This window comes from Parus major, chromosome 3 (assembly GCF_001522545.3).
Source record: "Parus major isolate Abel chromosome 3, Parus_major1.1, whole genome shotgun sequence".
Taxonomy (NCBI): Eukaryota; Metazoa; Chordata; class Aves; order Passeriformes; family Paridae; genus Parus; species Parus major.
In genome coordinates, this window is record NC_031770.1 from 26,747,727 (window position 1) to 26,819,624 (window position 71,898).

Below are 71,898 nucleotides of genomic sequence, written 5' to 3' on the forward strand. Positions count from 1 at the left end.
TTGGAGCCCTTAGAAGTAGCCCATGTGCCACATAAGTTGAAACAAATTAATTTTAGAGCCAGTCTGTCTGCTTTGAGCTTCCTGACTTGAGAAGTGAAGGATTTTAAGATGTCTTTCATGTTGGAGTGGTCTGAGACCTCATTTAATAATGCTTTTAATAAGGTTTTGATATTCAAGTGAAAAGCTCAGTTGAAGGACAAGTGACTGCAAATTGTAAAGCACAATCATCTCTCATTTTAATATTCAGTTATTTTATATAAATGATCATAACAGCCAGTTCATTCTGCCTAGTCTCTATGGGCATTTGGTTTCAGAGGAGGAGACTGCAGCCTGACAAGCAATGTAGTGTCTGTTTACCATTTGGTTTCTTCACAGCGATTGGATGTGGCAGCATCTTGTCATGACTGTTGCTTGAGCCAGCTAGGAGGTTAAATATTTCATTATGATGATTTTGATACTTGCATTGATCTCCTGTGGATTCATAATTAAAGACATGACAAAATAAAATAAACCTCCCCCAAACAATTGTGTATGTCTAAATCATTTACATATGTTCCTTGTTCCAAATGATGTATGGGTTTCTTTTTAATATAACTCTTGGCATGACAGAAATTACGCTGGTAACATTGTTGGTATAGTTAGCCTAGAATGTTTTCAATGACACAAAGTTTGTTGGGACAGACCATGAATTACTTGCCAGTTCTTGAGAAGTCAAAGCTTAATGCTGATCAAATGTTTAAAATATGACTTGTATTAGCAATGGGTTTTGATATAAATTCTTTCTTGTCACCATTAGGCAAGAAGCCAAAGAACTGGCAGTGCTGCAGCTCTGCCCAGCAGCTGTAGTTTGGAAGTCAGCTCCAGGCTTCTATTTTGGACTGATTTTCTCAAGTTTGTAAGGTTTTTTTCTTCCATTTTGGTGGGAATAACTGAAAATAATTTTAGGACAATCTTAAGTAGATTCTCTTCTCCCCCTTTCTATTTTTCCTGGCCAGTTATTGAGCCAACCAAGCAGTTATTATGCAGTTCTCTCTATTATGTTCCATATAAATCCATAGTTCCTACCACACTGTTCTCCATCACTCTACCTTCTTTCAATAGTCATGGACAAATGGTCATTGAATCCAAATATTTTTTGTAGGTGTTTCTGCAAAAAAAGCAGAGGTTTACCTGTGGAACCATAAAAGATGAGAAAGTAAAAATAGAATCTTTTACTGAGTTCAGCTCCAAACATATTGTATTTTTACAGATGAATCTTTCCTTCCTGTTTTTATAGAGATTATCAGCCCATCAATACTGTTCTTCTCTTCTACTGACTTGCACATGCCTCTCTTGACAATGTAGTGTGCAAATCCATTAACCACATGCCACTGAAGTACTGTTAATCCGATAGAAAGTTCACCATTGGGTCAGGGAAAGAGGAGGAGAAGAGCTTTACTGTGGGAGGAGACACCAGCATTCTCCAGAAGCCCACTGGTGAGGTTTTTCACTCCATCTGTGCACCAAGGTCAGAACTTTACTTCTGCAGCTGTGGGTGAAAAAAAGAGATAGCAGTTAATCCAGGATTAATGCTATCAAATTCCCTTAACACAGAGTTACGCATTCAGGGTAGACATTCCCAGGACAGCCAACCAAGTAGTTCATTTATCTATACTAGTACGGCAGTTCAAAGGTTCTTCAGGCTCCTTGTTCGGGACCCTTAAAGCAGTATGTGAAACCTTCTTGTTCCAGTGGCTGGCAAAGGAGTCTGACCTATGGCCTCTGTAACCTTCCACTGCTGTGCTCAGCTTCTCAGCAGATTCTCAGAAGTAGCTGTCTGAAGGTGGGCACCAGAGCAGGTTGATGCTTCATGGCCAACAGGGTCTTTCTCCAGAGTGAATTTTTTTCTCCTTTTCCTGGCTAGATGTTCCCCTGTGCTCTTTTCTTTACCTATACTGTCATTGCCTGGACTTTGTCTTCAAGTTAATCTCATCAGTTAATGATTTCATGAAGTCTGAAAAGCCCAAGTGCTACAATTCATTATTATTTCTTTTCTCCCTGACACTCTCTCCAAGTCCAGATCATGGGATCTCTCTGTGTAGCCACATCTCCCTCTGTAGTTTATTGTCTTGCATCCAAGCAACTGGTCCCTGTTTTCAGCTCAGTTGCTTCCTGTTTAACTCCTGTGTTGCTGGAAATATATCATGGAACCAGGGAGAATTAAATACCAGTAATTTCTTCACATCATAATTACAGAACTGGCTTTACAGGTGTTTGTAAAAGGCACTAAATACACATCTGATCTATTTCTGCACGGTGTGTTGAGCGTGTAGCACAGTGTTACCTTCTGGTAAGTAAAATCTCTCTTTCCTACCTAGCTGTGAGTTGGATACAGACCCTCACCAGGGTCCTTTGTGTTTTCCCACCAGAACATCAGAAAAAGCAGGAACATGCCAAACATGGGTGAGTTCTGGGGCTGTGAAATTGTAATGATACTTCTATGGAGCTTGTGTGACCCGTTAAAAGAGAATTTTGCTTTTGCAGTTTCTTTTTCCCACACCCCAAGTTACCCATAATTAGGGTAACTTTTTACACAAGTTTTTTACTCTTCAGATGTAAAGACTGTGTCAGACAAATACCAGGTCATTGCTCCAGAGCATGGGGTTTGGAGTTGCTTGTGAAAGGATCTTGTAAGCATAAAATCACAAACAACAGCTTCTGCTTTGGAAATAGTCCAACCATTTTGCTGAAAAAAAAAAAAATTAAAACAATTTAGGCAAAACCATCAGAGTTAATTCAAACCAAGTGGTTATAGTGGGAACAGGAAGCTCTTAGTACCAGGCTTCACCACATGAAAGAAATTGGTTATTCTGGAGTGCCTGAAAACATCCAACAGTAAGAGTCTGCCAAGGATAAAGAGGCAACAAAACCCCCACTCTTTTGTTGTAGTTTTGCTTCCTGAAGGTCAGGTCTATTTCCAGCTGTGATGAGTTCAAGTAAACTGCTCTTGTGGTATCCAACATAATACTTTTGGTGGGTGCAAATCAGTCTGGTTGCAGCTGCCCAAATCTTCTTTCCTGTATTCATTGTGGCTGGCATTGGTGACCCTCCATGTTAAGGGGGAAGTCCCAGTATAGCATGGCATTGTCTGTTTTCCTGATCTCTGAATTTTCCAGGCTGATAAATGTCATTGATGAGATGGATGCAACAATTACTATTAAAGTTTGCAGCTGGAGCAGCTTAGGAACAGAGTTTTCTTGCAACCATGAGGACTCAAATCAGTCATGAAATCCCAAGGCAGCTTCTGCATTGGTCTTTGAGGCAGCACAGGCCAGCATGAGGGTGTGTTCCTCTCTGGTACTACTGTGTCCTGAGTTAATCCCTCTCCAAATGCAAGTATACCAACACAGCTCTCGGCTGTCAAGCCCCCAGCCAATACCTGTGAATCTTGGACATATAAGGACATGTGTCAGCATACTCTTGATGTGTCCAACAGTTTGCACTTCTGCCATTTTTTCCTTCCACATCACGCATTTCCTTTTTTCTGACCATCACATTTGCTTCTCTCCAATCTATTGAAATTCTTCATTTCACTTTCTCCTCTTTGTTCTTCTCCATATTCAGATCTTACACTTTTGCTGTCCTACAGAGAAAGACAACATGGGACAAAAGGGCCATTAAAATGGTGAGATTTGCTGTCAAAATTGTTAACCAAGCTGCGAACTCACCAAGTGTCAGAAGATTATGAAACACTTTGAATATGATGCTTAGATAGCTTGCGGGGAGAATAGTCAACTTATGGAGGCTTTTGACTTTATTTCAGGTAGTTTACTTGCCTCTCAGCTGCTGCTTTTACATTCCCAGCAACCCCTACCTCTGACTTCATTCTCAAACTTTCCTGTTTTGCCCGTGCTGTTTGCTTGCTGACTTGCTTTGGCTGGGGACAGGACCTGTTTGTATTAACACAAGTTGGACAAGTTTTGTTTTTTCCAGGACATATGCCAGTTGTGACAGAATTCTCTAGCCCTCTGAATTAAAAATCAAAAGTCCTTTAAAGTTAGTAAACACAGTGGCCTTATCCCACCCCTAGACTCTTCTGCACACATCACACTTCAGTGAAACAGTCTCTTGTCAGACCAGCCTTCCAGCCTGCCAATGTTTCTCTTCCACAAACTTCACTTGTGACATTTTTCCATGCACATGGGCACAGCACAACAAGCTCTCAAGACCCTCTCTAGCAGAACACTCCTGCCCTGCTGAATCTGCTTATACCCATGAGCTGGCAGCTGCTCAGAAATTCAAACTTCTGTTTTAATGAAAATTTTGAGGTGGTTTCTGGTGGGGAACAAAAGCTCACTATAGCTATTCCTTTTGGCTCAGTGACCTTTTTATCCCCTACGTGCAGTCTTGAACCTCAAGCACCTCCAGCATTTAGGAGAGTGCTAGAAACCGCAAGAAAATGCAGCATGAGTTCTGAAAACAACATAAAAACAGATTGGACTGTTCTTAAAATACTGACCAAAATATCCTGATGAGCCATGAAAGTACTAATGAATCACACCAAAGGATGGGCTAAATAGTAATAGAAAAAAGCTGTTTCTTTCAGTTCCCTGCTGGGACCAAAAAGTTGATTCTTCATTACTGACTTGTTTCTTTTCCCTCTTCAGTGAGTTGCTAGCTGTAATTTATGATTAAATAATTCCTTTGGGAAATGATTCCTCATAGGGAAAGAATTACGAAAAGGAAAAGAGATTTCCTCCGCTTTCCCCATTCATCAAACCAATGAGAATAGCATTCAGAAAATTCTGATTTCGTGACACAGCCTAACCTTTGCTTCGAGTTTTGTTTGGCTGATTATTCTGAAGATGGATTGAGTGGCATCGCTGAGTCTTTCCCACTGAACATTAGCAAAAAATTTTTTTACTATGAAAAAGAGCTTACATTTCACGGTGACCTCTTGTCTTTGGCAAAAAGGGTTCTGCCGCAACTTTTTCAGAAGGCAGCCTTGCCTTTTTTATGATAAGCAATTTACCAGAACAACTCTGTTTAAATGAAATTCTAGCAAAAATGTCTAGCTTCTGTGACCTGAATTCAGTGTTCACTATGCCTTATCTAGGGATATGGATGGATATACCTTATCCAGAGTAAAGGGTTGCAATTTTGGAGCAAAATGTGCAAAAATGTGAGGTCAAGACGGAGTTCTGGCATCCACAGTCATGGTCTTCTACATTTCAAGAATTGCCAAGAGGAATTAGTTTGCTCCTAACACTGTTGTGACTGCGTTTGTGTGGTGTGTATATACAGAGGGCAGAGTTAAAGCTGGAAGAGTGAGTACTTTTATCAAAGAGCATTTAGAAAGACATACAACAACCATAATCCTGTTGGAACTGGAGCTCCTTGGTAGGTAGGAATATATTTGTGACTTCTGTTGATATATTCCGCAATTTGTATCTACAAGGTAAATTAGACACCTTCCTCCATCATCCAGTGTTATGGGAATCTGATTTGCTGATCCAATGTAGAGAATGGAAACTTGGCTAACCTCAGGTCCAAGGGACCAGCCTAAGAGTCTGATTAGTGATTCTGCAACTGGCAAGCTTTTGTATGGTATTAGGGAAGATGAATGATGGCTGTGTTTGGGCAAATTGTTTCCTGTGGAGGAAGGCCAGTCCTCTGAAAGGCTTCTGCCTTGGAGATCTGTTCCCTAAGATAAAACAAAACTATTTGGTCATGGTGACTAAGCTGTGGACCCCTTCCTGCTTCTGGACCCCATGTTATCTCCTTGTAAACTATTGGTCATTTTACCAATGGTCTTAAACCATTGATCCTTTTCCCAATTCTCCCTTTCCCTATAAAAACCCCAGCTTTTGCCCAGTTCAGTGGGTGTGGCCGTCACATAAAGGACTCTCTGGAATGCTACATAGCCCTTGTCCACGCATCAGCTGGGGTAACCCATGAGTGAGCTGAGCTGATCACTAGAGCTGAAATCACATCTAAAAGAGCTGATCACTTGAATCCTCAGGGTGAGTTCATAGGGGTTACCCCAGCTGGAAACTGCCTGAGGCCCCTGGACAGCTGTTCCTTGTGGGACCCTTATCCAGGAAGTCAGCGGTGGCCAGGGGTCAGACAGACCCCCAGAACCATCCACAACAGTTTCCATAATTTAAGAGAGAGCAAATCAGCTCATTGCTGATCCAGACTTTGTCATAAGCATTTTGAAAGTTTTCTGTAGTTTCAGCTGAAAAGCATTTGGAATCAAGAAGAAAATGCATATTGATGCACTTTGGGTTTTGGTGAGCATCTGCTTGAAAAAGCAGTGATTCTTAGTCATCCTGGCCCCATGGGGTCACCTAATAAAATAGTTCACAGTTTAATGGCAAGTTTGGGGCAAGCGCAATCATTCTTTTCTAGCTCATTAAAAAAAAAACCCAAAAAACCCAGAAACAAATTACAATATAATTATATGCACAGCAATAATTCAGTCTAAGAGACATCTTGAATACCATTAGGAGACATACCGTATCCAAATGCTGCCAATGTTAACTAAAACTTCAGAAGCCTGAGCCAAATGGAGAGACATCATTTTTTCTTCCTTCCTTCCTCCTTCTATTTTTCACTTTTTTCCTCATTGCTGAAACTAAAAATAATGCTTTTCTTACCTTATTTGCTAACTAAAACATGTATACCTGCTTGTTAAACTGTAATTTCAGCTTCACTTTGATTGATAGCTTGAGTAGGAAAGGTTTGAATTTTTGTCTTGTACAGACACATTCAAATTGCATGGCAAGGCTGTTAAATGCTTAGCTTTTGTAGTCATCATGCAGACTGGAGCTTCCCCAGCGACTGGGAAAAGTTTAAATGAATTTAACGTATTTGGAGTTAATTTGCTTTTTTCCTAGTTTTTAGTGACGGCTTTAATAAAACTGTGGCTGTTTTGGAATGGGGAGTGCATACCTTCTGAGTGAAGCATAGCCAGTGCTGCAGCTGCAGCTGCTTTCTTTCTATATGTGTTGCTCAATAGGCTTGTGGGAACTGATGGAGCAGACTGCTGGGACTGCCAGGTGGGATGGCTCTGCTGTTGTTACTGGCTTGGGCCCAGTTTAATACCTCGTAGCTGAATGGAGGAGAGATGTTGAAGAGGTGTTACTAGAAAAACATTGCTTTAAAATGGGAGCCCTAAAAACCAATGATTATGTTAATGTTTGTTCTAATTGTACACTCTGGAGCATCATGTTAATACCCAAGGAGGCAGAGACTTTCTATTTTTAATGGCTTCCTTCCCACTTGTAGCCAGTGGGTCAAGTGCTTTGCCTATCTGCCAGTCCATAAAGGGTTTGGATACTTTGCCAACCACATGCACCAGTTGTGGGCTGTTGTACCAGGCATGGAAAGAACTTTCATGACTTCTAATGAAGTACTAATAGTGCTGCAACAGATGGTGTTTCTTCTTTGGTAGAAGTGGCAGGAACTGGTTTTTGTACCAGAGTTGCCTTGAATCCAGTTCAGTTTGGAAAGATGTGGGGAACTGTTTAGGATCCTTTCTAAGACTAGAAAATAGCAGAGAGGAAAAGGGATGAAAGGATATAGCCAAGTGGTCCAGATGGAGTCTAAAGCCAGTATTCACTTACTGCTGTTCCTGAATAACTAATGCAGAGCAGCACTGACAAGAGAAAAAAGGCCTTACTGGGTCAGGGTAATGCCCTGTAGGTGACTGTGGCTAGTACAGCATGCTTAAAGAAGGTGGATCTATCGATATCCTTTCAGCAGCAGCTCAGACCTCAACATCCAGACCATTGTGGCCCAGCAAACAATGGATCTGCCATCCATCAATGTACTTCATTTCAGGAACACAGTGTAAACTTCTCACCACCACAACATTTTGTGGACAATAAGGACTAGAGCTAATTCCATTCTATTAGTCAGATACAGGAATGAGTTGTATATTTTTATAGTTGATTGTATGAAAAATTTTCTTTGGCTTTTTTTCAGACTTGCAGACAGAAACTGTTACCAGACTGTAGTGGGTTTTAGTGCTAGCTAAAAATACCAAGGTACTTACTCATTTCTTGCTGTGAGATATGGATTAGGAGAAGGGCAAAAGAGGCTTAAAACTTAAAAGGAAAAAAGAAACTTTATTAACAGGACTACAAGAATAAGAAACTAGAATAAAACCTTCAGAAACCTTTCTTCCCCCTACCCAACTTTTCTTTTCCCAACAATGTAGAGACAAAACGTGGGATGTTAAAACAGTACTAACTATACAATAGTCTTTTCATCAATCTTTGTAGTGAGAGGAGTTTTCTCTTGTCATTCCATGGAGAGTTCTCCACAAGAAACAGTTTTGTTGTGGCTTTTAATTTCTACAAATTGCAGCCACCCGGGCACAAATTCTGCCATTGTGCCCTCCTCCCATTTTCACAGCCCTCCTAGAGGTGTGTCCATGGGCCATGAACTCAAGGAGTATTATTTTAAGGATGAGTTATTCAAAGGCAAAGGTTCTTTCCATCTGTCTCTGTGATCTCTGGGAACAGAGGTTTTCTTCTATCCCTGGGAGCAAAGGGTTTTCATCAGCTCTCATCTCTTTCTCTCTGCTCAAGCATCTCATGGGATCACAGATACTCCAGCATCTGCTTAGCTTCGTCAATGGATGCCTCTGCTCAGATCTACAGCTTGAAAATTTAATTCCCCCAATGCTCTTTCATGAATTAAAGGAGATTTATCGTCCATCTCCATGGCCTTATTAAAAGAATATTTCAGCCCCATTCGGCATCTCCTCATCAGTCCTCCATCTGAGGCTTGACTCCTTCTTTTACTGACTTTGATGTTTCAGGTTGTCTTTCTACGTGTTGATTTTCTCTTTTCACTCCCTGGGGGGAAAACAACCAAACAGATCTGCAGGTCTCATCTGTGTCGCGAAAGGGTTAAATTTTGCCTGGGCTGGACAGTCATGGTGTGGGGTTTCAGGCTGTGCTGGTGCCTCTCTCAGCCCAGGAGCCGCTGGGAGGGAGCAGATGGTCCTCCAGAGCTCTGCTGCCTTTCAAGGCTGGAAAGAAAGAGAAAGAAGTTCCCGAGTTTGGGTTTTTAAAAGGTGGTATTCACAGAGGTGGACTTACTTTTCAGTGGTGCAAAATGCTGTCAGTTCTCAGAACTGGTCAGCTATTGGCCTGATCGCAAGCACAGAAGAAACTCCCAGCAGCTTCTCTCAAAAAAATCACTTCCCTGGGTGGTTCTTATTGCTTTCCCTAAATGTCAAACTATCACACAGACACTCAGTGTTTGTTTTACCAGAGGAATGTTTTTTTAAAAATCAGCTTCTCCATTAGAGGCAAACTTCTATCCAGTCCTGCTGATGAGAAATATCAACCCACTTGAGATAAAATTAGCTAGGAAATTGTAACCTCTTCTTAGCAACGTGGGTAGTAATATCTTCAGATCTTAAAACAAGATTTGGAACAGAATATCTGTTCAAGCCTCATACTGTGAAAAACAGTTTTTAAGATGAAAAAAGGTCTGAATGACTGACTTTCACTGACATGATACAGTTGAACAGGAGAGAGCATCTCTCTTTTTGAAAAATTGATTTGTTGCATCCTTTTTCTGTATTTGGTTGTGCTTTGTCCTTTTTGGGTATGCTTTTTTTTTGTCTTTCAGTACTTTTTGGTCCTCTCCAGCTGAACAGCTGATGTCTCCTTGAGTGTTTTTAAATGCAACAATCATACAAGTAAAGAAATTGTGGTTATAAGTGAGTGAAATCACAAGTCAGTTCATTTCCCTGCCCCCACTTCTTTGTAATCAGGAGATAAAGTCACTCCAGAAAATGCAGAGGAGGCTCTGCTATCCATGGCATGTTGTGCCTACAGTTAGCATACATTTTAAATCACAGTTCTAGAGTTTATTTATACAGACAAATGTCATATGTTTAAAAATAATGAGTTTATTCAGAAAGAAAAATTCTCCTCAGAGTGATTAATTAGTGGAGGGAGGTTCATTCCCAGAGTAACAGCCAGCTAGAATTATTCCAGGCCTTCTCTTGAAGTCAATTACCTGTTGGAAAATCTGTTCAATCCACCAAGTTGGTCCAAGTTCAACAGCTTGAAATAATGAATAGTATATAGAGAGAAACAGTAAATTTTTCCTAATTGCTTGTGCAACTCACTGTAACATGTCAGTCACATTCATGGACAACAAACTGATTTGGGAGTTTAAAGATAAAAATAATAGGGTTTAGACAAACAGTGGCTTAGATGTTTTTCATAGTGGAACAGTTTGGTTTTTCCTAATGTGTATGAGCCTTCCTGAAAAAACAAATGACAGTGATGTTCTTAAAACATGTAGGACTTAACACTCAGTATCATATTTGTTGACTCTTCAATGTTTTGCCTCAGATTGAATTTAACGTGAAAGAAAATAGTTGTGCCATAGAACACTATCACAAAATTGCAGTTGCTACTCTTCAGAATCCTCATCTCAGCTTGCAGGCAGCTGTAAAGCACAGTCAGGCTCACCTGGATGCTCTGGTCTCCCAAGAAAGCTTCCTTATTGCTTTTTTTCTGATCTTTCAGCTAATATATTTTCCTGAACTCCAAATGAGCAGAATCAGATGAATTGCTTTGCTGGGTGGTGACTACAGCTCGATATCCCTCCTATTTTAGGTTTGCTCTTTGGCCCCAACTCTCAGAATTTCATAAAGGAGTAATGGATATATAAAAACATATTTCACAGTGAAACTTGGCAAAGTGACAGCCAAGAAATTATTTTCCCTAGTAATTTTAACACAGTAAGTGTTAAGATATTCTAAGAATATGAAGAGGATGGGGGAATAACAGCATTTAAAAAAGCTTGATGTCTCATGTTGATGTTCATGGGGAGATGACATTTGTCTTTTGTTCATAAAAAGATCTGAGATCTAATAATTTCAAAATATTAATGGCATACTACATAAGCAGAAAATGAATATATTGACTAAAGCTGGGACTGATCTTTTCCAGTAGGTTCCTAACATGTCTAGTAAAAAGAAGAAATCTAATTGAAAGAATTTATGCAGTTGACAGGCCAGAAGAGCTTTGGTGGAGATGCTCTTGTCAGTGAAGTAAGTAAAATGCATTTGTAAAACTTTCTAAGTACAAACTTACACAATTAAGTCTTCTGATTCTTAGAGTAAGCACACAGGTTTGGGGCTTCTTTTGGGTATTTTTTGTTTATTTTTTGGGGGAGGAGGTTGTTTGGATTTGTTCAGGGTATTTTTATTTCTTTATTTCTTCTTTTAAGTACTGAGTTTCTGACAGAAGCTAGCAAGATTTCACCCAGGAAATTCAAAGTTATCTTTGACCATGAGTTGTCAGCTCATTGTCATGGTTTGTCCTTCTACTTAAAAAACGAAAATCCGTGTCAGGCAGAGGGATTTAAAATTAAAAAGGTTTGGTGTGGAGGAAGCCCAGTCCTCCAACAGGCATCCTCCTTGGAGATATGTCCCCTAAAATAAGACAAAACTACTTAGTCACGGCGAGACTAAACTGTGGACCCATTCCTGCTTCGGGACCCCGAAGTGTTATCTCCCACTAAACTATTGGTCATTTTATCCCAGTCTTAAACCATGAATCCTTTTCCCAATTCTCCCCTTCCCTTTAAAAACCCTGGCTTTTGCCTAGTTCAGTAGAAGGTCATCACTGCCCCCCTTCATTGAAGCCTGCCAATAATGGAGTCCACAGAACGCTACACAGCCTCCCATCTCTCATCCACGTGTTAGCTGGGGTAACCCATGAGCAGAGCTGGGATGATCACGGGGCAGAAATCACTTCTGAAAGAGCTGATTACTTGAAGCCTCTGAGAGTGCTCATAAGGGTTACCCCTGGCTGGAAGCTGCCTGAGACTCCCTGGACGGCTGTCCCTCTCGGGACCCATATCTGGGATGGTGGCAGTGCGGGGGTCAAACAGACCCCCAGTATCAGCCATTAACAATTTGGGAGGACCAATTTTTGGTTGTACGGTCAGGTCATTTGAAAGATGTTTTCAATATTAATTTGGTGGCAGAGGCAAATAGACCGGTTATATTTTCTAGTTTTCCTTGGGAGGAGAGACACCCATAGTGCTCTTGCACCCAGTTAAGTTCTTTACTTTAGATTATGTGTGTGTCCAGGGAAAATGAGGTGAAAGACACCAAAGAAGAGATGGCAGCTGAGAAGTAGCTGTTGGTTTGGAAAATCATCAGGTGGGAGCCAGTGGGGCCTGGGCTGGTGGTGGGGCAATACAGGGAAGAGGCAGGTGGTATGGGAGGTTCATATATATGTAATATATATATATGTTTATATCTTCAGAGGACTAAAGTTCTCACTACTGCTAGAGAATGTACAGAATACTTTCTTTCTCTGGTGTGAAAATACTCCTACTTCATGCTTTTTCTAAGATAAAAATAAATATCTGTGCGACAAAGAAGTTTGAGATATTTTTAACTTGTGGTAAAAGAAATAAACTACTGCCATTTTTTGTTTTCTGTCTGTGCCTGTAAAATTAGAAGAAACCTATTGATCCACACAGCAGTGATGCACAGAGCATTTGTATTCTGAGGAAGGTAAAACAAAATCACGCATTCAAAGGAAAACCTATTTAATGAATCCACTTACATTAATTTGCCACCAATAGAGATTCTTCATAACAAAATGGATCATTGCTCACATGAAGGCAATGACTAAACCCAGCAAGATATATGTTCTATACAGTAAGCACCAAAGGAGACAGTGCCGTGCAGGTCTCTATGATTTATGGTGCTCTGTACTATTGTCTCCTAGGCTTGTACCTGATAAGAAAGGAAAATTCCAAGAAATGGCAAAGACTTCCTTCTGTTTCAGCTGCCCAGTTTTTTGGTATTGTCTGAAAGATGATTTCTCGGGCAAATGTTACTTAGTTTTCAGTCATATCATTCCTAAAATATGCAAGAAATATTTAGTGAAGACCATCAATGGAAAGAAAAAAGACTACAGAACACACTTGAATATGCAACTAATTATTTTTAACTGCTTTTCCAAAAGGACTGTGCTTTTAATAGTAGCCTGCTTTTGTAGAGCATCTCTGAAATGCAATCTTCAAAACATGGTAGGCAAATTGTGTCAACATGTCTATGGGCTAGGTAAGTACTATTAATCCCTTTTACAGAGAGAGAAAGCTGAACATCAGAGAGACAAGAATATTGCTTTCCAGCTTTCATGTTACAAAAGGACTGTCAGAGCAGAGAGTATTGTGTTAAATTCCACCTACTAGGTCCAATTTAGCCTTTTGCCTTTCCAGCCAAGGAGTCTGTTACCACTCCATCTTTTCAAGTCACAGGTTATAAGGCAGGATGGCTTGTTCATTTCTGACACATACAACATGTATCTTAAGTTAACTGAAAGCTTCTAAGTTAAAGGTTTTATAAATACATCAGAACGGATGTAGTCCCTCTTAATGTTCCTCAGCTTGAGACTGTATCACCCACCACCATGTTGCTTGTGTTCACACTGTGGATAAACCCTGCAAGAATGTATGGCCCTACTAATATTTGTAGTGTTTTTTACATATCACAGGCAACCTGGGTATGGATTACTGGATGCATCTAATCTTACTTCATGCAGTTTCTTGAACAGATACTCAAAAAAAGGCCAAAGACTATCAAGAAAGTTAAGTTCATGGTGAAAAGAGAAACCTAAAAACACAGCAGTCTGTGAAGGCTAAAAGTCTAAAAGCAATTTTCAGTCCTCAGAATAAATGTTTTTTCTACATGGAAGAGGATATATTTTGAGGTAGACTTGCTTAGTGGGATGGAGATATACTTTGATTAACACTTTTTTGATCCTCTCTTGCTGAAAAATAAAAAACACCCTGAAAACCTTAAGCTCCAGTTAGGCTGCACACAGATGAATTTACCTGGGAGTGGGATGTCTGCTGCAAGGGCTATCTACAGCTTCAAGCTGCATTATGTGTAAATCCAGCCAGACTGCAAGAATCTTTATACAGAATTCTATCCCACATGTATGTTGAGTGCTCTGTTAATGCCTATCAGGATAAAGCCAGCCTGTTTTTCACAGTATTTATGAGACTTTCCATGTGGCCTCAAAACTACCACTCTCCAGTGGCAGCAGCCACTGATAAGAGGAGCCTGGAAACTGCCCTGGCATGGAGAGGGTTGAGCCTTTCTGTTTGGCAGAGGCACCTCTGAAACGAGAGCTGATGGAGGTGCTGCCAGTGCACTGGCAAAAGGCAGGAGCAGGGAGCTGTATGTGTAAGGCACTGGATCATGCTGTTGTTTCCAGCTTGGTGCTGGCTCCAGGGTACTGCCAGGTGCCCTGAAGCAGGCAGAGCTGGTGGAAAACACCCCTGGCCTTTGCAACAAGAGTATTGCCAGAGCAGAAGGTAGTGCTTTCTCAGGCTTGTCTGGAGCCATGGAAAAATCCTATAGGACCTCAGCCCTTTCTTGGGCTAATATACTGCTTGTATGCAAAGGTTTGCCTTTGCCCTGCCCATGCTAATTAAAACCACACCACACATCAAGGTTATTCATGTAATAATTGTTCCACATACAGCCAGCCCAGGGATAAGGTGTTTACCATGCTGTGGGATGCTACCCAATACTGTGCATGGCATGGGTAAGCCTGTAAAGATAAAAGGAGGGTGATTTAGACCTAACAAATGACATATCATTGAAAGCACAGGGTAAGTTGCGTGACAAGGAAAGGGGCTGGAAATATCACTCCTTCTTTCAGCAGCCTGTAAGACCCAGACTTAGGGCTGGCAGAAAAGGGAAAAATCGCAGCAGGTTTTATAAAGAGTTTATGCTTCAGAGTTGAAAGCTTTTTAAAAAGCCAAGGAGTGCAGGTGACAACAGCACAGTTTTCTGAAGGAATCTGATTTTGGAAATAGGCCTGTTGAGAATATTTGAAAATCCCATTGGCTGTCTTTTTGGTGTACTTTTGTACTTTGACACCCACAATCTCTCACTGAGAAGTTTTGTGAAGTTTGCACAGCCCAGAGCAGCTGCATGCAAAGGAGAATGCAGAGTTGGCTACAGGAGAGCTCAGACTGGGGTATATTCTTCCTCTTGGTAATGAGGTGGTTGGTGGGACCTTCTAATCCTGGTCCATGAGGATGTGTGAACTTCAGCACGCCCCATCTGAAAGAAAAAGTGGGATAAAAAGCATCCATGAAAAACTCAACATTGGTAAAGATACAGAGGGTAGTAAAAACATTACCTGGTATGGGGATAGACAAGGTAAAAAGAGCTGTCCTGTATATTTTGTATATCCAAAATTTTTGAGGTAAAACTGAAAAGTAAACAGAAAAAGTGGAAATAGTACCAAGAGTTGCCAAGAGAAAGAAACAAGATATCTGTTCATGTATTCTGTGGACTGGTCTCCCTACTTTCACACTGATACCACAGCCCATGTGCAGCTGTGGGAAAGAAAGAGTTGAAAAGGATGAAAATGTCTTTAAACACCTTCAGGAATTCTGCTGCAGTGAGGGGTAAAATGAAGGAAAAAGAAAATACATCCTTCTTTTCCTGATCTGTTTTTTTTATTCCTTATTTGTGGGTACAGAGGAGCCCGCTAGGCCCGAGATACTGGCTCTCCCCTGGAGAGGAGATACTTCTCTGTAAGAGCGACACAATGTCGCTCCCAGGGGTCTTTGAGTTAGTTATGTTAAACTGTTGTGTTTCATTGGTGTTCTCCCCTGCTGCTCCACCCCGATACAGGTATCTCGAGCTTCCCCCCGCCCCCCTCCTTCCCCATAAATATCCCGGGTTTTTCTCTGTTTGAGAGATTCGCTGTTACTGGCACCCTTCACTGGAGCTCTGCCTAAATAAAGGCTTGTGCTTTGGTGGAACACTGGACCAGCTATCTTGTCCCTGCTTCCTGTGTTGCCTGCCGCTGCTGCTGCCGAACTGAGCTGAGCTGAGCCGAAATTACTCTACTATTACTGAGCTGAGCTGGAATCACTCGACTGCTCGAAGCAGCTCACATGCGCTTCGGGCCAGCCTTTCTCAAGGCTGCTTCTGGAGAAGTCGCGGTGCTCCGGGCTTTCCGCCGCCACGGCACTTATTTAACACACACAAATGAAAAGTTGGGAATAATTAATCTCTGGAGTCAGGTTTTACTTTCATTATAGTAGATCTTAGTCCGTGTATATAATTGGTTATACTAATAATTATCATCTTCCTCCACACTTCACTCTTCATCTGAACAGAAGAATGAGGTGTGAGCAAGAGGACATGGTAGCTTTGAGTGTTTCCCAATATTGGATGCCTGAAAAAGGAAGCTCCCACAAGTTAGTGGGAACAGTTGCGTTGTCTTCGGATCTCACTGAAGGAGCTCTTAAGGAAGCAGAGAAAGAGGAAGTTGATTTTGAGCTGGTTGTCTCTTTCATTACTTGTTTAGGTCTCTCTTGTCGCCCTGAAAGCTCAGCTTTCAGGCTGACATAGTTTTCTAAGACTTTCCCAGGACAGTAACTGTAAACATAGATATGAGTACATTCCTTCTGTTACACATCTTGTGATGGACATCTCTCATGGCCAGTGCAGTGAGAAAGCGTTATCCTGACCATCCAATCCCTGGCCATGGTCAGAAACCTATAAATCTTGGGAGGAAAACTAAACTTTCTCTTCCTTTCACCACACCTTGACCTGTGTCCATGTGATGTAGTCATCTTCAGTGGCAACATCTGGTGACCCCAACGTGTGTTGCAGGTGACGGTTACAGGGCACTATCTAGCCTGTGGCTATGGCTGTTTTTGGGCTCTCTCCTACGGAGGGCCTGGTTGTAAGGCTGTGGTGTGCTGCTCCTGATCAGAAACAGATTGATGTTTCGAATGCTGACTTTTGGCAGTTGTATACATATGGCAAAACTAAAGGGTTTTTCCCTGCAGTTGGGGCGCTTCTTTTGAAGCTGGCTTGGGACGCATTACGCGATTCCCTGATTGAGGCTCTGGTGGTATATTGGGATCCCAGTCTGGCCCGGTTGCTGGGGATCTGGTGAGGGGGCGACCATGTTCTGAGAAGCTGCACGTCCTCTTATACCAGATCGAGAGCTGCTTCCTCTGCCCTGGGTGAGAGGTCTGGCTCTGGCTCTGGCTGTGGGAGCGGGGCAGGGCTCTCCCTCTCCCCCGGTGGCATGGAGCCAGAGGGCAGCTGTGTCTCGGGTCCTGAGGTCGGCTTCCCCAGGATTGCTGGGGCCCCCAGCGGGTTGAACGGGGTCACTGCGGGACTGGTGGGTCTAGACCCGCCTCGGCCAACATCCCGGAGGTGTAGGCCTGAGGCGGGGTTGGATCCTTGCCAGTGAGCCATAGGGGGCGCCACGGAACTGGGGGCCGTAATGCCACCTCGGCCAGTGGTGGAAGCCCAGGGCGGGGTTGCCTCCTTCGTGTGCCCTCCTGGTGCAGACCGATGAGGGGCTGCCTGAACGGGGGGCCGCACCAGCCCTGGGGGATGCCTCAGGGACGGTCCCATGTCCCTGCTGCAGCTGGACTGTGCCCTGCCCCACAGTGGGGGATGGGACGGGCCTGGGCCTCCGTGCCAGTGGCCGTGCATACGCATGCTCTTCCAGTGGAGGAGTGGCCGGCGCCGCTTTTTGGACCTTTCGCCCCTGAAGAAACGCTGTTAGGGGTGATTCTAAGAGCTGATCCCCCTGCGCCAGATTCATGTGGCATGGGGATGGGTGCTGTGAGTGGTGCGGATGCTGGGCCGGGTTCTGCCGGCCCCATGCTGCGGTTTTCCCCTCCTGTGAGCTCGGGTTGTCCCCTGGCAGCAGAGCGGGACGGTACCGTGGCTCTGTGGGCTGTGCCTCTACTGGCGCCTTGGTCCCCCCAGCGCTGGAGGTGAGCTGTGCCAAGCTGGCTCCAACCCACCCTGCCTCGGGTTCCCAGGCATTGCCCGAGCCTGCGGCTGGAGCTGGCCCTCCCCCGTCGCCTCCTGCGGCCGCGGCAGACCAAGGTCCTGCGCTGGTTACCACTGGCTCCGGTGGTGCTGCCACGGGACAGAAGCCGGTGGCCTCCATGGACAAAGGCTCCCAGGCTGCTGGAGCCTCTTTGGCTGGCCTGTGGACTTTGTCCTCATGTAAAATGACTGTGCAGCTGAGCGTATCAGGCATTCCATGTGCTTCCGAATGCTTTGGTCCGGTGGGTGAGGGCATGAGTGCTCTTCTTGTGGCATGGTTGAATACCACTGCTCAAGGCATCATTGTTCACCTAGGGGATATTTATTCGGATTTCCTGGGGCGCATTTCTGCCATGGGTTCCACACTCATCCCTCCTGTTCCTATCCCTGCAGGACCCGGATTTGCTCACCTTGTGCCTTTTGAGTCTTGTGTTTGCAGAGCTGAGAACCACCTGCGGGGAGATGATGCCTTTGGGTTCCCTGGACCTCCCTGGGTCACTGGATTGTTGTTCTGACAGCCAGAGATCATCCTGAATGGGTCTGCACCCTGTCCATCCTTAGTGAGATGCTGTCAGAGATTAGCCTCCGCGGGCTTTTTGACACTAGCATGGACATCATGATTGTCGGGCTTGCTGATGGGACCCCGGAGTGACCCTTGGACCCAATGCTGACACATTCTATGCAAAGAAGAACTTGATACTGACTCTTTGTTCATAATTTTCTGTTGTCTTCTCTCATGATAGACTAGACACCCTCTGTGACTTGATGCAGGAACAGCTGGATCACGGTGATCTGGAGCTTCGACCAGTCCCTGGGACATTCCTGTTTTCTGTATCAAGAAGAAGTCTGGGAAATGGAGGTTTCTACAATACTTTCAGAAAGTTAATGGTATGATGGAAAGCATGGGGATGTTGCAGGCTAGCATGCCTTCACCTGCCATGCTTCCTGCTGATTGGCTAGTCCTCATTGTGGATCTGAAGGATTGTTTCTACAATTCCTTTGCATCCCGATGACAGACTGAAATTTGCCTTTCTGGTGCCAGCTATCATTAATGCTGAGTCCACACAGCATCAAAACAAAATCTCCAAATCAATGGAGATTTTTCCATAAGGCATGCGAAAATTTGCCGGCATTTGTGGATGATATGGGTCTGTAAGTGACTCCAGAAACAACCTCCTTGAAATTATTTGAGGGTCAAAAAAATTTTTGGGATGAACAGTCCCATATCTGGATGTGCAAATATTTATTTTGCATTCAGAGCAGACACTGCATGAATGATGTCCAGATATTAATGGAATTTTACATGGTTGTGTCCCTATATGGGACTGACCATGACACAACTGTCTCCCTTGTTTGGTCTATTAAAGGGGGACTCTGATTTTAAAGTCACCTCTGACACTGACCCCAGAGGCACAGCAGGTGCTGGAGGAGGTTCTGCGAGATGTTTCTGCTCGTCAGGTTGATCGCATTGACCCTTCCATTGATGTCGCCTGTGTTCATTGTTACTCCAGATTTGCATCCTGTGGGTATCATTGGCCAGTGGAATGATGAGTGGTCTGATCCCTTGCATGTCCTAGAATGGGTTTTCCTGCCCCATCAGCCACAGAAGATGGCAACTGCGATGTGTGAGCTGATAGCTCATTTGATAATCAAATGTCGACAACAGTGTTTACAATTGATGGGTGCAGATCCTGCAAAGACTGTGCTCCCGGTACTGTGGGAGGACTTTGACTGGAGCTTTGCAAACAGTATTTCCATGTAAAGTGCTCTGGAGAATTTTTCTGGGCAGATCACTTACCATCTGCTCAGTTGTAAGTTGCTGCAAGTGGCAAACTTTACAAAACTTTCTTTGTGGTCCAAACATAGTCAGAAGCCTGTGCAAGGCTCCACTGTCTTTACTGATGGTTCAGGGAGGACTGGAAAGGCCATTGCTACCTGGAAGGAAGGATCTGAGTGGCAAGTTTTGGAGAGTTGTGAGACTGGGTCAGCCGAATTGGTGGAATTACAGGCTGCTGTCATGGCATTTCAGAAGTTTTCCCAGGAACCTTTCAATTTGGTCATGGATTCTGCCTATGTGGCCAGTATAGCCCAGAGGTTGGGTCATTCAGTCTTGAAGGAGGTCAGTAATCCTGCCTTGTTTCATTTACTGAAGGCCCTGTGGAATGCCATTCAGGCCCGGGTATATCCATATTACGTTCTGCATGTGAAGACTCACACCAGTTTACCGGGGTTTATTGCAGAAGGTAACACGAGGGCTGATAAATTGGCTAACCCTGCCTGGGTGGCACCTCAGCCTGATACGCTCAGCCAGGCCAAAGCATCACATGGATTCTTCCATCAGAATGCACGTACTTTGCAGAAACAGTTTCAGCTGATGTCAGCTGAGGCCCATGACATTGTTGAGTCTTGTGACGACTGTCATGCACTTGCTGTGCCTTTGCCGGCAGGGGTAAACCCCAGGGGCCTTCGGGCCTTAGAGCTTTGGTAGACAGATGTCACTCAAGTTGCCAAGTTTGGCCGCCTTTGGTACGTGCATGTCAGTGTGGATACCTTCTCCTCTGCCATGTGGGCTTCTGCTCATGTGGGAGAAAAAGCCTGCGATGTCATTGCCCACTGGAGGCAGGCCTTTGCTGTCTTGGGCGTGCCTTCTGCTGTGAAGACCACTAATGGTCCTGCTTACACCTCTCAGAAGGTGCGGCAGTTCCTCCAGTTGTGGGGTGTGTCACACAAGTTTGGTATCCCTCATTCTCTGACAGGTCAGGCTATTGTAGAACATGCTCACGGTACGCTGAAGCGAGTTCTGCAGAAGCAGAAACAGGGAATGCAGGGGGAGACCCCGCACAGTCGGCTGGGGAAAGCTTTATATATCCTCAGTCACCTCATGGTTCCACAGAACTCCAGTAACCCGGTCCTGTTGAATCATCACCTTTCTTTGTGGGCTTCAGATGAGACGCCTCAGCCTCAGGCAAAAGTTAGAGTGAGGAATCAGGTCACAAAACAGTGGGAAGGTCCCTATGACCTCATTGCTTCGGGGCGCAGGTATGCTTGTGTATCCACAGATACTGGGGTACGCTGGGTACCTGCGAAGTGTGTTTGTCCTGACCCGCAACCGCAGAGGCAGCATTTGACCGGTGAGCGGGCTGGAGGCCGTGACCAAATTGGAAGTCATTGGATGGGTGGGCCATCGGATGAGGACTCAGATGCAGATGATGTGGGTGCTCACACTGATCGCCCATCCACAAGCAGGTGTTGATGTTGGACATTTGTTTCATTTTTTTTTTGTTTGTTTGTTTTGTTGTTGTTGTTGTTTTTTTGGGGTTTTTTTTTGTAATAACGAAAGGGTGAGATATCACCCTGAAATTACAGCCTTCTGATTGTATGGAGTATTGTATTTTTCTATTATTTATCCTTTTGATTGTTTAGAATGTTGCTAGTTTCTTTGTTCATTTTTCTTTTTCTTTTTGTTTAAACCAAAAAGGGTGAGATGTCGCCCTGAAAACTCAGCTTCTGAGCTTGCTGACATAGTTTTTTAAGACTTTCCCAGGACAGTAACTGTAAACATAGAAATAGGTATACATTAATTCTGTTACACGTCTTGTGATGGGCATCTCTCATGGCCAGTGCAGTGAGAAAGTGTTATCCTGACCATCCAATCCCTGGCCATGGTCAGAAACCTATAAATCCTGGGAGGAAAACTAAACTTTCTCTTCCTTTCACCACACCTTGACCTGTGTCCATGTGATGTAGTCATCTTCAGCGGCAACACTCTCTAACAGTTTTTGGGAGCTGTGTAGTTCCAGCCAAAGTAAACTATGGTAATACAAAAGCACTAAAACTACAAAGGTGAGCCATGAGCCCATTAATGCTGCCAGGAGAAAAGAAAATAATTAGCAAAGTCTATGATGGGCAGAGACAGCTAAACCAAATTCCACCTCTGTGAAGATAAATGTGCTGCCAACACCAAGAGCCTACAATATTATGGCCTTTAAAAAACATGTATTTCATAAAAATGAAAAATAAACTGAAGAAGCTGCTGGTGAAACTGTTGAGAAGCTAGACTGTTCATTTATACACTAACATCACACAGGGTTTGCCAGCTCAGCCAGGAGGCAGAGCTGACAGGACTTCCATGATTTTCTTTTCATACAAACCTGCACTAAAGCTGGTAGCCATGGGGAATGCCTACTGAAGAACATGATTTTTTGTTTCTTGTCAGAATTTTTTTTATAGTATTACAATTGCCTTTGGTGACAGCCCTGACCATCAGCAGTGGTCACAGCATTAATATTTGCCACTGCAAGGTATGGAACTGTGTGGAAGAGCCCAGCCAGGGAAACAGCTGTGCTGGTGGAATATGGGCAGAAGAAGGGGAGAGCAGATCATCAACCTTTGAGGTGGGGAGAGTTGTTTTAAGTAGGTACATCTCGCCAAAGCTGGGGGCAACAGAAAAGTTGTGGGAAACAAGCAGTGTGGCACTGTGCAATACTGAGTGTGTGGATTCACCATGCCTGCCTGCAGGGCCCATGGCTTTTCATGCAGTAGCAGGGATCAGGAACACAGTGGCTGCAATGCTGCTCTGACAAGCCATGATAAATGCTAGCTTTGTTAGTGTGTGTGGCAAGTTACCAGGAGCTCAGCAAATTCCTGTGCCTGGAGAGCCTCACACTGGGAAGAAAAAATGAGCTGTGAATAATGATAATAACAGGATTCAATGAAGCAGATGTAATCCACATTTCTTCAGCTGATCCTGGCTTGCAGCACCAACTCTGCTTGACAAAATTATATTCACAGGGATCTTTTCAGAAGTTGGTTTCAACAACTGAGCTATGGTGTGGCTCAGGCTAGTCTAGAGCTATAATACAGGATTTTTTTTCTTGGAAGTCATATTTACAGAGTACTCAAGTGAAGCAAGTACCTTGAAATATTGTCCACACGAATTAGTAGTTTGAGGAGAGGTTTCCCACTCATTTTTAACACTGCTGAGTTAATTTTTTCTCTTTTAGCTTACCGTCAAAAAGCCTGGGTAATGCTGAGCTTCATGCAAATATGTATCTTTAGCAAGCACATAGGAGCCTGAGAATAGCAAATATTGACCCTCTTCCGTGTCAACAGAATAGGAAGTGCAAAACTGGCCTTGGGCAGATCAAATTTCATTTTCAAAAGCAACATTTGGTGTATTCTTTCTGCTTTCAGCGCAACTTGGTATGTTGATGCTAAGAGGCTGAAATCCTTCCTCTGCAGTTTGCCTTTGTGTGAGACATTGGTAGCAAGTCAAATTCTCTGGGATGCTCAGGATCCAGACAGGCACCATACATATTTCTTCTTCTGACCCACAATGCTATCTCTCAAGCTATCTCCTACAACTCAGTTGAGACACCCTCCTGTACTCTTCAGATAACCTGGAAAACACCCTGCAGGGCTTGAGCACTTCTGAAGGTAAGCTTTCACATCTACAGTTTTCAGTTCCACTACATGTCGCTTCTATTGGGAACGGCGAGAAGAACGACACAGACTCTCTGGGTGTTGAACTGGAGAATTTCTCTTGGTTTATTACCTCAGATCTTTTTTATAGACCGATACATGAAAGTACAGAAAAGAAAAACCCTTATTGGTTAGTAAACTAACACATCACCATCATTGGTCAGTGGGGTACACCACGCCTCGACCTTCTTTTGCAAGAGAACAAGGAACAGACAAACCACCTGCAAGGCTGTTTTCTGTCTCTGAGGATTGTTTTAATTCTTCTTTATGATTTCCCAGGCCACTTTCTCAGGTGAGACTGAGAAAGTTATGTGGCCTACTATTCCACAGGCACTATGCTGCCTGCTTCAGAGTTAGCATCCATAACTACACTTCACTATTCTTTTTGGACAAGAAATGGATGCTGTTTGTGTTGAAAATCACTGTTATTTCAGTTAGACCAAAGTAAAATGTAAGCAGAAGTAGTTATTTACAGCATGCACAGTAGGAAATCAGTCACAGTTATTTGTGTGAGTCTTAAGTGGAAAAAACCAGGCACACATGCCTGGACCTTTGAGAATTAATCTTGTTGTGGCACCTGGCTGGTGCTCTCCTGACTCATCTCTTGCCTTCCTTCATCAACTGTGGCCACAGGTCTCCAACAATTTGGCCTGGCATTAACTGTCACCACAAAGAACAATCCTACCCACAGAGTCCTATCCTTCCACCTCCTCCTTCTCCCTGGTGGCCTTGGACATGCTGTGGGGTCATGTACTGGTGGGGGCTAGACCACCCAACCATTTTGAGATTTACCTTTATTTTCTTTTGTTGTTGTGAATTTATCTTTCGCTGGATCACTTCTTTCACCTTCTGGACTGTGAAGATGCAAGAATACTTGGGGCAATACCAGCAAAGGGGCAGGTGAGGGGTAGGAATGCAAAGTGTCTGCTGGGCTGGGGTGATTTAAGGTCTCTGAAATTGTGGCCTCACAGTGTTTCTGCCTGAAGCATCTCCACGTTTGAAGCCAAATATTTGGTGTCAATCTATCAGCAGAGATATTTGATACAGTTGCCTAAATTAGTTAGATGTGTGTAATCCCTGACTGGCTCTTGATGGAGGAAAGATGTGACAGTGATTAGCCACTTCGGGACAGCTTTCATTTGAAGAAAGATGGATATGATGTGATAGTTGGAAATCTCAGAGGTGTGGGAACCGTCCACTGCGCAAGGTTCAAACTAAATATGGGGCTTGAACTCTCTGTCAAACTTCAGAGACCTTCTCTTCCAAATAAATCTGAAGCCCATTAGCAACTGCTACACATAAAAGTTAGCAGTTATACTCCCGTCTGTTGGGCAGTAGATGTACAACATGGGCATTAAATCCCTGCAAGATATAAGCTACACTTCACCATATGTTATTTAATTGCCAGTCACTGACCAGCACACCTTTGTTCACTTTGTTTTCCTACTGGACAAAAGCACTGCATTGGTTTTTACTATGTAACTGTAAAAGGTCAAGGCAGGTTATTTTTCTACATCATCTTTTCAAGGGTAGCTGAAGCCACATGGGCTCCTAAAACTTGTTCTGGGGAAAATCTGGTAAATCTGTTTTAATTTTTTTGCCATCTAGACATATCCCACCAACATCATAATCAAGATTTGACAGTGAAGCCTAAGAAATTAGATATGGACCAAAATTTTTTAATGTGAAAATATAGGTACTTTGAACCTGAAAGACAAAGAAATACTATGAGTAGTGTGAAGATGCAATTTTCCTCTAATTTCACTCAAAGTAATTTACCACATTAATTTTTTTGGTCAGAAAGAGAGTTGCCCTAGCATTTTGTTCAAATGTATTGGATTCACAGAGACCAGCAGGAAAGATCTGGGGAGATGTTTTTCAGGAATCACAGTCACCAAGAGACTTGTTCAGGTTTGCAACAAATTAGCAGACACACAGGTCTGCTCTGTTTCCCCAAAGCGGGAAGGCTGGGCAGCCAGTGGAGTGACGGCTGTATATAAGTCAATGTGATTCTGAGATATAAACTAGGAATGACCTCTCAACAACTGCATTTTAGGCACAGGGAGACAAATACATCTCAGTCATGTGTGTATTGTTGCGGCTTTGAAAAATAAATATGAAACACCCAGAGCACATGAAATGGAAGAAGAGGTTTCAAGAGAACCAGTTTCACCTGGAAATATATTGCCCAGCAGCCCAAGACTCAAGTCAGTTCAAGTGGCATAAGGATGCTGCTGTATGAAAGAAATAGTAAGAAGAAAATCAGGAAAGTCACAGGAAATGAAATAAAAATTCTGGTGAAGGCATAATCCATGTTGCTGTAGCATAAAAAAATGAGAATGGAGTATTGAAGAAAAAGCCCTTGTTTTTTCCTTTCTTTGCAAAGGTTCAGCTAATGAGTGACTCAGCCTTATATAAGAAAAGTCTTGCTGGGGCATATGTGAGTCACTACAACAGATCTTCTGACTTTCCTTGGGACTCTTCGTTACAGGATCCTTGTACTGGGAAAAGGAAAGGGATAGGGAAAAACTTGCATCAGTATTCATATAGCTATGAATACAGATGAGATTATGCAACTGCAAGGAGATTACATTTGTCTCCCCTTGCATAAACAGGTGGTAAGAACACTTACAAGGCAGTCTTCACAGAAGAAGTAAACTGTCAGACTGGTAAAAAAAGACCAGAAACACTATAGACATGAGATTTGAAGGTAGGAGAACTAGACAGGGACTTTCATTGCTTCAGCCTTTTGGAAAAGCACTGACTCTGCAGCTGTCCAGTGTATGATGCACACAGAGATCAGGTGTGATGGGGGATGTATTCCCCAAGTGAGCAGATATTTGCTGGGTAACCTTTGCATACTGCTGGAATAGCCACCTGTGCCTGAAAGCTGGGTAGTAAAACTAATGCTCCCAGTCCAGGCATATCTTACAAGGCCAAGGCAGACATGGAATTTATATTGCTTTTGAGGCTTGTTTGTCTTTCTGAAAGGTTTGTTAGGTGACAACCCCCTTGTTTATTTTTGTTCTGGTGCTCTTTCAGATTTCCTTTCCAGTCCCTACATTTAGGATTTGAAATACCTCTTTATGTTGGAAGATAATTTTAAAAAACTGATTGAGCCACAGCTGAGCCATTATCTGAAGTTTGTAGGTAAAAGAAAAACAAAGCCCATCCCAAGAAGCCAAAAAAGAAGGGGACATTAAGGGTGTCTCCTAACTGTCCAGCTGACACAAACCTATTAGCTTTGAATCAGGTGATTCCCATTTATTTTAATGTGAATTGTATTTAATTAATTAATAGGCGTTACTTTTATGTTTCAAAGTTGATGCCAAGTTTTACTTGTTTTCTACTGAAAATTACAGTCTCCTAGGGCCAAATGGCCAGTGCTGTTGTCCTTTCCTGCCTCTCATATTAAATATGATAGTCTTATTCTTCCAGGAGAGCTAACCACACCCATAATGAGCACTTCTCAGAATCAGTCCTGCCAGGACCCTGCACTCTGCAAAAATCACCTCAAATTAAAATTCCTTGTCAGAAAACAGCTCTGGAAAGGTAACACCAAATCCATGTGTTATGAAGATAAATGCCTGGCAACAAAATTGAGTCCAGTGGTCAACTGGAAAGTATAGCTCAGAGGATCCTGGAGTGTACTCGCTCTTAATTTTCACTTGCTTTCTAACTCTGAAGAACAGATGAAAATGTTACTGGTAAAACTAAGTTCCTAGAGAGAAACTCAAATTCCAGATGACTGATGCCACCCAGGCACCAGCTGTGAGGAGGTAATAAAATCTGCTTTTGAAAAGAAATAGGTAGTGCCACACTGCTATTTCTGCACTTGGGGTTGTCTGTTTTTTGTCTGTTGTTTGTCTGTTGAATTCAGTTGGTTTTAAGGGCTACACACATCCAGGGACTGCACAGTCCCTAGCATGAGTATCCTCACCCTGATTGCCATCAGACTATGTAGTGTGTACTGAAAGAAAAGTTATTTTGGTAGAAGTGAAACTTTTATCAAGCAATGCCAAGGAGTCATTTGGGTGGTGGATATGTTTTCCCTAGAGGCAAGAGATCACAACACTTCAAGAGAATCCATAGCAACCTCTGCAAGGCGAGAGACTGTCTTATCCAAATTTTACCTCATTTTAAACAACTGCAGTTGCCTTTTTTTTTATATTGACAAACTGTATTAACCATGATGCATAGGGACATCCTCTCCAGGTATTAGTTGACAGAAGGAAGGAGCAGGGAAGGGGAAGACTGGGGACCAGGAAGGAGCTGTTTTTAAAGAAGCACCTGGCTGTGTCCTGAGAGGGTGTATGGGGAGGCAGGGAAGGAAAATGAACTGTGTTGGCTGTGGCACAGGGGAGAGGAGGCAGCAGAAACTCAGAGCACAGCACAGAGACTGAATGAATGGCTGTGATTTCCATACATGGATTTTTCAAAGGCTGACTTGTTCAGGATCAACAGCTTCTTTCTGGACATCAGGCATCAGAAAGAGCCAGGCATTCATGTCCCCCTCAGTTAATAAATGGTTTGGGATAGCCTTTATACAGACATAATGGTTTGTTCCTGATGCTACTGAACTGGAAGGGGGTGTGTTTTGGCGCTGAGTCTCCCAAGTTTTGGACCTGCACATCCAGATCTGTGAGCCACACTCCCAGTGCCAGCTGTACACTACTGTGCTAAGGCTGTTGCATCCTGAACCCTGTGTGCAAGTGCCTGGTGAAACAGGTGGTGATGGAAGAGGCGACTGCAACAGCTAAGCATGCATGCTTCTGTGCAATTACAGATGAATGGGTTTCTCCTTTGTGTCAAGCAGAACTCAGCAGTAGGAAACCACATCTCTCCAAGTTCCTAGATTTGCAAATGTTAGGTTGTACCAGACTGTTCACATTGGAAAGGTATTGAAGGCATAGGACAGGCTCTGAAAGAAAAACAGAAGAGATAAATGGAATTGTGAGGTTCCTATGGTGCTCCTGCTGCTGTTGTCACAGAAGGATAAACTAGCTACTGCTTGAAAGGACAGATTTCTGCCCCCTGACAAGGTCATATGGAGCCTGAAAAAAGTGAGATTTTGAAGAATTACGCATCATATAGAGTAGAATTTGCCCTGTTGTTCTTTTAAAAATAGTTTTCTTTGTTGTTTCCTAAAATAAATAATTCTAGTGTTTTTGACAGAAAACTGCCTTTCTATTTTGACCCTATACTGGCAAGCATAGATTTGTGCCCCCTGCCCTGCATCCATTTGCTGGGGTGTTTTCTGAAAAAAAAGAAGTTTTTAACTTTTGTTTTTCATTTGTAAGTCTAAGCCTATTAATTTAATTTCAATTAAATGTTTCAGACTGACCTGAAATAATGTCTAGATTGTCTTGAATTGTTTAGAAAAAAATATTTTCTGTTTATCTCACCTTTGTGTTTGGTTGAAAACTTAAAGCTATCAGTATTTTCCAACTTGAAGTGAAAATGAGCAAATATTCCTTAGCCACTGGGTGAGATCTGTAACTGGCTTGGAGCATTATAATCCTGGTGAAGTCAAAGGAATCAGTCTGATTTATACCAGATGGTTATCTGGACCTGCAAGGGAAACAAAATCAGTATCACAGATTAAATTTATCATAAGTACATGAAGACCTGTTTGCATTGCTAAGATTACATCTGTGGTTCCTCAGAGATAAATTCTGTCCAAGTCTCCAATGTTGTTACCTTCATGCTGCAGACTGTGCTTCAAACCAGCAATAAAATCCCAGGAGGTTTTTGTTGAAGCAATACTTTTGGCTTTTGGGCCCAAGATTTGCACCAGTGTTTATGTGACCCTGGATTTTAAGTACTTTGCTGTCATCTGCTCATTGTGAGTATTTGTGCCAGAAATGAGTATGAAGATCAGAATTAATCAAAATGGATGGGAAGATAATTGTTTTGGTTGATTATTTTTTGGAGAGTGGATACAATAATAAAGAAAAATAATTGGGCTTTGCCAAATAAAGCTTATATAACAGGGATAATTTCTTTTGACATGGGTGGGAACAAACTGTGGGGAAAGATTTCCTGAGACATTGCATTGCATAGGTGAGGAAACTTGCAGCTTGAAAAATGAAACCCGTGATTTATGAGCATAAAGGACTTCAAGTCAATATTTTGTTCCCCTCAATTATTCAGTAATGACTTTGACAGTTCCTCTGAGTTTGAAGATGTGCAGGTTTTTGGGCTGGCAGGATATAATGTACTAGCTGATTTCCAAAGCTGTCACTGATCTTCGATTTATATCTTATATTTTCTTTTTTGGACTACCTTTTGGACATCAAAGCCTGCCTTGGCTCTGAATGCAGTAGTCTCTTTCCAGCATAATTCCAGGATGGCTTGTCCTCCATCATCTGAAAGAAGCTGCAGATTTCCTTCTGTCTTGCCCTGTTATGAGTGCATTTTAAAACCAAAAAGGACACTAGAATTGTGTTTGAACCTTATGCTGAGCCACATGTTGAGCTCCAAGCACTCTTCCCAAACTTACTTTAAATCTATGTTTTTAGCAGATGAAGCATCAAATTTGTGTCACTCACCATTCATTGCTAATGTTGAAAATGGTCTTTGCCTGTTTGAAAAGCATGAGCATTTCTTTCACTGTAGCATTCTGCCCTTTTTCTGGCTCTAAGTTATTTGCATACTTGAAATAATTTAAAATTATGAGCACAGTGGAAACTGTCTAGGATGTATAAATTGCAGTGAATTATTTCAAATTAGAGAAGAAAGTGAAGAATGATGACTCAGCTGTAGTATCAGCATGATCTCCATACATCTGTCTGAATTTCATGGACACATCCCTTCATAAACACAAAGTCCTGTGCTGTACCAAGGCTTTCCTATTGCTTCCCCTCCAAGGAGCAAAGTAAAATCTCTTTTAGCAGGGTCACAGGGAAGGATCCTAGTGGTTTCAGGCACCCATGTGCAAATCAAATTTGCCTGTCTCCCAGGGAGATCCTGGTGCAAAAAGTACTAACTAGCATAGTTATAGCACATAGATATTTTGCTGTCATAGAAAAGTGTGTGAATAGTTTTAAGGACAATTTTATTTAAAAATTTTGGAACTTTTTTTGTTGAAGTCAATGACAACTTTTTGAAGCGCACAGCGAAAGACAGAAGGATTTGGGGACTTTTTGTCAATGCTGTTCCTGCAGTTCTGTGGTTTCCTTAATCCTAGGGAATAACAGATCCAGCTGGCATAAATATCCTTCTCCAGGTTTTTTTTTTTTTTTTTTCTTCCCCATTTCCTCATTTCTCTATACCACCAATATACATTGTATAGATTGAATAATGAGATTTTGCTAGGGCAGAGCATGAAGGGCAGCTCTACAGGTTTTGGGATTATTTAGCATGAAGATGTTATCAGGACATGTTTTTAAAGAAAAAGTGTTTTCTTCACAGGCCTGGTACATAAAGAAGAGCTTTGTCAGGGAGCTTTTGGGATGGCCCATCTCTGATGGCACCAGGCTCCTCTCTTGCTCACTGACACCTCCTGTTTTCCTTTCCAACATCTGAGAGCCTTCTAAGTAGATTTGGGTTCTTCTGAACAACCAGAGAATTTTCAGTTGCTGCTACATAAACTTGACAGCCATTTTCATGCTCTTCCTGAATAGTTACTGTTGCATTCTACAGCCAGGATCATGTCCAGAGAAGCTACAGTTACTGGGAACCAGCATGGGACAGGAACGAGATGGGCTTCTGCTCATGAAATGATTTATTCAGCATGGGAACAAACTCAGATCCAGAACAGAGAGCCCTGAACAAAGGCAGGGTGATGGGTTTTGAGGGACAGAACTAGGGTGGAATTCAGGGTTAGGGACTACTAGGAACACAGCAAGGGAGAAACCCCAGGGGCTCAAACCCAACCCCAGAACTCCTGGGCCGCCCCCCTCAAGGGGTCTGGGGTAGGGCAACTCATCCAGGGCTCACAGGGTCCTGCCTGCAAAGCAAAAGTTCAGGATTCACACTAGCTGGGTTTTACAGCCATGCCTCCACTTCAACAATGCTTATCTGAAACAAAATCTTTGCCTCCCTGAGGCACATCACAGTTATCATCCTTATTTGCAACCCTGAGAATGAAAGAGGAAAGTAGAAAATACTTATTTGTAAGGGATGCAAGAGGAAAATGAGTTTTAATGGTGTACTCATAGTGTCAAAACCCTCTAACTTTTTCTGATGAATAACTACCCAAATACAAGCTATGAAAACATACAGATGTCTTCTCCTCAGGTCTCTGCAACCTGTAAAATTGAAGTTTCATCCATTTGCCTGAAAATAAATAATTTTATGGCTATTGTTCTAATTGCTTGCATGCCTCCTTTTGGAAAGACCAAATCCTTGCAAATCCCAAGAGGCTCTGCTGGAACAGTTATAGTCTGTTCCCTTTTCCATAGCTAGGTTTAGCTCTTGATTTTTCTTAATCTAATCTCCCAGGCAGATCTCCCAAGTAGTTTAGATATTTTTGTTGTCTTCCTGCCTGTGTCACCAAGTTTGTAGAAATGAAGGGCAACACTATATCAGACTGGTGTGACAAACATCAAAAGATAAAGGAAAACCCCAAATCCTCTCTGAGACTTTCATGCCATTGAGATACTCACAGCAGAAGGTGGCTTTGGTGGAATGAAATTTATTAATTGTTGCAGAAGTCTCTGGAAGGACTTGAATTTTTCACATATGTCATGTGAGCTCCTTTTCCAAAAATCCCACGTCACTAACTTGGCTGCTGACCTGTATCCATCCCTTTGCAATGTCTGTGTGCATTGAAGATCTGCAAATAACCAACAAGACAGGCCTGCTTTCAAATTTTCACAATAGAAATACTTGGCTGTGGTAGCAGTCAAGAAAACTAATGGCTGTGGAAAGGCTGAACTGTCAGTAAGAGTAGCAAGGGATGAGAAGTAAAAGCTATTGACTGTCAACCACAGTCTGACCTTGACATCTGTCTGCCCCTTTCCCATAGACAATGTTTTGCAGGAGAAGCAAGAGAGAGATAGCTTTGAAGAATGTTGTTTTGAGTGCTGCAAGCTGGCAAGTTGGAAATGAATGTAGATGCTGGTGTATGGAAGCAGGAGGTGACTGTTTCCCTCTGGGTAATTTGGCAGGGTGCTAGCCCAAACCAGTAAGGCTGCAAGGGTGAATCTCACAGTCTCTGCAGGGCTGTGGGGTTTGTCCAAACCCCTGGGGAAGGCTAGGGACCCTATAAAGTAATTGCATCTGAAAAACAAAGTAAGGGGCAAATTTTAAGGTCACAAAATGTTCAAGAAATCCTCAGCATGTTTGCACTGTATGAGTTGAGAGAAAGGAAAAAAAACCTTTCTGGAACAGAACAGCAGATCAAAAAAATCTGAACTCTCCCAGCAGTATCCTATCTCAGATAATCTTTTTATATGACATTTATTTCCTTAGGTAGAAGATTAGGCGCTTTTAAATGAATGATAGTGATTTTAGTTTCTGCTATCCTTGCATATTGCTGCAATTATCTGCATGGTCTCTTAGTTGCCCTGTTGACATCAGAGAGCCAAAAAGTTTAATAATGATTCAACCAGAACCTGCTCATTCTGTGTTTGTATCTGACATATTCCATAGAATGAGTACCTCTGATATTTAGATGGAATTTCATATTCGTGCCCAAAGAAGGTCTGCTCACCACTTATAAAAGACATTCCAAGGTGAATTTTAGATGGAACTTGTAGTGCCTGTTTCCTTAAGGTAAATTCTATTTTATTTTGACAAGTCCCTCTAAGTCCCTAGGTGACTCTAGTGTGTCATCTAGTAGTGTCCTAAAGGCTCTGTTGAAGAAAAATGTCTCTTATCTGTGGTCAAGGTATTAAAAATCGAAGGCAGCATTCAAACAAAACATCCTAGCTATGGGCTAGGCTGAAAGGATAACTCAGGAACTTTAACCCCAAAATTAGAGGTTGAGAAAATGAGTATTTTTATTAATTTTTAGATGTGATGAGGGCATATAACCTTTTTAGACTGTATCCCTTGAGAGAAGAGGTATATGCACTAATGCTAGAAACAGCCCTAACAGCTGTTGTGCTGGAGGGCTTGTTAAGGTTGGCATTTCTGCAAGTCACTGCATTGTGCTGTTTGGACATTGCAGTGCATTTTTGTTCATTATATTTAATACAATTACTCTCTGTGTTGTTAAGTTGTACCCCCTGCCCCCCCTCATGTTAATAGCTTAGTTCCAGTTGTGCCCTCCTACCCCGGTTGCCAATCCACCCTGACACCTGCCCCTTGTTCCCGAGTGTTCCCTGCTATCCCTCCCAATAAGTTGCCAATCCTCCCTTGTGACAACCCCTGCCTGGACCGCCCCCTTTGCAATTCCCCTATTCTTCCAAGCCCCACTGGACCCTGTGCCCCACTCTCCTCCCCTTGTCTACCCCATTGGTTTATGTATTTTGTAACTCCTTGGCCATGTCCTCCTCCCCAGTCTTTCCCCTATTGGTTTATTATTTGTACCCTCCCCTTGCTCCTCCCCCACACAAAAGTTGCTGTACCCCTTTGTCTTTTGTCTTTCGTCCCTGGAACCTTCAAGAGGATAAACCTTTTTTTGGAAACCACATGGAAGACTTCTCCCTTGTCCTTGCCCCTGCCCTCAATGCTTGACAGCTTGAGTCGTAGAGCATAAACCCTAAGTTGTATCCTGGACTGTGCTGCTTTTTGGGAACAGCCCACTCTTGGCCCTGTGCTAGGAGCTGGCAGGGGAAAATCTAGTGCCACATCACTTGGATTTACTTTGCCTGGCCCCAACACACAAAGGGTGGCCCAACTCAGCTGCCTGGAGGGCCTCAGTCACATGAGATGCTCTGATACTCTCCCATCAAGAGTTTCTACTCTCTATTAACTGACTCTCCAAACTCATTGACTTTAATGAGAGTCTTTCCACTGACATCATGACTTTGATCTATACCCTTAGTACATAACACATTGTTTCAAATATGAGTCTTAATATACTTACTCAGTCTGCAGCTCTTCCAAGTTAAATACCAATAAACAGAAGAAAAAAAAATCCACAAGACAAGTTTAAGAGATTGCTCTCTTGTGTCTGTTAGAGGCAACTCTTGACTAATGCAAAGAAGCAGTAGGAAAGGGTATCTTTTGCCTAGGAATTCAGAGGCTGAGGGACTCTTTGCAGACTGTTGCACAGCTGAGTTATTTTCTATCAGAAATGGCAACAAAACCTCTCATGCAATAGTTAGACCAGTAAGAATGCTAATGGAATAAAACCTTCTATGTTTATGTCAATTAAATCTGTCACCCACTGTATTTTTCTCCTATTTTTAGTGTGGTTTTCTGAAGAAATGAGGCTTATACAGTTGCCATGGCTTGTCTATCCATCTGTTGGTGTCCCCCACCCTGCTTTTCCATGTAACTTTACAAACTGTCAGCAAATTTCAGCCAATCTGAAAAGGAAAACCTCTCAAAGATACTGCCATTTTTATGAATTTCATGAAGTCTGGTGGAAATTTTCCATAGGTTTGATTAATGCCCCCTCAAGGTAAAGCTGTGACCATTCAGCTATCGTCCTTTCATTTTGTCTCAAATGTACCAAAACCATCTGCCCTTTCACTGTGTGAAAGGTTTTAAACCAGTTGGAGTATAGGCTGTTTCTTGCTTGCCTCAAAGCAATGGAAAAGTAAAGGTTTTGTGGGAGTCAAAGATGTCACTGGAAACTTGGAACTGTAGGGTGTCAGACTAGGGAAAGAGTCTGTAGGGAAAGAGAAATAAGTGAACCATGATGAATAGGTGACAGCAATAAGGGAGGAATGCCTATAAGGAATCATTCACTGTCAATTTTTCAGGAACATGACTATTTTTGAAGGATGCATAAACATCAGAAAACCTGAGAATACTGTCAGTGGGGGGTGCAAAGTAAGCCCAAAGATGTAACAGGGTGGTAGTAAGCTGGTTTCAGCAGTATTGTGGGGGTATGTAACAAATCCATAGGAAGCTGAGTTTCATTAGCTCAGCTGCTGACAGAAAAACTAGTTTTAGTGAGCCTTTTGTTGGCAAGGTGAGACGAGGGAATGAATGAAGTTATTCAGAATATATGCGCTCATGATTTCTTTGGGGCTGTGCAATTGTATTGATAGAGATAGCAACTCTTGTTCATGATAAATTATGGCCAGAAAGCTTAACTCTCCTCTGCTGCTGCCTTCCTCTCAGCACACACTCTCTTTCCTTGATTCCAGGACTTAGTTCTTCTTAAAAGGGATGATTCTCTTGCTGTGCCACAAAGGTGGAACTGCGCTGATTAAATGCAGTCTTTGTGAGCAGCTCCTTGGATGATGTGAGGAGGACCCTGCTTTAGAACTATGTGGAAGGGTATTCTTACTTGGATGGCAATCAGAATGTCTTAGTGGATGAAGCACTGGCTGTCTGTTCATCTATCATTAAGGAGCTCGAAGAGTCAGTTCAGTCCAGACAGTAAACAAGGAATTGCTGACACTGTCAGCTCTGCAAGAGCTCAGAAATACCAGCATGCCATCTGAGCCATATCAGTGGAAGCACACAAGGATTACATTCTTTTGGTGATGGCTGCATTTTAATGTGAATAATCTGATGGGAGCCTGGTGGTGTCTAACATATTCACTCTTGCCTTGTGGTTCTTTTGCCATCTCTAATGTTGTTAGTTTTAATGGCACAACTATTATTTATATATTCAGTTAGATATGTGGGTTCCATCCTGACCCCCCTCCTTTTTTTATTTTTTTTTTTTCTTTTTTTTTTTTTAGTTATACTTAGTTTCCCTGAGAGATAGTAGCATTAATGCTTGGGTAGTTTTCTGAGAATCTGGGACTGAAAGAAGCTTTTGGGAAATGACAATTATATGTCCATGGCTTTCATTTGGTGTGCTTTATTTTAGTTTTTGTCTAGGCTGAAAGCTCTTGTTGACTGGCAGAAGATGCACTGAATGAGTGAAATTAGGCAATTTGGGTTTTATGCCCCCCCCCAAATCATACAAAGAACTTGTATATTGATTGAAGTAAAATACAATTTTTTTGCTGAATTTATAATAGTTCCTGGTGCAAAAAATATATATATATATATAAAAATACTCTTTTCCCCCTATTCCCCATGTAATTGATTAAATTCACATGAATTTTTGCTGAACTTTTATAGAAGTTTGTATGCTATGAACAGAACATTTTTTAATGTTTGTATCAAGGTAATTCTATCAAGATGTGTCTATTTAATCAGTGTATCTTGGCCAGCAGGAAAAAAGAAATTACTATTGGATTGGAAATTATGTTGAAATCTTTTATATTCCCCTTTCTGTTGTCAGCCCAAGGTGGCCCATGTCTGTCTTGGGGATCTTGTGTTACCCCATAAAGTCCACTCCAGGACTACATATATGGACACATAAGGACTCTGTAGTGGGTTTAAACAGTAGTAAAAAAAAAAAATCTATGGAAACTTGTCAGAGGTAATTTAAGCTGTTATCTTTTGAAGCTTGAAATTTGCAGTTAGTTGCCTATTGCCTAGTTGCACAGTGTTGTGTCCTGGTTTCATGGCATCATTAGGAAAAAACCAAAAGAGAACAATTTTCACAGTTTGTGGGGATGAACTGAGGTGAGGGCTCCCAGCACTAAGAGAAAACTTGTGGATTTATGTGTAGTTTATGGTGCCTTTTTGCACAATAAATCTAAGGAAGAAGTTTTGAGAGCATCTGAGAGGTCTTGTATGCTCTGCATGAGTGGAAAGATTCATTATTATACTGGAATGATTAAGAGAAGCATTTTATTTCCAAGACAGCATGGAGACACCTCTCCCTCCATCTTCTCACAGTGCAGGGAGCAGCACTGACTTGCCGGGCTGACTAAGGTAGCTTCCCTCCCTCCCATGGGACAGACTGCTTGCTTGCCCACTGTGCTCCTTGCAAGAGATACAATGGGGATAATATGAGGTGTTGCTTCTCCTCAGCAGCTGGTTTGGCCACTAGGGAAAGTCAAGCACTGCCCTCCACTCTGTACCCCTCACTTATGTCTCTGCCTGGCCCTGGCTGCTGAGGAGCAGCAGAGGGCCCCTGTGGGCCAGCATATTACTTGAATTAACAGGGAGAGCAATCAGCACTTCTTGTAAGTTTTTTCACGCCCCTCCAGTTAAGTACAACTTCAAGCCAGGGCAAAACCAGGGTTTCCATCATTTCTGGAAGACAGCAACTGTTTCTCTCCAAGAAAGCCAATAGCAGCTAGAAATGAAAAAAAACACTTGTAGGTCCCTCGGTCAGTCTTTGCCTCTTGCTGTTTTTTTCTTTTTTTCTGTTCTTCTTTTTAAGGTATGTTTGGGAATGATGTGTCCATGCTAGTTTTACCTGTCTCTTATGGAGGGTTTCCAGTCCCTTATTTTAAACGAAGTAGTATTCCTGGATGAAAAGGCCAAGTCAATGATACAATTTGTTTATATGGATTCAGTGGTACTAAAATGTGGGGTGGGGAGAGAACAAAATTCCTTCATTATCTTGTACTTTTTACTTGTCAAGTTGTACACGCTGTCAGTGAAGCTGTGATCTGGAATGATTAGGGATGGTGTGGCCCCAAAAGGCTGTTGGTGGGGAAGAGGAGTTAGGGTGTCTGCAACTATGTCTTGGAAGGAGTGTGCTACATAGTTCTCATTTTCTGCATGCATGATTAAAATTAAGCAAAAAAAAAAATCTTGGCGCTAGCAGTGGGAACCACACAGATGTGAACTGAATGCAACACTGATTTTATTTTTGCCTGTATGCCACCACTTCCTGTGACCTGAAGGACAGATTTATCTCAGAGTTTTCTACAGCACAGACAGAGACATTTGTTGGGAAGGTAGAATTAGAAAGAAATTATAAATATGACTTTGTAGCCAGAAAGGCTAAGGAAGAAATACAAATGATAGCACGGTTTGAATAATTCAAAGAAACCAGGCTGGTATGCCAGAACACATTCTTTCCTGCAATAAAACCAAGCTGAGACCCCTCATCCTAGCTTTGTAAGGAAAGGTCTGAAGGACCCTGAGATAACTAAAAATATGCAAAAATAGTGATTTCTGTAGGTTGCACACAAATGTTACTGTATTAGTATACTTAGAAAGATTGGTCAGTGAAAGAATAGAATATTCATATGTATAGATTATATAAGTAATTGTAAAAGAGTGTCATGGGGTAGCTCTCTTGGTCTCTCTTGGTCTCTCTTGGTCTCTCTTGGTCTCTCTTAGTCTCTTTTGGTCTCTCTTAACTCTTTTCTTAACTTAGCTCTTAGTTCTTTTGTTTTCTATTGTTTCTCTTACTACGTTCTCTTGCTGCTCTTTCCTGCTCTCCTTTATCTCTTCTTCCCGGCTCTCTCACTTCTGTTCTGTTCTGTAACTCTCTTTCATAGAAACCTTAAGTCTTAAACTCATGTATTCATATCTTACCCTCTCTTGTATTGTTCTCCCTGAGCCCGCTTTGAGCTCTATTTGCTGGCTCATAGCAGGCTCTCTCTCTCTCTCTATCTCACGCCCTGAAATAAACTTCTAACACCTAACTCGATTATAGAGGTCTTTGCCGTGTCTCTGACCGTCCCCAAAAAGCGTGTCCTACCGACATTAATTACCCTTTTCAGAAATAATGGAAGAAAAGTAGTATATTCAGTGTTTCATGATATACTTTCTGTGTTTTACTTTAGGCAAGTCTTAACAGCTTTCCAAAATCCCAGATCTGTTGGAGATTTTATCCATTCCTTCCTTGGAACTGAGGATCCTAAGCATTTTCCCAAAGTGATTGATGCCAGCTCTCATAAATCCAGGTAGAGCACAGGCACAGATCATGAGGAAAGCACACATGACCATGTGTGCATTTATGTACCCTGTTTGGTCATGAGATTCATAGATGCCAACTTCCTCCCCAGTCAGGGGACTCCATACATGCATGTGCATAGCCAGAAATACTTCTGTTGTGTGATTAAACACACATCATCTCTCCCTATGTTTCCTGAGGATGGATTCTCCTAGGAGATTTTAAGCTCTGCCAGCTGGTTGGGCGCCTTGGGGGTGTATCATTGCTCCATGGCACTGCGGAGGGTATTTCCATTAGCTGTCCATGTCTCAATAGCCCCTTCTTATGTGTGTAGGCTCCTGCTCTATTCACATTCCCTGCATTTTCACCTTCACAGCCATGCAGGTATCAACAGGAATCAGCCTGGTGCTAATTGCCTCCTTCAGAGACCTTGCAGCAGCTCCTCACGGCACCGGCTCTGCTCTCCATCAGCAGATGTAGAAAGTCTTTGCCTGAAAAGCCAGGCACTTCACATGGTGCCTTAACTTGAGGCTACCAGGATGAATAGGCTAGAGGTTGACTTCCAAGGAACCAAGTTCAGATTTGGTTGCAGAGGGAGTTATGTTTTAAGACCTCTTAAACCCTTGGGAAACTTTCCAGTTTCTGGGGTTATCACTGCTTAATCATACCCTCAATCCAGTGCAGGGTTCTCAAGTTCTCTCTCAAGATGGAGCTTATTCAGGGAGTTCTATGGATTTTTGTTCTCATGCTTGCTTTTTAAGTGGGACTCTTTTGCAATTTAATTTGAGGTTCTTTGTTAAAGGTATATGCTTTCAGAAGGTTGCTGAGAGTTTTTTATGTAGAAAAAGTTAAATATCTTTCCTCCATCTTTCCTCCTGGTTAAAAGGTACATGACACCAGAAAATGTAACTGGGAGAGGGAGCAAGATGCACACAGGAGAATGGGTGGCATGTTGGCATAAGACACAGCTGACATATGACATTCAGAGGAATTTTTAAATTGACATTCTTTGGACTTATCTTATTATGTGAGTATTACATTTTATCTAATGAAGGGATGGAAGTATCTGGTGATGTAGGCCAGAGCTAGTCTAGCCATATTTTTGCTTGCTTTTTTGTATCTCCCATGCTCAGAGGTATAGTTATGCTTTTGAAAGAGGACTTCATTCAGAAATTTAAGGTATGAAAAATGCATCAGCCTCTGCCTGCACATTGGCATTTAAGTTCTGGACTCAACAGTTCTCCATTTATGACACATCAGGAACATATTTTGTTCCACTCTAGTAGCAGCCTATGAATGTTACTGGCTTGTTGGGAAATGAGATGATTTGTCTAAAGCTCCAGGCAAGGGACATATTTTTAAAGTAAGAGTAGAGTGTTTAAGTGATGCCAACATTAGCAAGTTGTAAATTACAGATGAGGTGCATTGAGAAAATAGTGTGTTATTTCTTTGAATGCTTAAATTTCTGCGCATTTCAGCAACTTGTTTAAAGAAGGCAAGAGCTGGACTGTCAGCATGGATTTTAGTTTTGCAGTGCTGTGGCTTTCTATTTATAGTGGTCATGAAGGAAGTCCTGAAGGCAGCATTTCCTGTAGTGAGTTAAAGATTCCCTCATATCTGCAGTGTTTGATTTAATTTGAATATTTGTCATGGTTAATGAAAGATAGTCTGGGAAAGAGGGAACAAACAAAGTTTTTTGGGTGTCATCAGCTTACTTGCATCTTCCTATTAGTGGTCAATGACTATGATGCTCTGTGGATGCCAATGTGGGATGTTACACATTGCTGAGGGGATGTCACTTTGTATGGTAATCTTACAGCCTTGCATGTTAATGTGGAGACTCTGGCCTATCTTGTTTATAGCCACTGATCAAATGTAAAGCACTTACCTCAAATCTGAGGTGGTTTCCTGATGTCACCCCTAAGTAGGAAGGAGATATGCCTAGAGTATGCATGTGCAGGTCTCTGGCTCTGCTTCCAGCTGCAGAACTCCCCACTGCTCTCTGGTGCTGGAGCTGTGTTCTTGCCAACCAGCCAAGCTTAAGTCACTTAATGAACATCATAAGATTCTTGTCTTTAGTTGCCAATGTGTACCTTTGGGCAACATTCACACTCTCCAGTGCCTGCTAATTAATTTGTTTTCTTACACTTTCCTGGGATTTGGATTGACACCAAAGCCCCAAGGGGAGGATTCTAGCTGTCAAAAAGTGAATATTTATAATGAGTGTAAGGTGTAGATGGAAACCACATAGCTGTCATACAGCAGCTATGATATAAAAGATGCTATTTCTTCCATACTTGTTTCCTATAAGGGAAAGATATATTTTAGAAGGGCAGAACACAGCTACAAGACAGCTACATGGAAACTGTAATTGAATGCACCACATGCTGAAATAGAGTAGTGTGAAGGAACAAGGCTGTGAGAAATGTTTTAATAAATATTAAGTCTGTGGATGAGTATCAAAAATATATAAGTATTGACTAAACATGGCTGGCTAGCCTGTGTAGCATTGTCCAGTTGAGGAACATAGGATTTAGAGTGGGAAGGTGAGGTTTTCCTCCTGGCCCTGAAACTACTTTTCTCTAATGCCTCATGTTGTATTTTCCTCTGATTTCATACTCTTCAGACTAGAAACATGTGCCTCATTTTCCTCAGTTTCCTCTTAAATGCTGCTGTTTGCCAACATAATTCCAGACCATTGATTATGAGTTATGGATAGGATCCAGGAGTGAATATTATGGAAGTCTGAGATACAAATTAATCATCATTGTTTTCAGCTCCTGGTCCTTTGCTGAGTGACAGCAGGATTTGCAGTGCTGTGGAAGCCTTGTATAGAGACCAAGATTCCCTTTCTGTAGCTGGGACTTCTCCCATCAGCCTCCAAGATCCGGTGCTCAGGGCTTTCCTGCCTGCTATGATGCCACCCCTGCTCCCAGGCCCTGCACCCTCACCCCTAGTGTCAGGATCCCACAGGCAGTGTCAGCTGTTGAAATGGTTTGTTAATTAACTATAGGGAAGCATCTCTTTAAATCAAAATTCATCTTCCTGCAGTCTGATGACCATACAGAGTAATCCTAGCACGTAGCATCTTTCTCCATAATGGCACCACATTATGGGTCTTTATATCAAGGAATCCTTTGTGCTCCCTGTGGTCAGTGGATATAGAGAGCTCTACCCAATTGCTCTTGCAACATCCTGTTTTCCTCTGGATGCTTCAGGGAATCTCTTGATATCTTCAGAAGTGCCCTGGAAATGGTTTAAGAGAAGTAAATAAATCTGTTTTAAATACACTGTACTACTGAAGATGATCTGAATGATGAAACAAAAGACAAAAGTATGGAGGTGACTAGTAAATAGCCAAGGACATAAAATAGGAGGCTGATGTATAGCTCATTTATCACCTGCACGTCCTCTGTCTTGAGTGCAAACCCTTGTGAGGCAGAAACCAGCATCTCAAACCTCTTTGCACGCAGTGGAGTTACAGGGAGGTGGTGATGGTCATTTGTGTGACTGATTTTTCCCATTCCCACTGTGTAACTGCAGAATACCAATCTGTAGTCTCCAGGCCTGCACTGGAAACACAGAGACAACCCTTTCCTGGGATGCAGTGGGAGGTGTGTGGGCTGCCTCCTGCTCCGTTTTAGCAAGAGAACATCTCTACAGCTCCCCATACCACCTTCTGTAGAATGACAAGCAACATATGACTTAGGATTGAAATCCTTGCAGCTGATGGAAAAACAATTAAGATCTCATTAAAATTCTGTGTAGAGAGCCAAGAAAAGGAAGATAATGTCAATGGAAAGGTGATACGTAGGACAGTACAGAGGATTCTCTTAAGTTAAGCCTGTCATTAGACAGGAGCACAGAAGGTGATAATTGTACAGTGCATTTCATTCATCCCACAAAGAATAATTAACACTTTCCCTTCTGCCTTCACTGAAAGGAATGGATTCAGTACATATGCTCTCTTGTTAAGGCAGGAGTTGTCATATTCTGGGTCCTTCTGTGCAGAATTTTACTGCTAAGTTTCTTCACCTGCTGACTGGAAAAGGAAACTTTGTTAATCATGTGAGAGAATGCTGATTTCATTAATGTCTTTGTGTGTTCTCATCTCTTGCTGTTACAGAAATTATTGACCCAAGAACAAGCATCAGAACTGGCTTTCAGGTAAACACAGGATTAAATATTACCCTAAATAGGGAAGAGCTGACCAGAGATTGCTCGTACCTTACATCTGCATAGATGTACTAGAAGGGGTGGAGAACAGTTCAAATAAGGACTTCTTTGGCCCATATGGGCTTCCAGCAGCCTGGAAGGATGCTGGGGATTTTTTTCTTAAGATTTCTTTCCAGGCTGATTCAGTTAGTGACAGAGAAACCAAGATTCTTGCAAGGTGTAGACTGCCTTGTTACTCTGATCACTCCCAGTCCTGAGCAGTATTATTGTGACAGAGTGACACCTACTTTGCAAAGCAAATCTTAGTCCCACCACGTCCAGTCTGAGTGTTTGCACATAGCTTTACTTTGAAGTTTGCACTTGAGCCTCCCACACTCCTCATGAAATTGAACTAGAGGTGATAGTCTTCACTTCCTTTTGAACTTAAGAATATGTCATTGCATCTTACTACCCAGGTGATGCTGTACTGCAGTGGTGACTATGCTTCAAGGCTAGGGTGAAGTGATCAATGTTTGTGTAGTCTTCCTATTTCACAAAAATAATTCAGATTGACTAGTTAAAAATTACAAAGCAGTCTGATATTGTTGGCTGCAAATTACACGGAGAAAAATAAAATACTCTACCCACTCTGATACTTTTGCCAGAGTCTCTTTAAGAGAAGGTATGTGTGTACAAGCTAGTGTACTTTGTGTTAATTGAAGCTCTTCATCCCAATTCCTGCCAGAGACAGCCCAAAGAACCTCTTTTCCCTCAGTCTAGATATCTTCAAAGGTTTAGGAAGTTTTCCTTAGGATGTTGTCTTCTTGAAGCCTAACAACAGCATCAGCAAGGGCTGGCTCTGAGTCTTGTGACAGCTGTAGCATGAATGGGGGAGCTGCAGTTACAACTCTCCCCTGACCTGCTACCCCACTGTTTGTGTTACACCAGCATGGCTAAAGTGGCCCTGTCATGCCCACAGTTCATCTCCTTGGTACTTTGGGCCTACAAAAGTAAGCTGCTACAAGATGCTAGCTTAATTTCAGCGCTGTAGACACCTGCTAGCATGTGCACTCTGGAAGCACTGAGCCAAATTCCTTCTAAATGCTTGTGTACACTCTTGAGACAAAGCTATAAGATATCCTTGCCTCGCTTTGAAACAAGCTGAGATAGCGGTATCCTGTCCTCAGTCCTTTGCATTTCTGCAAAGGTGCAAGTGGCCTTGGCTTCTGGAAACCAGGGAACATCTGTATACCCATACCTCCCTGGCCTGGTCTTCACCTGTTAGCCCCACAACTAACATGCGGGGCTTACATCGTTTCCATACAGCCCCTTCTGTCACCCTACTGCAACTAGTCCAAGTTAGCACATGAGTAATCTGATTGAAATTGTGTTTGAGGGAGAATGAAATTAGTTCAGGGGCTAAAAAGAGATATGTCATAAACAAGCTCTCTCACGTTTCCTACAGCACTGACACTATTCCCAGCATAAACCCAATGGGCTGCACATGAAGTCAGTTAAGGAAGGGTCTTCTTTGGGTTGGTCTACCTGTGTCTACATAGCCATTATTTGGATTTCAACCAGTCTATTTTCATCCATAGACTGCTTATCATCCATCTGTGAAGCTTACATTCCTCTGAATGCACAAGGAAGTTAAAAGGCAATGAAATGTGATAATCAGGCAGAGGGAGGAGGTGCATTTGGTGCTTTGCTGAAAGTTAAATGGATGTGGTTTCTGGTAGTGAGAATGACCGAGTAGGTGCTGGTGGTAGAGTACTGGTAGGCCCAGAGGGATGTCTGTGAGGTGTGAGCAGTGGGGGCATTCAGGGATAAAAACATGCACACTGCCATGGTAGGAGATGCTCTGTCAAGCAATGAAGAAATCCTGGCTTTTTGGAGTCAAGGAAATGTTGCCTTACAGGATCAGGAAAGTTTGTAGGTATAGATCATCATCCTAGAGGTCTCCAGATAGTCTTATAGAGTGACAGAAAGAGCAAGAGAATTTCTTGGGCAAGTGAGGAGCAATTACCCATCTCAAACTCTCCAACTGAGGTCTTGGTGTCATTCCCTTGTAAACTGAAACAGCAAACAAAGTTAATGAAACCAAAACTTAAAGGTTAATGATGCAAAACACAGCAGGAAAGGCAGGTCATAGAATTACAAAAGGGCATTGTGATTTTAGACCCTATTATCATGTATCAAATTATTATATTCCAGAAGAACTGTGAATGGAACTCAGTTGCCAGTATAAGGGAAGGAGGATATCTGTTGGTTTAGGGACAGGAGACCACCAGCTTCCAAAACTTTTTAAAGTATCAGTGATTTTTGTATGCCTAACAGAAAAATATCTCATGCTGGGTGCCCAAACCCAGAGGCCACTTTTTTAACTTAGTTTTTTTCTGGTTGAAATGGAAGAAACATACCTAACATACAGTCCTTTCCTACAGGCACATTGACTTGAAAGTTAATCACAATTTTGGCCCCAGATGCTTCTCTGCCTGTGGGAGTCCTAAAGGATAGCTGTTCCAATAAGTGCTTAAAAATTGTATCATAAAGGCAAAGTATAATCCAGAATGATCCCAAAGGAAATAGAGGTAGAACTAAGTGTTTCAAGCCCTCATCAGTGTCCCATAGATTTCACCTGAAACAGAGATAATTGCATGAAGTGTTACTCATAGTAGACGTGCACTGAAGATGTACCTTCATATTTTCATCAGGGAAATCCTGTATAGAAAGATACTTCCTTCTTTGCTATGGGCAGGAATCTTAATACAACATGATATGTAAAGAAATGTAAGCAAAATATTTTTCAGCCATGTATCATATGCTGTGTTATACTGTATGGGAACTTGGTGTGTTTGTATGTATGTTTGTTTTGCAAATTCATTTACAAACAGCCAGGACTGTCTCCATACCAGAATCCTTTGCTAAATCAAGGAGTATGGTGCAAGCTACTTACAGTCTTCTTATGTCCTCCCTGTAATCCCAGGCAAGATAAATAAAGAAATCTCTAGGGCTGAGATGTGAGATGCAGTATTGATAAGCAAATCTGGAATGGCTGTCACTCAAAATATCATTAGGTCAACTGGTGAATTAAGATGGAGATGGAGCTAAGTGAAATCCTGCTGAGGTGGGGAGGAAGGGATGTGTGAGGGGTGTGTGTGCTGTTGGGTCCCTTGTGGGCTTGCAAAAAGGCTGAAAACAATGAGGTCTGAGACTGTGGAAAGTTTTGAGTTACATGAAGCTTAATCTGAAAGCTCAGTGAAGCTGAAGAAAATCCCCCGTGGTGCATGAATATTGCATGTGTTTATGAGGCTTCTTTTTTTTTGAAGAGCAATTGCCTCAAATGCAGGGACACAAGAAATCCACTAAACCTCAGTCTTACTCTGCATGAGGGTTACAATGGTGTCCTGTTTTACGGCAAATTTGGGACGAAACCTACAAATGGGATCTCTCTAGAAAGCAAATTCAAGTGGCCCCTTCCTCAGCTGGTTCAGGAAAATATGTCCTTGGAGAAAAGTGGAAAAAACTGTTGTTTTAACAAGCAAAGTATTTACAACCATAAAAGATTAATAAATTAAACAATAAAACCCTTCGCTGTTCGGAAGAGATGGCAAATTCAGAAAGTCATTTCTTTTCATGGGGTGTAGCTCGGCTCGCTCAGTCTCTTATCAGTCCCTCTGGCACTGGAATGCAGTGTCCCAGGCCTGGTGGGCTTCAGGTGTGACCTCCCAGAGGTTTTCTGGGTTTTCAGTCCAGAACAGGGCCAATCAGCTCCAAGAAAAAGAAAAACCACAGTACAGGGAACTTCTCTGCTTCAGCTAGCTAAAAACTAAGTAAAAAGCAAAGAAGAGCTCTCTCCCACTGTCCGTGCTGCAGACAACACAGTCCAGGAACAGAATGTGGAGAAGTGAGTGAAGTTTCTGAGAATAAACTGTGGCTTGTTCTCTCCCCTCTGGTCTCAGAGCCAGTCTTAAAGGCGCAGAACTTAATATCCAGGATAAACAGAACAGATGATTGGGGATACAGGCATCATAAAGTCACCCCAGGACAAATGGATAAGAGGGGAGAAAGGAGCTCCTTTTTCTCTCAAGGAGAATATGATAATTTCTGGATCAATTTCTCGACTCACATCCAAGGTCTACATTAAGTTACAAGAGATGAAGAAGATAAGAAGTCCATATGCAATACATGCCATGAGCAACCAGAGAGGGAAACAGGCATGACCTCTTGCCTTATGCTCACCACATTTGTTCAGGGGCAGCAAACCATCACAGACAATCAGCAACTGCATATCTGTCTTGGATACAATATATTCCCTCTCTTCTGGAACAAACTGTAAGCATGAAATATTGCAATGTAAGTAAAATCTTTAGCTACACATACTAATATTCTTCTGTGAACAAGAATCATGTGTTTTGCTTTGTCACTGTAATAACCAATGGTATTTGGGAGTTGTTCTATCAGCACAAAATCTCACTGCTGTGGCCTGGAAGACCCTCTCTTTCTGTTAAGATTCCAAGAAGGACTGCCAGCCGTGTATGTGACCACTGGGCAAATGATATAGCACAAGTCCATTAAGCAAACAGGCCAAGTAGGTACATGAAAATCAGCAGGTTGTAATACACTACTCTGGGAATAAGTAACATAGAATATGACACCTCTGGGAACCAAATGGTAGTGCAAAATATGCATGCAGAACTGTGAACAACCCAAAGGGATAAGCATCTGTACTTAAAATATGCAATTACTAATTTACAATTACAAATGCCACGCTTAGCAATTAGTTTTAAAATTGGTATTTTTTGTTTAACATGTGCCTGAGGACTGATTTATTATTTGATTTTAACTCCTAAATGAATTGCAGTTATTCTGGTAGTTATTAATTATGTAAATGAATGTGCAGGAGTTTATGTCTCAGTATCCAGTCTGGTTTCTATGGCTGTTATTTTATTCCTTTGTGATTTTGCTTTGTGACTTTGCTTGCCAAAACTTACAAATTAAAACTAAGTTTTAATATATTTCTTGGCTTAAGCATAAGATTAAGGGCAGGGGTTGTTTCATTTGTGATTTGGGTGGGTTTTTTTTTCTTCATCTTCTGTTTTGTTTTTTTTCTTATTAATTTCTAATTCAGCTCTCCAAGTCTTTGGTATATCAGTCTGTTTCATATTAAAGGAATAAAAGCCATTTTCCCTGAATAAGCAACACTTGGTAATGTGTATTCTATTTAGGCAAGAAGGAAGAATCTAAAATGAAACAGTTCTTCCCAGAGAGGTGTAGCATGCCAGGCCTGGATGGTCTGGCTAGGTGCTACTTTGGGTTCCAAAGTGAGAGGTCCTCAAGAAGGTGACGAATAAATGAGGGACAGGCACGATTCAGTCACCTGAAAAGTAAGAGTCTTTAATACCAAAACAACAAACACATAAGCTGAACAACAGTATAGGGTGCACCAAAAAGGCAAGGGCCAGGGTAGGTTACAAATTTATGTAAGGTAGGTTAGGGGCAGAGTCTGAGGGAAAGAGTCCAATAAAAAACAGGGATTAGGAATATATAAAACATTGCACCAAATTCTAACCAATAATAACAGACAAACTATAGAACTTCCTAGTACTATTAACATGTAACTTTCCAGGGGGCACTGTGGGTGAGCTTTTGCTCATCCTATCTGAAGGAGAACCTTCTGTCAAGGACCTGGGGCAAAGTGTCTTGCCAGTCCTTTGCCCTGATGGACTCCAATAGGGAGGGAAAGAAATGTCACCAGTGAAACATCATAGCATTGCTATGAGGATCTCAGCTTAAAGGTTGATGTTGGCTGAGGAAAATGTTGGCCTTTGCTGACACTGAATATCTCTTTTTCTTCCTGGAGGGATGCCTCCACTGTGGAGGGCAGCAATCAGAGCCAGAATCAATATCAGGGATCAAGGAACCATAGGAAAAAGGGGATTTCTACTCTGCCTACAGCACAGTGAGAAGATTTGGATTAGCTGCCTAAGTCAAGGTCAGATGCTAAGAGAATATTAGAAGCATCATCTGTGGGGAAGAATCATGGAATGGGTAAGTCTGGAAGGGACCACAGTAGGTCACTTCATACAATCTCCCTGCAGCAGACATCATTAAGCAAAGAGCATACACACGGAAGGAATACAAGAACACTGACAAGTAGAAGGTCTCTAATTGCTGAAGCAGTTACAAGCCAGTGGGAGAAATAGGAAGAAAAAATCTACCTGATTGGAAAGTGGAGGTGGAGGAGATTATCTCAAGTCTGTCTGCATTTTGTACTTCTGATAGATTCAGGACTCAGCAGTTTGCTCACACTAGTACCTGAAGCCTCCCCTGTGGCATTATGAGGTCCTGATACTCTATGCAGTTTCCCACGGCCCTCCTGATCTTCTAGTACCAATATCTGGCAGAAAGCATTATCCTGCCTTGTTAGGATCTTGGGACTTTCCAAAGGGCTCTGACCTGGTCAAGAGCAGACTGAATTTATAGTCAGCCCAAGCTGAGGTGAAGGAATCCTGGACTTCAGATGATGGAGATTTTAAACTTCAAAGGACCCTTGGGTACACTCTAGCAGGCAGAGCCTAGACAGAGCCTGGGAGTCCCAAGCCTTTCAGAGCTTTGCAGTGGTTAGTTATGGTGAGTGGATGTTCTGGATCCTGTGGGTTTCCATGTGCTTTCCAGTCTAAAGATTCTGAACTCACAGAATTCAGCAAAGCACATAAATGACCCTGGGATTTGTTGAAGTGGGAGGAACTTCCAACTAGATTTCTGTAATGACATATGAACATTCCTTTATCCTTGTACCTCTATCCAGCCACCAGCCGAAAACTCTGTGTGAAATGGGTCCTTGATGTAGAATGGTGTGTGATTCCCTTATAATTTGGAGTGAGTTCAGGCTTTAATCATGAAACCTCACAGACTGGAGCTCTGTGGAGAAAGGAGAACATGCAGTATTCTTTCAAAAGGTTGCAGAGTTTCCTTAATATCTACTCCCTGGAGCCATATAGAAAATTCATTAAGCTACCTAAATGCTTTCCAGAACTTTTGCTGCATGGAAGCATGCTCATGACTGTAATGCATGCTTTGACTTACAGTCAAAATTGTTATTTCCAATAATAATAATAAGCTGGTTGGTTACTATCACCAATTCCTGGATGCTAGAAATAAATAAATAAATAATTCAAATATTTTTCTAATGACAGAATAGAAAATAAAAAAGCTCTACCATTCTTGGACCAAAATATAAGTTACGCTAGTTCTAAAAATGAGACAATAGAAAATTCTACTTTCTGCTCTTGAGAAATTATTTCAAAAATATGAAGTTACTATGTAAAATGTAGTAGAGTAAGTGAACTTAATCTTAGTGGCTCAGAAATACAAAGTAAACCTGTGGTACAGTGAATAGTAGCAGCCTTTTGGGTAGCTATTACTTATCTAACAGTATATTAATGTCTCAACTAGGCCTGAACTTGTTAGACATGACACTCCAGTCTTGGAGTACTTTATTGCAGTAGTTTTTTGCCTTAGGACATAAAAATTTGGTCCTTCTAACTTCATAAATTTTTATGATACATAAAATTTTTTATGATACATATAAATTCTCTGATGTGTTCATCAAAACCTGACCATGACCAGACTGTCAATATACAGAATATGAGGATGTTTTGTAGTTCTTTCATACTGCTAGGCTTGCTTTTCCTTCCCAGCATTTGGGTATATATTTTTATAAGGGGAGGAAATGATAAGAGCCTTGTATTGTGCTGAAAGACAAGAAAACATGAGAGTATTTCTATTGGTCTAATGTGGGGCAGAATAGCCTTTCAGAATTGAATAGAGCCATGCTCTTTTGTCTTGAACTGAGGCAGACTCAATAAAAGAATATTGGCATTGCAGAAATTATTTCCACACGCGTGAGCTGCCTAGGAAACACAGGCTGAGGAAAAGTTTACAGGGACTACAAGAGAGAAAAGAGTGATTTTTAAATACCTGAAGGAGAAAATACCTTGAAAAAAGTAAGTCTTCTTCTGCTGAAGTCTTAATCAACTTTGGCCTGAAACTTCTGGCTTCAGGAATCTTGGATTCTGCTACCTGAAGGACTGGCCATGTGCATTTGTTTCAGAAAGGCTCACCCAGTTGTAGAGCACTGCTGACTCTCTGACTTCTTTGAAACAAGACAAGGGCTGTCTCTGTTTCAGCACTGAACTCATTCACTGGTCTAGGCAATGGAGTGGCTCCAAAAAGGGATGAAGGAATACTGCAAATCATGAATGAGGATGGTGGCAAGGATGAACCTGGTCATCTTCACTGAATGTTTTGGAGGGAGAGGCTTTTGTCTGAGAATGAAGACTGTCAGGAGACTTGATAGCAGCTAGAGAAAATAGCATGTGTATAAAGTTGAATCCATGTTCTTCTAAGAGGACGACAATGATAGAACAGGACAAGAGACACTAAACACAATGTGGGAAATTCTCACTTTTTATTAGAATTTTTGTTCACTAGAAGAGTGATGTAGCACTGGAATTCATGACAGGAGAGTCTGCAGTATCTCCCACCTTGGAGATAACCAGATATTGACTGGATGAAGCCCTGAACAAATGTGACCTCAGCAGGCCTTACTCTGAGCAAGTAGTTTTCACAAATAATGTACAGAGGTCCCTTCCAGCCTGAATTATTCTGAGATTCTGGGTCAGATCCTAGAGCTGTCAATAGAAAGACCTGGGCTATCATGCTTGAGGATGGAGCAGTGTGTCTGACTCATGATTAGGTTGGAGTCACTCATGAATTCAGTGTATTTCATTACAGATGTCAAATTCTGTGGGGAACCTGACAGCTACAAACTTTCTGACTCTTCAAGGCAAGAAATTACTTGCTGACTTATATCACTAATAAATGCTGGTATTTATCATATCCAGCACTGTCAGATGATCCATTTGAAATTTTCATGATTCTTTGGACCAGGGCAAAGAGCTTAGTTCCTGTGAGAAGGCAAAGGTGTTCTTTGGCCCAAATTTTCAAAGCCTCCAGTTCCTCATTTGAAACTTAATCTGCAGTGAAAAGGTCTCAAGAAAATGGCAGTGGGATGGATCAAAGCAAATGCTCTGGGCAATACCCTGCTCTTGAGGGATGCTGTGGGGACAAAGATGTCTGTTGATACTTCATCACAATGGTAATGGTCTAGGTTGCAGTGGGTTAGTTGATGAATTGCTGTTTAAATCAATATTTTCTGCTGAAAAGCAAAATTCAAAGAGGACCTCTGATATTTTATTTTATTTTTGTGGCAATATGGCCAGCTTTGGCCATAATTAATACTATAGTATGAGCTGGGAATTCTCTTGCTGCTTGAAAATGAGACGTGCAGCTGTGGCACTTCATCACAAAATGTGCACTTAAGCACTTTCTTACACATTCATTGTGGCAGGCTTCTGCAGAACACAAGGCATTCTTCAAGTCAAGCTTTCTCTAAACAGCCTGACAAGAGTACACAACACTGTGGTGCTACACTCTCCATGTCAGATAGAGGTGCCATACCATTCTTCACTTTCATAATAATGCTCTTGGCCATTTTCAGTAGCTGTCCCTGTAGCAAAATGCTGTAGAAGTAGAAGCTGCTGAAGGGCTGCAGCTTTCCCACTGTGGCACATCAAACACTTCCAACTCACTGGTGCACTAGGTACTAGCCTTCTCTGCTGCTGCTTCCATGGCATTCTCTGCATCTCAGAGCCTAAAGGAAGGTGCAAGTGTTCCCGCAGAGAGCAGCAAGAGCAGTTAGGTAGCAGCACAAGGAAGCTGTGGCTAAACTCCTTCCAGACAACAGCTAACGTCAATTCGGCCTCTGGGCGAGCGGCAGCTATGTTCCTCTTGCAGTCCGAAATCTTCGCTCACAAGCCGGCTGCTAAGCGCCTTCCTTATTCGCCTTCTCGCGGCGCTCGCACTTTCCCGCATCCGGAAACAAACCGGGATCTTCTCGCACATGTGGATTGTTGTGCCTGTTGCCAAGCACTGCAGAGCACTTGCCTCTCGCAGTGCTTGCCTCTCGCAGATACCTTCTCTGAGCTCCAGAGCCCAGCAATCTGCATCTCTTGGTCCGAATGCAAGCAGAAGGCTTTTCCACTGCAGCTGGCAAGGAGAAACTGTGCCAGGACAACACATTTGTTGGGAGCTTGCCCCTGCAACTTGTGCAAACATGTATTTGCAGCTCATTCAAGCGGCACTGCTCTTTCTTGGACAACCTGAAATCTGCTGTCAGATGGCTGTGCTCTCTACAAGGTCCTTATCAGCTCGAAGGACCAGCACTCACGTTAGAGGTTTGCAAGGACTAAAGAACCACATAGGAGAGTGGCACAGATGAAATGGGCCAGGAAAAAGCAATTGCTTCATGTGCCCTCGTCATCAGCCAGCTTGTGGTCCTGTGTTGAAAGTCTTTACCACAGAAGGACTAATGCAGCAAAAGGGCTTCTCTCCTGGCTTCTTTGGCTAAGCAAGAGCTGCACGAATGAGTTGGATACTGTGAAGCAGAGTGAGAACCTTTGTTGCTCGAGCTGAGAAAAAACCGTGCACAACATGCCGTGGCTGTGTGCAGTACATGCCTTAAAAAGCAGCAGAGCTGAATGCCACTGCTGATCAAGTGGCAGAGCGCTGGGCTTGTGTGAGCAGTCTTGTGAATTGCAAAATGTTGCAAGAGCTCATTCTCAATCAGATACACTGAGAATTCTCTTGCTGCTTGAAAATGGGATGCGCAGCCGTGGCACTTCATCACAAAATGTGCACTTAAGCACTTTCTTACTTTCTTACTTTTCTTACAGTGTGGCAGGCTTCTGCAGAACACAAGGCGTTCTTCAGGCTGAGCTTTCTCTAAACAGCCTGACAAGAGTACACAACACTCTGTGGTTCCACACTCTCCTTCTCAGACAGAGGTGCCATACCATTCTTCACTGTCACAAGTCTCTTGGTGACTTTCTGCATCTGCCCCCATAGAAAAAAGGGTCTAGAAGTAGGAGCCAGTGCACGGCTGGAGCTTTCCCATTGCAGGATGTAAAGCACTTCATACTCACCGGTGCACTCAGCCGTCTCTGCTGCCACTATGTCCTGGTTTAGGGGAAATTTTGGAAAAAACTTCCAAATGGGGTCACTCCAGAAAGCAAATTCAAGAGGCCCCTCTCCCAGCTGCTGTGGGAAAAAATTTGGAGAAAAGTGCTAAAAACTGATTATTTAAGAGAAATTGAATAATATTAAACAATAAAACTTCTTGCTGTTCGATGAGATGGCAAATTCAGAAAAAGTCCTTTTCATGTGGTGTAGCTTCGCTCGCTCAGGTTCTTATCAGTCCCTCCAGTGCTGGAAAGTGCCAAGGCCCAGGCCCTGGTGGGCCACAGGCGTGAGCTCCTGGGGATTGTCTGGGTTTTCAGTCCAGGGCAGGTTTGAACAGATCAAAGAAAAAGGAAACAAATGGTCCAGGGAACTTCTCTGCCTCAGCTAGCTACAACCTAGCTAAAAGCAAAGGAGGGCTCTGTCCCGCTGTCTGTCCATGCTGCAGACACCACAGTCCAGGAGCAGGATGTGGGGCAGTGAGTGATGTTTCTGAACGCAAACTGCGTGCTTCTTCTTCCCCCCTTTGCTCTCAGAGCCAGTCTTAATGGTGCAGAATTTAATATGTAACATAAGGCAACTGGGGATACAAGCATCATAAAGTCACCCTAGGACATTCCACCCCTTATCCCAATATTGTCAACTTTTTACCAAAACTAGTATCTATTCTAACTCTACAAACACATACATTATATACATACACATATATATACATATATACAGACAAGGACAGTGATATTCAGCAAACAGTGATATTTACTCATGGTTCTCACCCAACAATCAGATCTCTCTGAGGTACACATCGTATTGTTCCATCTTTCTGCATTATCCACCATGTGCAACCTGGTCCTTGAGCAAACCCACAAATGGGTGTATCTGTACTTGAAGCAGAATTGATCCAAACTGTCTTCCCTAGCAAACCTCTGACATGTACCACTGGGACTTTGTCTCCGTGTACTGTATGCAGTGGATCAGATTGGGCAGGGCCTGCTCAGTTGGTGGAACCTCTGGTGTTGACTATCCACATGGCCTTTGCTAGATGCTGCTCCCAATTTTTGAGAGATCCCCCACCAAATGCTTTCAAGGTAGTCTTTAACAGTCCATTGTACCTCTCTACTTTCCTGCAGCAGGTGCATGGTAGGGGATATGGTACACCCACTCAATACCATGTTCCCTAGCCCAGCTGTTTATAAGGCTGTTCTTGAAATGAGTCCCATTGTCTGACTCAATCCTCTCAGGGGTACCATGCCTCCAAAGGACCTGCTTTTCAAGTCCCAGGATGGTGTTACAGGCTGTAGCATGAGGCACAGGGTAGGTTTCCAACCATCCTGTGGTGGCTTCTACCATCGTGAGCACGTAGCGCTTGCCTTGGCGGGTTTGGGGCAGTGTGATGTAGTCAATCTGCCAGGCTTCCCCATACCTGTATTTGGACCAACGCCCACCGTACCATAGCGGCTTCAACCGCTTGGCCTGCTTGATCGTGGCACACGTCTCACAGTCATGGATAACCTGGGAAATACTGTCCATGGTTAGATCCACCCCTCGGTCTCGTGCCCACTTATAGGTGGCATCTCTCCCCTGATGACCTGAGGCATCATGGGCCCATCGAGCTAGGAACAACTCTCCTTTGTGTTGCCAATCTAAGTCTATCTTTGACACCTCTATCTTTGCAGCCTGATCTACCTGCTCATTGTTTCAGTGCTCTTCATTAGCCCGACTCTGGGGACATGGGTATCTACATGACGGACTTTTGCAGGTTTCTCTACCCTGATAGCAATATCTTTCCACTCATCAGCAGCCCAGATTGGTTTTCCTCTACACTGCAAATTAGCCTTTTTCCACTTCTCCAGCCATCCCCACAGAGCATTGGCTACCATCCATGAATCAGTGTAGAGGTAGAGCTTTGGCCACTTCTCTCTTTCAGCAATGTCCAGGGCCAGTTGGACAGCTTTGAGTTCAGCAAGTTGGCTTGATACACCTTCTCCTTCAGTGGCCTCTGCGACCTGTCGTGTGGGGCTCCATACGGCTGCTTTCCACTTCCGGTTCATCCCTACGATGCGACAGGAACCATCAGTGAACAGAGCATATCGTGTTTCTTCTGCTGGCAGTTGGTTGTACGGTGGAGCTTCTTCAGCCCGTGTCACTTGTTCCTGCTCCTCTTCATCAGTGAGACCAAAGTTTTCACCTTCCAACCAGTTTGTAATTATTTCCAAAATCCCAGGGCGATTTGGGTTTCCAATATGGGTGCGCCGTGTGATGAGGGCGATCCACTTGCTCCATGTGGCATTCGTGGCATAGTGGATAGAGGGAACCTTTCCTTTAAACATCCACCCCAGCACTGGCAGTCGGGGTGCCAGGAGGAGTTGTGCTTCTGTGCCAATCATCTCTGAGGCAGTTTGAAGTCCTTCATAGGCTGGTAAAAATTTCCTTCTCTGTGGGAGTGTAGTTGGGTTTGGATCCTCTGTAGCTTCGGCTCCAGAATCCCAGTGGTCGGCCTCGAGTCTCCCCAGGCACTTTCTGCCAAAGGCTCCAGGACAAGCCATTGTTCCCGGCTGCAGAGTAGAGCACGTTCTTCACATCTGGTCCTGTCCTGACTGGGCCAAGGGCTACTGCATGAGCAATCTCCTGCTTGATTTGGGCAAAGGCTTATTGCTGTTCAGGACCCCAGTGGAAAGTGTTCTTTTTGTGTGTGATTAGGTAGAGAAGGCTCACAATTTGACTATTCTCAGGAATGTTCATTCTCTAAAAGCCTATGGCACCTAATAAAGCTTGTGTTTCCTTCTTGCTGGTTGGTGGAGACATTGCAGTGATCTTGTTGATGACATCGCTGGGAACCTGACACCATCCATCTTGCCACTTTAAGTTGGAGTCAGAGACACAGAGTGTGTGTCCTTATCTATGATACCTGGCTCTGACATGTAAGAAAGCACTGAATTTCACATAACACCATGGAAACAACTGTTAAAATTAAATAGAAGAACTGGGAGTGTGAGTGTGTAAGTTAGAGAGTTCTCTTAAATCACTAGGTGAGAAAGTTGGAGTTTAAGGTTTAAGCTCTTTTAAGAAACAAATGACAAGATGGAGGATTTAGGGTGTTGTCCCCTCCTTCTTCTTTCTTCTTCATCTTCTTCTTCTAGGGACTTTTGGGTAATAGTAAGTAATTGGATTGAATTAAAAAAGAAAGAAGAGCTCAACCATCTCTCTAAACTGGTGGGAGCAGGAGAATGCCAGAATGCGTTGGAGTCACAGGGGATCAGGTGGGCTTGGAGCAGGATTTGCCAACCCCACAGCACCTCACTAAGTCCTCTGTGTGTATTTGGGAGTTAAGTAGCACCTGGGGTGAACTGAAAGTCCCAGTTCTAAAAGAAAATTCTGTTTAACTTGTACATGTTAACTGGGGTGTATGTCCCCTAGTACAAATCAGTTCTTCTCTGAGGTGGTGGTTGGCAGGGGTCTTTTCCTGTTGAAGTACAGGCATGTTTAGCATAACACAGTGAAGGTAGATTATTTACTTCAGCAAATACTAGTTTGTGGAGGATTTTTCAGGTACTCCATTTTTCAAGTGCTCCACCTTGACCCTACACCAACCTCTGCAAACCCTGCACATGCTGGACAGGACATGCTCACATCCAACCAAGGAGAACACATCTTGTTTATAGCATCACAGCCACGGACTAGAATCATGGGAACCTGGGCATAGGCATGGCAAAGCCTACTACAAATCAAGTTTGAATGAAGGGGAACACACAGCCTAAGAAGTTTCTCAAAAGTTCTTCTGCTAGCATTGTTTTAATTCTCATTTTTCTTGCTAAGGTGAAAGAGTCATACAGTGTGCAGGGCTCCACCAATAATGTAACAGCTCAGCATGTGTGATTCCCACATTGGAAAAGTTTCATTTGAAAAAGTTTTAAAGAGGTTTCTTTTACATTTAATTGGTTGCTTTTTTATTCTCCTTCTTTTTTTTTGTGTTATTGCAACAGCAAAATTAAAGAATTAAAGTAATTTTTTGGCTTTAATTGGGCAGTTGTGAAAAGCCTGAGTCTGAGGCAGACTTTTATGGCTACACTCTAAATTTTATACTATTTTTTCTCCATTCTCTCAACTATTCATCCAATAGCTTATGCAACATTGCTACAGTACTTCAGAACAGATATTAAAAAGTCACAGATACTAGAGCTAAAAACATTTTTAAAGAAATAAAATACATGTCAGGTGCAGTTGCTCTACAAGCAACAAGTGCATCCCATGGAAGAGGCAGAGCCACACTCAAAAGGTGACAGAGCACAGGAAAAGCAGCCACCAGTAAACAAATTCTCACACCTTTCAGCAATTCCTACTTCCCTGTTTTCAATCCTGAGACAGTAACATAGCCAAGCTACCATCTAACACATATTACCAGTCACAGACACTGCAGAAGTGCACTGCCAGAAGCCCTAAGAACTGAGCATTGTGTGAGAAATCGCTACAGAACTGTTTCCAGCAGGGATGAAAATAGAAAACATGAGACAACACAGCTTCAAGGGTGCATCATACCTTAGTTCTCAGTGTGGAAAGTAGAAGACTGACAGTAGAAACTCTGTCCTCCTTTATTTCAGAATGAAGAATATCTGGAATGAAATCTAAGAGAACATTTCAAATGTTAAGTCAAACTGGGAAAGCTCTTTCCATACTAAAATACTTCAGGGAATTCATACCTATTCCTCTTCCATGTCATATTATTTACCTTGCTGTTATATTCCAGGATGAACCAAAAGGCAGCAGAGCTCAGAAGGATGATGCGTCTGTGACTACGGTGATGAGCAAGTGATGCTGCCAAACTTACTCTCACCTTGACTGGCTAATTTGCCAACTTGCTGATTAACACTGCAACAGCATCTGTCATCTGAGTGGGGCACGGGGCGGGGGGCAGCCCTGTTTCGAACCTGCTCTCTCGTCCAAACCCGGTGTCCGCCGCCGCTGTCGTTCGTGTCAGTCCCTGCCCTGCCCAGCGGCCGCTCCCTCCCCGTCACTCACCGCCGCGGGGCAGGGCGCCGGCCCGGGGACAGCCACAGTGCCGCTCGGAGGCCGAAAGGCAGCAGCACTGCCGCCGAGCTCAGCCCGGAGCTGCGGCACGCTTCAGGGAACAGGCGGAGAAGAGAGACAAAAAACAACGTGTGCAATCCCCCTGCAAAAAATCCTCTAGAAGGAATGTCTTAAAAAAACCTTGACCGAAACTTAAAAAGCCCTGCCTCTAACCAAGTTAAAAACAAAAAGCCCCTTTATCTTCAACGGTATTTAAATAATTTTTAATATATTATTATATTTCTATTTCTATTTATACAAATATATAGCACAGTATATATATTATATAAATAGATATAAATAATTATACAACATAATAGATAATACATTAAAATATATAAATATCTGTACATATATTTTTCATATTGAATATTAATCTACTTGTACATATTTATATTACTTATTTCCTCTTTGTTTCTATATATATATCTGTATCTTTACATACTTATTGTAGATTTTTATGTTTTAATTTCTATATTAGCTATTTAAAAGCTCTGCCTCTAACAACAACAAAAAAACAACCAAAGAGCCTCTTTACGTTAAATGGCAATTAAATACTTTTTAATGTCTATTTTTATCAAATTTATATTTATATACTACATTTATATAGGTATAACACACAATATATATGAAAATATAATTATATTAACATCTATATATATATTCCTATTATATATTAAATATAAATCTATTTGTATATATTTATATTACTTATATTTATTTATCTGTGTATATATACCTATATATTTATATATTTATTATATATTTGTATATTCTCTCCATCCAGTAAGACACACCCACTCATACGTGCAGAGTTATGAACAGTTCTTAACAATATTAAGAGTTCCAGAATACTCTTTAAATTGGATTTAAATTTTTAATTTTAATTAAAAATTTTAAAATTTAATTAATTAAGTTTAAGTTTACTCTTTTAATTGGGATTTAAATTGTACTTCTGCTTGGATCCAATTGTTACATTAATTTTATGCTGTTTAGAAAAACACTTCTGGTTTTAAAACTACTGGAAAGACAGGTTTCGGTTTTTATTTTGGTTTGGGGTTTTGTTTGTTCATTTTTCTGGTATTTTTAACCCAGTTGAAGTCTTGGATTGATAATTTTGGTTTCTGTAAAGCAATTAGTGTACGATCACTGAAGTGCACACAGGCCCTGTGATGTTTAAACCTGTTTTAAAATAGGTTGATACAGGAGATTTAAAGTTGATTTTGCAAGTTTTATTAAAAATGGCAATTTAAATTAGGGGTATTTCATGTTGCAATCTTTCATGAGGAATACCCTTCCAGAGGAATATAAATTGGATGCTAGTTCATGTGTAAGATTTGTTTGTTTCTTCTTTACTGGCAACTGAAGTCCTGCCTGACCTTGAAGCACATTTAATCTACATAGACCTCAGCTTTTTCTCCACTGTAGAGGGGTTTGAGATTCAGTGATTGAAGGAGATGTGTAAGAAAAAGGGGGAAAATTCTCAGGGCAGCATGATGATAACAAATTTTGTGTTTATTGATGAGCAACATGTAAACAAACTTTTGAATTTTGAAACACCTGAAAAGAGAAAAAAGCTCTTGTGAAGTCACCAATTTAGTGAAATAAAGAATAAGGAATAGGCTTTGTTGCTGACTGTATCTATGTCTTACCTTTTGAGTGTATTTCTGTAGGTCAGCAAATCATCCAGTAGGATGGATTCTTTGAGGCCAGCTGCAGTCTTTCAGAAGCTTGGCATCATGAGCACATTCACTCAGGCTGGTACTTTAGGAGCTCTTCAGTTTTGACATGCATTTTATATTTCTGCACATAACTAGGGTCAAAGCCCAGGCCTTTTCAGATATTAGGAGTAGAGAAATCTGGAGTCAAGTCTTGAGTGTGCTACTCAGCCTGTTGGCAGAGCTGCTGCCTGAAGGAGAGCAGAGTGGTTGCTCTGGGACAAATGGCAGTGGCTGATGGGGAAGTGGAGACCCTGCTTTACCTGGCCCATGACCAGCAGAGCTGGCAGTAAGAAACTTCCAGGCATGAAATTGAGTTTTAGTAATTCTAGTAGTTGAGAAAAAGATGACAGATATAGTCTAGGCGCTGGTGCAGGGACAGAAATAATCTGTGATTTTTTAAACATAACTATAACTATACACACACACACACACACACACAATTTTGTGTGGGCAGTCATAAGGGAGGAAATCAATGGACCTAATGTAGGTAGTTGGCAGTAAGATTTCAGCCCCTTCTTAAATGGGAATATTTGTTTCTAGAAACTTCCTCTTGACCTTCAGTGAGAATGACAAGAAAACACATGTATACTATTGCTAAAGTCATGGTACATTTGTAGCTGCTAAAATACCACTGAGGTGTCTTTGTGCTCCATTCCTGGAGATAAGGTGGAAGGTTGGCACCAAGTCATTTCTAGCTATCAATGGGTAGAAATGGCAGCAACCCTTCAAAACACACAGAACACAAGACCTTCAAGGAGAAACTCCAAATTCTGATGGCAAAATGCCATACATTGAAGGGTGTGTTACCTGTTTTCTGTGAGGCTGATTTCTGGTCTTTGCTGAATTTTGTTTTACTCAGAAGGGCTCAGGGGTACAGCTGAGTACTTGGCTCAGAGCAGGTGTTACCAGCAGAGTCACTTGTGCTTACACAGGGAAAATGCTGTGGTTAATGGGCTATTTTTTATGTTGCTATTCTCGTGCCCTTTCTGTTACAGAAGCTCCTTAGTGCTGGTCTTTCAGGTACCCAAAAATGCTCTGGAGAGATGAATTTTCCCTCTTGTTCTTTGTACTCGACTTCCCTGGAAGAGTGAGATACAAGATGTCCTTACAGAATTTACCCCCAACTTTGTGTGGCCTAGTGGGCAGGATAATCTCTGTCTCACATAAATGAGAACAGCCCCATGAATTTCAGCTCAGGTTAAGAATTCCTGTTCAGAGTGACTTGCTGAAGCCCTTTGTCAGCTGGAGGAGCCTTCATGCACAGAGGTTTTTTTGTAGGGGTAGAGCCAGAAATGGGTGCTCATGATCAGAAATGTTAAGGACTATAGTGCTGTTATACACACTGGGACATGTCAGTGTTAACACACCAGGTCCTTTCTGGTTTTTTTGCCCTTCCCCTAACAGAGTGTATGGTGGCATGTCACAAGTTTGTGTAAGTCAATGCCCTGGGTCTCAGAGTGGCTGCCCTGGCCATCTATGACTCCAACATGAGAGTGGCTGCATACTTAGTCCTGGCATTTTGTCCTGCGTGTTTTGTCCACTCACAGATAGAAGGGGCTCTCTTTCGAGAGGAGAGCCAGGTAAGGCTCAGCTCCATTGCCAGTTTGGCAGGTGAAACTTTGTAGGTCATGGACATGTGTGGGAGAGATGGTGCCTTGCTCATCCACCTACGTGTGTGTTGTGAGAGAGCTAAAAGAAACTTTTTATCCTCTCTCCAATTGTTTCTCCTTTACTGCTTTGTGTTTCTTCCTCTTATGAACAATGGACAGAGATAGTGGGAAATATGTTTTAGAAATTCTCAGGAATTTTGTTTGTAGGAATGGAAATCCTGATGGAATTGATATTTGACCTGTATGCCCTATGAAATGTCCCAGAAGCTGATTTATGTATTCATGCTCCTGTTGCGGTCATTTGGGCTATGGTTCAGGCTTCTCTCCCTGGGCTGTTGCAGTTGTTGTATTTCTTGGATGCTATGCAGAAAGGAATCAGGTAGCCAAACCTCAGGTTCACCTTCTCCCTGAGCCTCTACATCACTCGTGTGACACAGCAGATCCTGAAGCCAGGTACTGGAACTTCCTGTATGTGTCACCACTGGGTTGAAAAACAGGACCTTGGGGAATGTTGATCTCCTCACCTGCTTTGTTCTCATGAACTCTTGACTGAGCTTTTAGTTCTGGGGAAGAGAAGGGGAGGGATGGCCAGCAATATAATGAACCTCAGAGCAAAGGCCTTCTGCAGTTCCTGGGCTGTTCCCCCAGCTTGGAATGTCGCACAGTACAGCTTCCATTTATTGTCCATGGTTGTGGATTGGGAACATTGTCCTCCTCCACGATGCCAGCTTTTTCTCTTCACAGAGGAGCACATGTACGTAATGGTAAATAGATTCCTTCTGTCACACCAGTATTTGGACCTCAGGAAAGTATCATTTTTTTCCCAGCTTTTCTACAGTTTTGATTTGCAGGTAAGAGTATCCAGTAATTCTTCAGAAATTTATAGAAAAAAGCCATAAAAATACTATGAAATCTCATTCTCCCATAGGTAGTTAATTAGAGGCATCTTTCTTTTGTTTCATACTGGAATTAAAAATGTTATTTCTGTGGGGTTTTTGTTGTTTTCTTAATACTTACTAGTATGTGTTTCTTAATAATACACAATGAATTGTGCTGTGTTTGCCCTGTGAACACAATAAACAGAATATTCTGCCCCAGCTTGCTTACTTTCATCTTTGAATTTAAATTAGTAATGTTCAGTTGAGTTCAACTGAAGTATTTTAGGAACAGCAACTTCTAAAATATTCAATTTCTCTGCATGTTTGGGCTGCAGACTGACTGTTCCTGATGGATGTTAGTGATTAAATTTCATAGGAATGGCAGTTGTGAAGTCCAGAACAAGCTATGATAAGCCCTGAGCTGGTACTCACAGGGAAACAGGGTTTTCTGCTCTTAGGAGCTGGTATTATTTGGAAATGTCTAAATGTCTGATGGTAGTATTTTTCTTCCAGATGGTGGCTTCCAGTACAAAACAGAGCATGTATGGATCCTCAGATTTCTTGGGCAAGGGCTACATGGCAGACATTGCTATCAGATTTATGACTACCTGAGAATTTTCCAGGTCATTCTTTCCTTTTCCAACAATTCTTTGTGTGATGAGGGGTCCAAGATAAGAATTTCAAAAGAAAGCACAAAAAACCCCCAAAGCACAGAAGTTTGCACAGCTTTGAGACCTCAAGTACAAAGCAGAAAGGAGCAGCTGACTCTGCCTTTGCCCTTTTGAAAAATCTGTTCCTTGTTGATCTTGTGTATATGTGGAGGGGGAAATAATTGCTTGTGTCTAAACCAGTCACATCCTTATGCCCTGAAATTGGAACAGGTTCCTGCCATCACAGAGCTTTGTGTGGGTACTGTGGTTTTGCTTCTATAGGCAGGGTCTTTTCTTTTTTGGGGGCTCTCTATTCCCCAGGCAGCACATTTGTTACCTGAGCAGTTCTTCTGCAGGAGGGAAACTCACGTGCCAGGAGCTCTCCGGTTTGGGAGCATTCACCCTGAGTATTTCAGGTATCAAAACCTTGGACAAAAAGATAAAATTGTCTTGCCACCTGAAGACTTCTTGTAAGAGTAGCATCTGTGGTATGAAGCCTTGAACAGAGAATGTCTTTCCTTCCCTGGAGTTGCTGAGAACAGGTGGTGTGCATTTTCCCTTGAAGTTCATCTGATACCAGTCAAATGGCTAATTCTAAGTTAGATAATTAGATCCTGACTGTAAAAGAACAAGTTCTATTTTCTGCTTCAGAGTCATATTCTGGAGATACTACAAAGTGCTGCCTGTGTCACCGGAGCTGCCTATGAGCTGATGCAGGATCACAGCCTCCTCCCATGGGTCCTGCACAGCTTAGAGAAAAGGCAACCAGAGAAGTACAGGATAAATGGGAACAATTTTACTGTCCCTAGTACAATAATTATGTGACTGAGTATGAAAGCAAGGGTGACAGACAAGGAGACAGGGGCACCAAGGGCTGTCCTGGCAAAACTTCCTGAACACAGAGGTGTTCCTTGTGGTTTTGAAAACAGAATCAACCCAACATTTCAGGTTGTGGTAGGAAGGGTGATGGTGGGGGAGCTTCATGATTTGGAAAACATTTCCTTGAAAAGCTGAGGAAGCAAAATGACACCTTGTGTTGGTGTCTTTACCTTTTAAATTTCAAGCACCCTCAGTTCACATCCTGTCACGGGATCTGCTGCACAGGAACTGGCACAATAATGGATTTGAGCTGTCTGGAGCATGCCTCCTCCCTTTGCCTCTTCCTCACATGTATGCACATACACAGAAAATCTCTTCTGCATAGAGTGTCCTGACAGGTTCAGGCAAGTGCACCAAAAGTGCACTAGAATATAGTGCCCTGTGGGTGACAGCCGAGCTTCTGGTGAGAATCTGCCTTCCAAATGTGGTTTTCTTCTTTTTGTTTGTTTGGTTTGGTTTTTGTTTTGTTTGATTGTTTGTTTTTGTTTTTCAGGTTTCTGGAAAGCAAGGTGATAAATAAAATTATTTCCTTACTCCGTACACTGTGGCTAACAAATTTAGGAGACAAGAGAGAAAACGAGAATCAATCCCAGGAGAATAGGAAACTTTTTTTTCCTACTCAGTTTGTAAATGAATTTCTGTATGTTTTGGTAAAGTTCATCAAACATGTTTGGTAAGTCCTTTGTTTTGTTTTTTGCTTTAGTGGGTTTGCATTTCATCCTCTGCCCAGTTTGAACTTTATTAAGGTCAGGAGGATCTTTTTATCTCTGGTGGATGAATGCCTTTTTTCACTTTCAGTTTGTGTGTTGAGTAGTGAATTTGGATGAGATTTCTTTGATAGGAGTATTTAGGTGTTTGAATATATAGGGAATAAAGTAAAATTTTATGTACTGCTGCTGTCAAGTCCTTAATTCCTGGCCATTTTGACAGTAACGATTAAAACCTGTGCTTATTAATTACTGTGCAGGAAAATACATGGCACTTGTGTTTTCTTCTAACAGGAGTAATGTAGACCTGGTCAAGCTGAGTTCTTCAGCACCCTGTGCTGGAATACCATGGTGTTGTTGTCATTGAGGCTTTTACAGACATAAGGCATTTCATGGTCAATGACAGCATCCTCTCCATCAGGGAGATGCTGCTGCTGCTGCTGCTGCTGCTGCTGCTGCTGCACAAGTGGAGCCTTGTCAGCAAAGACCTGCAGCTGCAGGAGGAGCTGCAGGCCCTGGCTCAGAAGTACCAAAACAAATAATTGCTCAGTAAGTGCTAAAATACTTCAAGGAAGGTATCTTTTGTTGCAGCTGTTAGACCAACAGTACAAGTGAGGCAAACTTCTCTGGAAATACTACTAATACCTTCTGTCAGACTGATGTAGCTTGAGAAAGGAGGAAAGGAAATGCAAAGGTGTTTTTCAGATATTCCTTTCCTAATCCTAAAGTGATTTCTAACCTTTCTAACCTTAACACTATTTGGAAGCTCTGGAGAAGCATAGTTTAAAAAGGGAAAGAGCTTTAGAATGAAACAGTTGCAAAGCTCATATCAGGCTTTGAAAAAATGGTATTCTTTAATGAAATCTTAAAAAGTGCCTGGAGGCTTTGTGCTCAAAGGTTTGAATCATTCTGAGTGTGGATGGGGGTCTGAAAGTAATGTGTAAGTAAAAATAATAAATAAATTAAGCAAGTGAAAATTAAATAGCTGACTTTTCTTGTCCAGTTTTAAAGAAAGGAAAAAGAGAACAGGACTTGTGTAACTCCTCTTGTTCTCTCTGTGAACAAAAAGTGCAAGGAACTTGGGCATGGGAGATCTTAAACCAGCACTGTTTTCCTGCAGCAACAACTGCTTTTGGTGCACATTAAAGCTTCTGTCGGTTTGTTTAAATGTTCTGTATGAGTTCAGAAAGTATCGTGTATTTAAGGGATACTGTAAAAGCTTTAGCTTTCCTCAAGTTTTTCTCACTCTTTAAAACTCCTCAGAAAGACACGCAAAGAGTTTTTGGAACTTACGGTGTTGTGTGGGTTGTGTTGCTCCAGGCTTCATGAGCTTCTCTCATCTCCAGGTTGGGTGATCCAGTTTGGAATAGGGTTCCAGCCCGGAGTGCCTGGGAGCTCCTGGAGCCCCTTGCACCATTGCAGGCTCCGGGAGGCTGCTAAATGAGACTGGTGCTTGCAATTGTAACAAAGGATTTGAGGCAGGAGAGCACCTTACCCGCACCATTTTGTAACAGGAAAATCCTTTGGAGTATCTGTTGCTTGTTTTGGTGGTGACTTTCTTCTTCTAGAAAATATGAAAGACAAGAACAAACCTCAAGCCTCATCTCATGTGTATTGTCACACTTGGAAAAAGAACGAGGTGGAAGATGACACTGCTGCAGACGTGGAAGTGTCTGAGCTGAAGAAATGCCAAGAACATCTGGATTCCATACTTGCTCATTGGGACCCTGTTTTCCCAGCACCAGCCTCCACACAAGGAGGGGAGACCCTCAGACCCAGTGAACCTGGGGCTGAGGCACCTCTGTGTCCACTCACGTCATCAGTAAGTGGCTGGTGAGACCCCTGGCTGGGCAGAGCAGAATATGTCACCAGCACTGAGGTGGCTGCAGAACCATGACCTTCAACACTTGGCAGCCATGTCTCAGCCATCAGGGATGAGAGACTGAGGAACAACCTCTTCAAGCTTTAGACCTGGTCCGCCAGGCCAGCAGCACTTCAACTGGGCTCTCCAGGGAGCTAGGTGTGCTCAGTTCCATCATGATCATGGAGGAACAGGGCCTGTCCAGCACCTTCCATGAGCTTGTGAAATCCCTGTGCCTATCAGCACAGGATCAGATGGAAGAGGATGTGGACAAGACAGGTGACTTGCCTTGTTCTTGTCACTCATGTTATGAGGCAGTGGTGGGAAGAACTAGAAAATTACAAGGTTTTTTCAATCCATTGAACTAGTTTTCCCATATCCACACAGGCTCATGGCTTCCCAAAGCAGAAGCTGTGTCTTTAGTGGGATGGGGGTAGGGGTGGTCAGCACAGAGCATGATCATGCTGTGAGGTTTCCTGACACTACAACACTTACACTCTCTCTAAGAAACTTCCCTTTCAAGGGCTAAAATGGAACAAAAGGCATAAAAAAAAATGTAATTCCAAGAGGGAAAATAGTCTGCAAAAAACAAGTGTATGTGGGCCTGGATACTGATCCCTATTGCTGGTCTGAGGAAGCCCTTGAACCTACCAGGGGAATTCCTGGGCATATGCCTTGGAAGAGTCTGCCACAGGTTTCAAGAAAGCCTGACTGCTTAGGATAAGGGAAAATGCTTCTCCCATAGTGCTATGCAACACCAGGTAAATCCACCTTGTCCCCTATAGGTCAGTGACCTTTGCCTTGCCCCTGTGCCCCAAGATTGTTGGCCCCTGACCCTATACTTAACCTGAGACACAGCAGGAAGTCTTGGTCTTTTGTCACTGGACCCCTTTGGTGGGGTTCTAGTAAACTCCACTGGAATCCCATACAGGAGACCCTTTCTGTCCTTGGCTGACTTATCCAAGGTGTATTTGTGTGAGTTTTGGATACAGTGACTGTCTGTGCCAACCCAAGTGGCTTTTTCAAGAGACCTTTAGGACTAGTAGCAGTAACAATATCCTTCGCCACACTGCTACACTGGTCAATGATAGCATCTGGCAGATCAGATTTCAAGCTGTTGTATTTAACAGGAAACTAGTTTGTTCCTTCTTGTGAGTAAGATCATTGGTTTTGAATGGGCAGAGGCACTCCAGATTTTGCATCTGGGAATAGAGTTAGGGAACTATTTTAAAACATAGTCCTGGAGGTAAACAGCTTGGCTTGGTATTACTGTGTGGAAATAGAAGAATATCTGTTCTGACTTTTCTCTCATCTTTCTTCCACAGCTGTTTCTGTATTCCCAATTTCCATTTACATCATGAACATGTGGTTTGGAGCACAGGAGCCAGATAGGTTACTTACCCACGTCAGATTGGTCTGCACTAGTGCAGGTTATGAATTACAGGATGACTTGGGAACTCGGAAACAAGGAGAGGAAACTATTATGTCTCTTTGCCAAAAAATTTGCTATATCAGGGCATTAATTCAGGGAACGAAGACTTCATCTTTAACATTCTCTGCTCTGCCATCATCACTTTCATGAGCCATGAAAGCCTCCTGAGCTATTCTCATACAGACCTAACTTGTTTGGTCAAAAAACCCAGTATTTTATCTCTGTGTGCAAACTCAGGGGGAAGATGTTCTTCAACATCTCTAAGTGGGACATTAAAGCTCCAATTCCCTTTTCTTGAACAGTCTGAAACACAATATTACTTCTATCATTTTTATTACAGGCGTTTTTAACTTTTTGAACAACAAGAAAGTCTGTTTGTGTATGTGTGTGTCATTAATATCCATCCTCATGCCAATATAGGATGGGAAAAAAGGATGCAGAGCTTCCTCCAATGGGGTGTAAGTGCAAATAACAAGGAGCCAGAGGTTTAGTCATGATGATTTACTATTTTGTGAATGTCCTGATTTAGGGCAAATTTGGGAGAAAACCTCCAGTGGAGCCCCCTCCAGGAAGCAAACCCACGTGGCCCTTTCCCCCCCAACTGGTGTGGGAAGAGATTTCTCCAAGAGAAGTGGAAAAAAACTGTTTATTTCACAGGCACAGCACTACCCAGCACAAGAATGAATGATATCAGATTACAAAACCTCTTGCTGTTCCGAAGAGATGACAAACTTCAGAGGGTCTCTTTCCTGTGGGTGTTCGCTCTGTTATCAGTCCCTCTGGTGCTGGAAAATGCCACTGCCCAGGTTGGGCCCCCGGTAGTCCACGGGTGCAAGCTCCCAGTGCTCCCCAGAGTGCCCAGTTCAGAGCAGGTTTGATCTGTTCCAAGAAAATGGAAAGAAAACCAGTCCAGAAAGACCTCTCTGCTCCGGCTAGCTGGAAAGCCAAGGCGCTCTGTCTCTTGTTGTCTGTCTGTGCTGTAGTCAAAAGCTTGTCCTGGGATGCAGGGGGAGCAAGTACAGTCTCTGATAACAGATTCAGTGCTTCTTCTCCACTCACTTTTACTCTCAGATGAAGTTTTAAGGATAAAAAAAAATCTATTTTTGGGCTAGGCAGATAAATGGGGATACAATTTAACATCACACTCACCCCAGGACAGTGAAGAACCTGGTTACTTTCATCATACCAAAACAACTATGAATAGAAGCCTGAACTTGGGAATCATGGTGATCTTCTTGGGTTTAAAAAGCTCTAGGAGCTTTTAAAGACATTTATATTAGACCTGGTTTATTTTTATCACCTTTTTTTTAATTAAAAAAAAAAGCCCTGATCCATCTCTGGTGCTGCAATGTGCAACCAAAGCAAATCTTCCCTCCACTTGGAACAGGTGAGAGATGGAAATAAACCCTAAAAGACTTTCTGCTTATTGAATATATGTGAGTTTTATTGGGAATTCCCTATGAAATCTGGTACATTGTTCTTGAATGTGGCCAAGAGGGTAGGTGAACATGCCAACCCAGACCTGCAAACATGCAGCGCCAGAACAAGGGCCTTTGAAATGTAAATCAGGATTTATTCAATGGACTCAAAACTCTGTGCTGTGCCCAGGTCCTTTGTACAAATACTGTACAGGGAAAAACCAAAACTGCACATTCCTTGTGATATCAAATTTTTGGGTGGTTAAATAAAAATGAGATGAAAATTAGGGAATTGCTACTACATGTATATATGCTTGTTCTAAAGGAGCCATCGTCTCTGTACCAAGATTATATTTCTTTAAAAATCTGCAAGCCCTTTAGCAGCTACATTTTCTGTCATGTAGAATTCCTAGGGGCTGACATCAGGAAATCTGTGAGCCAAATCTAGCTCAGCTCAGCCGAACCAAGCCGCATCTAGCCTAGCTGAGCTAAGTCCATCTGAGTGCGGCCAAACCGAGCCGAGCTTCCCCGAACAGCCAAATCTAGACGAGTGTAGCCGAAAAGCAGCGACATCTGCCATTAAATTTGATATTAGCCATACAGCCAATAACGGCTAAGGTCTAGAGATAATAGCCAAAGTTACTGGAAGGCTGATAATAACCAAGTGTATCTGTAATGACCAAGGTATACCGACAATAGCCGAGGTAAGCCAAGCGGCCAATAAGAGCTGAGTGTATCCGGTAATGACTGACATGTAGCAGTAAAAGCTGAGGTTTCCTGAACAGCCGAAAATAGCTGAGTATCTCTGATAATTGCCAAGGTCTACCAACAAAGTTAGTAGCCAGGGTTTGACTACCAAAGTTAGTAGCCAAAATTTGGTTAGCCAGGGTTAACCAAACAGATGATTATAGCTGAGTGTAACCTGTAATGGCCGAGGTCTACCAATAATAACTGAGGTTACCTGAACAACTGACAAAAGCCTCCAAGGGCAGCCTGAGTTCTAGGTGGGGATGGCTTGGGTCCAGGAGGAATCCTTCTCTGTTTGTAATTGTACAGAGGAAGAACCACATTCACAGACATGTGCCCCTGGACAAGTACAGCAGCCTTTTTCAATGTTAAACAAAACTCACGCCCCCACGTTCCTGGTGTCAGCCTGTCAGAGGGATTTGACACTCCAAGGGAAACTTGAGTTCTAGGTGGGGACGGCTTGGGTCAGGGAGGAATCCTGCTCCATTTGTAACTGTACAGAGGAAAAAGCCCACTCATGGACACGAGCCCCTGGACATGAATGGCAGCCGTTTTCCAGGGGAAATAAAACTCAC

At 42.4% G+C, this 71,898-nt stretch overlaps 1 protein-coding gene and 1 long non-coding RNA gene across 7 annotated transcripts in view; one reads left to right on the plus strand and one right to left on the minus strand.

Annotated features, from left to right (window-relative positions):
* The window catches only part of SOCS5 (suppressor of cytokine signaling 5), an 82,244-nt gene extending 81,722 nt beyond the window's left edge, over positions 1-522 (plus strand). For all 6 annotated transcript variants that reach the window (XR_004496806.1, XR_001520355.3, XR_001520366.3 and 3 more), the window contains one exon: positions 1-522. This exon is cut by the window's left edge and continues 1,743 nt beyond it. The gene's annotated coding sequence lies outside the window, so the exon portion shown is untranslated.
* A 22,930-nt stretch (positions 523-23,452) lies between these two features.
* On the minus strand, positions 23,453-59,323 carry LOC117244197. Its single transcript, XR_004496811.1, has 4 exons — positions 59,083-59,323; positions 58,893-58,978; positions 28,759-28,924; positions 23,453-28,274 (listed from the first exon to the last, which is right to left on the minus strand). It is a non-coding gene; the product is annotated as an uncharacterized LOC117244197 (long non-coding RNA).
* Between the last annotated feature and the right edge of the window lie 12,575 nt (positions 59,324-71,898).